This window comes from Indicator indicator, chromosome 3, assembly GCF_027791375.1.
Source record: "Indicator indicator isolate 239-I01 chromosome 3, UM_Iind_1.1, whole genome shotgun sequence".
Classification (NCBI taxonomy): Eukaryota; Metazoa; Chordata; class Aves; order Piciformes; family Indicatoridae; genus Indicator; species Indicator indicator.
Window position 1 is genome coordinate 17,830,518 of NC_072012.1, and position 72,089 is coordinate 17,902,606.

General features: G+C 42.3%; 1 protein-coding gene across 1 annotated transcript; it reads right to left on the minus strand.

Moving 5' to 3' along the window:
- Positions 1 to 24,710: 24,710 nt before the first annotated feature.
- On the minus strand, positions 24,711 to 31,428 carry FAM107B (family with sequence similarity 107 member B). Its single transcript, XM_054399829.1, has 3 exons — positions 31,286 to 31,428; positions 27,204 to 27,357; positions 24,711 to 24,827 (listed from the first exon to the last, which is right to left on the minus strand). The coding sequence occupies exons 1-3, from the start codon at positions 31,411 to 31,413 to the stop codon at positions 24,711 to 24,713; spliced, it is 399 nt and encodes a 132-aa protein (XP_054255804.1). The 5' UTR covers positions 31,414 to 31,428.
- Between the last annotated feature and the right edge of the window lie 40,661 nt (positions 31,429 to 72,089).

Genomic DNA, 72,089 nt, shown 5'->3' on the forward strand with positions numbered 1-72,089 from the left:
CCACTTATCGTAGAATCATATCATGTTTTGGGTTTGAAAGGACACTCAAAGGTCATCTAGTCCAACTGCCCAGCAGTAAGCAGGGACATCTTCAACCAGATCAGGTTGTTCAGAGCCCCATAAAACCTGACTTGGAATGTTTCCAGGAATGGGGTGTCTACCATCTCTCTGGGCAACCTGTGTCAGTGTTCTACCACCCTCATCGGAAAAAAAAAAACCTCTTTGTAATCTGCTCTAAATCTACCCCCTTTTTGTTTAAAACCATCTCCCCTTGCCCTGTCACAACAGGCACTGCTAAAAAGATTGTTTCCGTCTTTCTTATAGGCCCCTTTAAGTATTTAAAGGCATCATTAAGGTCTCCTTAGAGCCTTCTCTTCTACAGGATGAGCAGAATTACAGAAACACAGAATATTAGGGATTGGAAGAGGCCTCCTGAGATCATCAAGTACAGCCCGTCTGCCAATGGAGGATCACCTAGGGCAGGCTGTACACTTCAAACTTCCAGTCATGAAGTTTATTCCCAGCAATGTCGTCTTAGCTACAGCAAGTCCCTTACTCCTGCATCAGTGGCCAAAGAGAGGCTTAAAATATGTAGCATCTCTTTTGACAGAGCAATGTTTTCACAGAATGACTTCTTACCTCCCATAGACTTGACCTTGCTGTGAGGGCCATAAGCCTTGCTAGCAGCACATAAATCAGCCTGCCAGAGCTGAGGAAGCCCACGGGAATTTAGCTTGTGTGTAGGAACCATCCAGCCAATGGCCCCTAAAGACAAGCCAGGTAGAAGGTACAATTCTTGCCATTATTTTTATTTCTCAAGCCTTTTTAGGGTTTCTTTCCATGAATGTGTCTCCTAGTAGGACAATGGCAACTCAACAGCTCTAGAGCTGTTTGGAAAAATGAGGGCTATGGTTTAAATTCTGAGTAGGACAAAAGCTCACTGCTTTATCTCCCATTGCAGTTAATTTCAAAGCGGAATTCAGGTCCGAGGACTTCAGCTGCCAGGCTGGAGGTGGTGATTCTGTGTTGGCTGCAGCAGCCAGCACTCTGGTCACCAGCTCAGTCACTGGTCTGCACACACTCTTACAACTCGCTTGTACTTTTTAACCTGGTGTTCAGAAGTCTGATGAAAATGTCTGATAGTTTGTGATTTGGGATCAATGTGAGCAGCCAGAGAATGCCTGCTCAGGGACCTTTCCTTACTGCATCTGATAGCTGGGTGCTTGCAGTTCTGGATCCAGGTGGGTCCAAACCCTTCACAACTGTATAAATGAATGGATACTAATTTTTCATAGATCTGGGCTATATTACAATTATTGTAGCTATTGTAGCTAAAGCTCTCCTCACTTAACCACATACACTGGAGTCACAAATCAGAAGACTGTTTTATATGTTATATAAAAAAAAGAATTCAGCTTTACTTCTGCTGCTGGACTATGTCCATAAGGAGCACACAAGAGTGGGTGGTTGTGCATGTCTGTGTCTGCAACAAAGGAGACAGCACACATGCTCCTTACACTTCATCAATTTTTCATCTGAATAAATGCTGAAATGACTAAATACTACTGTATGTCATATAATGCTCATTTTTGCACAAGTAAATAGGTTTATCTGAGCAGCTGTCAGCATCAGATACCTGGGGGTAGGTATAGATCAGCCTGGCTGATTAAAAAAAGGTGTCCAAATTCAGGGAAGAAAAATTATTTCACAGGTTTCAACACCAATTAAATGTGTGTTTCATTTTCATATAATATATTGCAGGTGTCTGTAAAAAGAGTGAAGGGCATATTGCTGATGGTCTCCTTGTCTGCATAATGGTTTAATTGATGAATACTTAATAAAAAGAACAGGGGAGGGTGAGATAATTGCCCATTGTAGTGTGGGCCAGGAATGCAGGTTCATTTAGTTCACTTAGGAGAAAGGCTGAGGTGCCTACAAGAAATGTTTATCTCATTTACACCAAGATATGTACAGAGTAATGCTTCTGAATTAGGGCAGTCACTATAGAATATTCTTGGAATTCAACTGTGCATCCAAAGGTGATTTTTCACAGACTGGTCTCCAGAAGATCACAGCTAGTTTGTGTGCACATTTTGACTCTTTCTGAACACTAGGTTTCAAGTAGTATTTTCCTACTGAGGCCTTGGACAACTAAGTGTAGTTGAGAGGCATCCCTGCCCATGGCAGAGGAGTTGGGTTAGGTGATGTCCTTCCAACCTAAGCCACCTTATATGTGATTTCCCCCCCAGCCTGATCTAATCCTCACCAGAAGCAGTAAACATGGGTTACTCCCCAGGGCTTTGCTCTGAGCACACATGCAGAGACATGCTGATTTTTCAACTATTTATGGGTACCAATGACGAGGAAGCACCATTTGGAGAACATGAAAAAGGGACTCCCCAGAACTAAGTACTGGAGTAATTAATGTTTCTGAAGACTGAACTCCAAGGAGTCTGTGACTGAGAATAAAGACGTGCTGAGATGTCTGTTTAATCAGGGCAGAGAAATTAAGAGATCCACAGAGTCTGTACAGACCAAATTCCACTTGAATGGGGTGACTGAAATTACACCAGACTCTCTTGAACCATGAGGAATTACTCTAATATTTTAAGAAAAAGTGCCCTACTTGCAGCTGACTGATTCCTCTCCAAATCTCATGAGAACAGGTGAAAATGAGAGAAGAAAACTGAATACTATAGCTGAGACCTTCTGTTGATACACAACAGTATAGTTAAGCTAAAATCTTAAATGCAATGTCAAGGTAAAGCAGTTGTTCTTCCCAGCTGCTCTACCCAAACACCAGGAATGCAAAGAAAGAGCCACAAAGCCAGGTTTTAACCTGAACCTCTACATTTGTCAGAAGATAGTGGCTTGAATAATAAGCTGTAGCTGGTGTCATGCTGCCAACCCAAAGTGATAAACTATATTTTTTTTTTTAATTGGCAACAAAATGGACTATATCAGTTGAAAATCTAACCCTGAATTTTTGTTAAGAAGAAACGAGGGCATATTATTAGCTAGAATTTTGTGTCTTGGGCCCTTAGGTCATTTGCACTTTTAAAAATACATTTAATAATTTTATAATGCTTTACATTTGTTACCCCTCCCAAGCACTCTCATTTATCCTCTCTTCTTCCATCGTCTCAATTATCATAGAAAGTGGATAAATGCCAGCGAAGACAGACAGAGCTTACGACATCTCTAAATGCCCAAGAGGTGGGTAAGTCCCCGGGGAGCCAGGAGCTTCGAGTTCAATGCAAATTTCAAGCAAAGCAGAGAAAGGACCAGCACCTGGCTCTTTCACACTCGAGAGAATGATCTAATTGCTGGCTGTTAGGCCTCTGTATGACTCAAAAATCTGGCTGTGCCTAGTGCCTTTTCTGCTTACCAAATCTAAACACAGGAACTAATCACTGGAAATTGGAATTAGATGCTTAAATTGTGCTGTGGATGTGGCAATAAGCAATAAGTCAAGGGAGGAAATCTGATTCTGTTCCTTATCTTGTATATCTGTTGCATACCAGAAGCACGATGACCCAGTTAGTTTGGGCCCAACAGCCTCAGGATATTCTGTCCCAGTTTTCAGGCACATTGAATTCAGCTTTGGTGAGTAGAACCATTATCCAGAAGAGGCACTATTGCTTCTCCAGAAACTGCCAATGTCAGTTTCAGAGTTAGATTCATAGAATCATAGAACGGTTTGGGTTGGAAGGGACTTCTAAAGGTCACCCCACCAAACTGTGCTTTCCAATGTCATGATGTCTTTCTAACAAGCGCTCCCAAATGCTCAGGTCATATCACCTTCATTTCTTCCCATTCTCAAGTTGCTTCCTCTATCTCACTTACCCAAGTGCTGACCCTAAACAAATTCTGACTCCTAGAAACCAACTTCATTGAGACAGGAGGTATCAAAACCACAGAGCATGTAGCTTTTGTAAAAAACAATGGCTCTTCCATGTCCTTTACTCTTTAACAGCCCTTGCTGAAGAAGATTCACTGTGCAATAGCCACAAAAACAGTTGAGAAGTTGCTTTCTCACTATTCCTCTCTTTTTATTTTCTTTCCAGTTTGCCTAAAATCCTCTGATAAGCTTCACTATGTCTTCACAGCTCCAACATTTTGGGCCCACGGAGAAATAACTGATACCTTCCTTGCTGCAAACCCTGCCACTCACTGTGAAGCTCCCAAGTCTCTGCTGCCTGCTGTTGAGCCCTGTCTGTGGTGGATGGTGAACCTAGCTTGGAACAGGCAAGAAGGACGATGACTGAGGAAAGCTAAGTGCTGAGAATTGCCTGGGACAGAAGCGTGCACCACAAACTCATGGCCAGGCTTTGACCCCTCAGCTGTGGGGGCCGTTGCAATCCTTTGAGATGTGGTTTCTTTTTCCATACAGAATAAACATGGGGAGGTCATGCTGTGCTAGTGGCAAGAAGTTAAATGAAACACCAGCATGTCATAACTGAGAAATGTGCAGCAGTCAAGGAATGGCTTTGAAGTTTAGCTAGTCAGTATGTCCCTCGGGGTGTTGTTTTTTTTTTCTTACACTCATTTTTTTTGCTTTTTAAATACACATATTTTAAATAGTTGTGTGAATAAACAGGGACCTAGAAAAGATCTGGTGCTCTCAGCATAAGAACGACATGGACATTATGGAGCAGGTCAAGAGGAGGGCCATGAGAATGATCATGGGGCTGGAACACCTCTGCTACCAGGGCAGGCTGAGGGAGCTGGGGTTGTTCAGCCTGGAGAAGAGAAGGCTCCAGGGAGTCCTAATAGCAGCCTTCCAGTACCTGAAGGGGGACAACAAGAAGGTTGTCTGCAAAGATCTGGAGTGATAGGACAAGGGGCAATGTTTGGAAATTAGAGAAGAGTAGATTTAGGTTGGATGTTAGGAACAAGAGACTAGTGGAATACTGGAACAGGTTGCCCAGGGAGGTGGTTGAGGCCCCAGCCTTGAAGATACTCAAGGTCAGGCTCGACACAGCTCTGGGCAACCTGATCTAATGGAGGATATCCCTGTTGACTGCAGGGGGTTGGACTAGATCACCTTTGGTGGTTCCTTCCAACAAAAACCATTCTATGATCTGCCACAGCACAGAAATGAAAGACATTTCTATGCACCAGACAAAAAAATAAACCATGAGAGGACATGGTACAGCCCCTCTCTGTAGCAGTCATTCATAATACCAAGATGGACATTCACACCTTTCTGTGGGGCACTTCACTGCACCTTGATGTACTCTACTATTTGCAGCTCCTAACTGAAAATTTTCTTGTGCTCAAAAGTCCCGAGGAGGAAACATTAAGAAAGGAAAGTTCTCCAACTTGCAACCAATCCAAAAGTCTGGGAGAAGCCACACAAAACCCTTCCAAATCCTTCCAACAAGCTATAGAGTGACATGTAAAGTGCTCCTCCAGGATCTGAAGTTCCAGTAGTTGGGATAAAGAAAAAGAAGGAGGGAAAAAAGCAGTAGGTGGTAAGAGATTCTTGCTCTGTTCCAGGAGATTATATTTGTTTCCTACCCAAATTAAACATTAAGGCAAAATATATTCTCTTCAAATGTGAACAATATTTTGTCTTTCCAGATCAGATTTTTTCAGCATTTAAAGAAATTGAATCAAGGAAAAAAGAAAGTGTTAAATTGCTTAAAACAAGCTGAGCAATGTGTACCTGCAATAAACACATCACTTACTTGTCTTTTATATCATGTCCTTTCAGAGTGCAGACCAGAGAAGGAAAAAAAAAAAAAAAAAGTAAATCAGCACTGCTCCAGTACTGCTTGATGCATTCTGTGAGAATTTAAGATCACCTTGCCAGGCAGAAAAGGAAATTATTACAGGCAATATTACACTTCATGCTTCTGCAGCTGGATTAAGTGTTTTATTACTTACCACTGAGGACATTTCTGTTTGACACAAATATATTTGTTAGAGTATTTTATTAAATTACAACAAACATCTGAATTCAGAGTGGGGCTATTGAGAAGCTAAATGTAAGAAGAATTGACATTATGATGTCTCAGCAGCAGTAAAGCTATAATCAATTTTGACAGATCTTACTCATGTACTTTATGCTCAGTGAGAAGTTGTTCAGATACCACCACAGTGAAGCAGAAAGGAAAGAAATGTCAGGAGCTCCCTAGAAATGCAGCACTATGGAGAAAGGCATTCCAGAGATGCTTTTCACTATTTTTCACCAGCAGCACCACAAAAATGAGGACTGCAGGTAAATAACTGGTAAAATACCTTTTTACTTAGAAAGATTTGGCATATTTGTTAATAGTTTTGACTCCTGACCTTATATGACTTCATGGACATCCTATCTAACATTTCAAATAAGTTTCTAGCCTCTAGAGCTGTTGACAAATTGTAGGTAAAAAAATAAAATTATCCCATTGAGTGTTTTTCAAGCTATTTTTTAAGGCTTGTTTCATGAGTTTTGTAACTTTCATTTGATTTTTTTGAATGCTTAGGACCAATAACTTTAGGACCTTGATTTTGCTGTTTCTAGCAAGAAAACTTCTTTGAAGAAGAAGTTCTTCACCATGAGAGTGGTGAGAGCCTGGAATGGGTTGTCCAGGGAGGTGGTTGAGGCCCCGTCCCTGGAGGTGCTTAAGGCCAGGCTGGATGAGGCTCTGACCAGCCTCATCTAGTGTGAGGTGTCCCTGCCCATGGCAGGGGGGTTGGAACTAGATGATCCTTGTGGGCCCTTCCAACCCTGACTGATTCTGTGATTCTAACTAAGAAGAGCTAGCTGCTGGTGCCTGCTGTACCCAAAACCAGCCTGCAGCAGCCTAGAACACCAGTTGAAGGGTGACAGCAGGTTCTTTTCTTCTTCCTTGGACATGAGATGGAGAGATACAAAAAAATCATTGACATTTCCCTATCAGCGGTGAGGGATCTTCAGTGGGATACTCTGCTCAGATTTAAGTAATTTTTAATCCCAGGCTGGAAGGAAATTATATTCAGCCACAATCAGACTGATCTTCTGTAATGATATGGGGTACAATATGACCCCATTTATTGTCAGCTCTCATGTGAGAACTACCATGCAGGGGACATTTTTCACACCTGCAGCCTGTAGAAAGCATTTTCCAAGGGTTAAAGGCTCCTTTCTCATCACAGGACATTGCATTTCCCAGAGGAACATTCTCAGGCTCATCCCTTATTCCTTTCACTCTGCTTTACAATACTGGGAATCATGAGAGCACAGGTAGATCTCAAGACACTTTTAAAATACCGTAAGAATTATACAGCTGAGATTACTTCCTCCCTCCTGCATGCAAATCATTCCTAAAAGGGTTTTCCTGGAAAACTGTTCCTATACATTTTTTTCCCCCAAGGGTATATGCTCTTTAATTTGTCAGGGATCAAAATGCTTTTGATGATGAATGCAGAGCCATTTAAACCTAGAGTACTTTCAGGTGGCAGTAGCTATTTCTCCTCTTCCCTTCGTTTTTTCTCATTCTTCTCACCCATTCATAAGACCTTCACTGAGCCCAAAACTCAGAAAAGAAATCTTTAAAGGTTTATTTAGTGTCTCAGTGTGCTGCAACAAACCAATTTCTCTGCAAAATTCACTTAGGCACCAACTGATTACCTGCAAGTTCTTGTTGTGGACAAGTTTTTTCTTCATAGACAACTTAGAGTTTTATTTTCCGTATTCAAAGTTTGTATGTAGCCAAGTGTATTTCTTGCAGTGAACTTCATCCCAACTAGGCTCAGTGGTGCAGGATTATTAGGAAGAAATTATTTACTGTGAGGGTGGTGGAACACTGGATCAGGTTGCCCAAAATTGTAGATGCCCCCTCCCTAGAAATGTTCAGGGCCATACTGGATAGGGCTTTGAGCAACATGGTCTAGTGGAAGGTATCCCTGCCCATGCCAGCTGGGTTGGAACCAGGTGATCTTTAAGGTCCCTTCCAACACAAACCATTCCATGATTCTGTGATTATCCTCTGATGTCTGCTACATATCTGTTAAAGTGTTTTGACCATAAGCATGTCCTTTAAGTCTCCATTCTGAAAAAAGTAGCAGGTGCCAGATGTATTGAATCTGGTGCTAAACATTTGCTTCTGACGATAAATTTTCCTAAAGCATCCAAAACCTTTGTGTGGTCAACAGAAAGAGAATGGAAGATTTGGAAGATTTCTAGGGATCAAACCTAAGTGAAGACCCATACTTGATTGCGTGTCTTTGAATACAGAGTGATCTCTTCCAAGGTTAATTCTCTTTCTAGATGGTGACATTAGAAGCATGCTCCCATTCCAGTGATTTCAAGACAAAGTAAAGGCCCAGACCCAGATCACTAGCAAATAGCATTTTGCCCGTGCACATCAGGACTGAGATTTAAATAATGAAGCAAGAGCATGTCAAATTCTCTGATTGTTTCTGAATTCAGACAGACTGCCAGCTCTTTGGGTTGGGTTTTCTGCCCTGTGCCAAGCATGCAGGCTGTACTAGCAGGGAAGGAGTTGCTCCATTGACTAACTCCACAGGGAGTCCTTCCTCCAGACTTTGTTTTGTTGCTTCACAAGCATAAAACTGTTACAGTTCAGGCAGGAGTTTTAATTCCTGGAAGCCTCCCTTAAACTAAAGCTGACTGATAAAATTCTGCATTGTTTTTTCCTGGTTTTAGCCACCTCAAGTCAATGCCACTGGAAATGATAGCACTGTGTAGATGAGTTCAAGGGTCTAATGCAACAAAGGACCTCTGTGTTCAGCTCTTTCCCTTACAGGAGCAATGTCTTATTCTTTTTTAGTTTCCTCTCTGGAGAGAGCTTTATTTGAAATTCTGTTTGTACATTTTTTTTTCTCTAGTGCCTTTGGGCCTTGAGAAATCTGGAAGCTCAAGGATTTATACTTCAAGGAGGTTGTTTCAAAAAACTTCAGTGTGCTACAGCATTTTGTAAACCCCAGATGCAGGCTGGTGCCTTTGATTATTGATACTTGCCATTCTTTTTTTATTTCCACACTACTGGGTGAAAAATTCCCCATCCAGCAGTTGCCTTGTGAATCAGAAAATGCCAGTGTTCCTATCTTCTGCAGTGCACCTCCAGAAGGAAAAAGAAAGAGGGTCTGTGCTGGGAAATCACAGTGTTGTCAACCCCTCCTTTTTAGGTAGAGGATGCACCTATATCACAGTTTTATACAATCACTGTAGGTTAGTCTCAGCAGAGAATAAAGAGCTTGAATTTATGGCTTGCCTGACTGTGCTTGTTCCCTGCAGCTCATCTGAGTATTCATCATGTTCCACACTGTCAGCCCTCCACACAGCTGAGGGTGTCACCAGTCAGAGGAGAAACACTTGGTCGTGCTATAAATTTAACATACATTAAATATCTGTATTGTTATAATAATGACAGAAGCAATTTTTTTATATATTAAATCTCTGGAACTCCTTGCAAAGAGATTTTGACTGCCACATCCTGCTCAGGTTATAGTTCCAGTCCTTACATGATATTCCTGTCATAAGAGACCAAAGCTTCAACTGGCTGAAAAGCCAAAATCAGTGTAACACCTCTACTGCAGCTCTGCTGGTGCACAGCATGACAAACTGGCAGCATCTTCCTCCTCTTCACCCCATGCAAGCAGCACACATGGCAGCTCTTACTTGCTGAGCCCAAGCCCAGTGTTACCCACATGCCTCAAGCAGCACAGCTTATCAGCCAGGGGAAGGAGATTTCATCTTTGGTGGGCATGGAGAACCTATGAAGCTGCAAGGCCACAGATACTTTGGCCTGGCTGCAAACACAGAAGATGACATGTCACTAACTCCACAGATGTCCACCTGAGTGGTTATCCATGATCCCCTGTCACCTGCTTTAAGCACCTGTCTGATGCCAACAGGCCAGCATCCACTGCACTTTTGAGAGATGCTTTCTCCTTTGAAGATAGTCTCATCTCCTGGGGTTGCTGCTCCCCATACCATGCCCCAGAGAAAGCCCCATGGCATCCCAATGCCTCTTTCAGTGAGCCTAGCATGCAATTCCATGGCAGCAGTGTTGCTGCAGAAGGACAGCACTATAAGAATGGTAGGAGTCCTAAGCACTACTGGTGCTTCCCACAGGTACAGCCCAACAGCACCTCTGGAGGTACTTTAGTCCAACCCCCTCGACAAAGCAGGTTCGCCTAGGGCAGGCAACACAGGAATGCATCCTGCAGGACATGTGTAACCTGTTTGTTGCTACCCACTCCTTGAAGCACCCAGTCCACACACCATCAGAGGCTTTCTGGTGTTTGAACATGGGACAAGAGAACAGACATTAACTCTGGAGGTCCACGCCTGTGTAAAAAAATCCATCAGCCAAACTGGCATCTATCTTATTAGTGCTGCAGAAAAGATGTCACTTAACTGGCATTCTGAACTTGCCTTCTCACACTGCATTGTTGTTTTGATTGCACCTCATTAATTTTTGCCTTCTTAATTATTACAAATAGGAATGAGAAACCCAGATGAAAAGTATATTAACCTTCAGTTTTCATGCACATTCATTTTTTTTCATCCTGGATACATGATATACCCAAGATATTAACACCACAACACTTGATACGAGAAGATTAAGACTGAAACACAAAAGCATTTAGTCTATTGACTTCCTATTGAACTCAGTGGGCTGCTCAGAGTCTCAACAGAAGCAAAGAGCTGCAATGGTTGGCTGAATCAGAGCCTCAAGGAGGAGGCCAGGACCACACAGTGAGTTAGAAAGAGTGCCAAGAATAAAACCCAGGAGCTTCTTGGCTCTTTGTTCCCCATTCAGCACATGGGATCAGGCTTTCTCTCTCCACTAATTTCATGTAAGAGCAAAAAAAGATGATACTAGGAGGCTACATACATGATTTGAGGATGGCCTGTCCATCTTTGCAGTGACTGATGCTCCAGGTAACCAACAGAGAAATTATTTGAGGGGAAGGATATAAGCAAATGTGAACACACCTACTGGAGGAAAATAAAACAGAGAACACAAAGAACTAGGTTGAAACCTAAGATATAAATTAATAAAATCACAATATTATTTGGTACAGAAACGTGATTAAAACAATCATAGAATCATAGAATGGCTTAGGTTGGAAGGGACCTTAGAGATCATCTACTCCAACCTCCCCACCATGGGCAGGGATGCCTCACAACTAGACTTGGCTGCTCAAGGCCTCATCCAACCTGGCCTTGAACACCCCTAAGGAGGAGGCATCCACATCCTCCCTGGGCAACCTGTTCCAGAGTCTTACCACCCTCATACTGAAGAACTTATTCCTAAGATCCAGTCTAAACCTACTCTCCTTCAGCCTCAAACCATCCCCCTTTGTCCTATTGCTAAACATCTTTATGAAAAGTCCCTCTCTAGCCTACCTCTAGGATCCCTTCAGGTACTGGAAGGCAGCTGTAAGGTCCCCCCAGAGCCTTCTCTGGGCTGAACAACCCCAGCTTCCTCAGCCTGCCCTCACAGAAGTGTTCCAACCCTTGGATCATCTTTGTGGCCCTCCTCTGGACTCACTCCAACAGCTCTGTGTCTTTCTTACTATGGGGACACCAGATCTGGAGGCAGTATTTGAGGTGGGGCCTCACAAGAGCAAAGTAAAAGGGCAGAATCCCTTCTCTTACCCTGCTGGTCACACTCCTCTTGATGCAGCCTAGGATATGATTTGCCTTCTGGTCTGCATGAGGGCACTGCCGGCTCCTGTTGAGCTTCTCATCAATGAATACCCCCAAGTCTCTTTCTTCAGAGATACTCTCAAGCCCCTCTGCACCCAGCCTATATTTGAACCTGGGGATGACCTGACCCAGATGCATGGACTTTGGAGAAGCTGACATTGGTAGACTGCAGGACCATGTTTCCTCAACCCTCCTTAGGAAACAGAAATGGTGACATACATAAAAAGGAACACTAAATTTTTAACAGAAAAAAAGTGTTAAGGTGGCTGCTCATGATACAGACCCACTCATTAAAGCAATTTTTTTAGCACAAAGGAAGAGAACTAACTACGCTTAGGAGATGATCCAAAGAGCGACCTCTACTTTGTTTCTCTTAATGAATGTTCCCCTGGCACACACACAAAACCTCACTCTGCATGAGCTGTGCTTGTATTGCTGTGGACTCAAGCCACATTTAAACACAATGGGGAGTGCTGAAGTTACATGTGCACGGAACACCACCTGCAAGCATTTCCAGCCCCACTCCTAGCAACTTCTGAAAAACACTGATGTTCACAGTGCCTGCAATGCAAATCCTTCCGAACTTCAGTAACAGGTGAAACAGTTCCTAAACTAATTCAGTGCTTTTACTCTGCACTAACCCCTGCTTCAAAAGAGGTGAGACACAGGATCATGAATATCTTCCGGTCCTGCCCTTGCTGCTTTTGTGATAATTATGACATTTTCAAGACAATGAGTGATTTTTGGAAGTTCCTTGACTGAATACTGGCCTTTATGAAGACAGCTGCTTTGAAGGAGTTGCACATACAAAATGCCTTTACTGACTAGCATCACTTAACTATGCAGGCATTTTTCTTAGATGCTTTCCCTTTATTTGGAAGCTTAGGCATTCCAAATATCTTCAATTTTAAACTACAGAATCACAGAATATTAGGAGTTGGAAGGAACCTCCAAAGATCATAGAGTCCAATCCCCCTGCCAAAGCAGGTTTACTTAGGGCAGGCCACAAATAAATCCAGATGGATTTTGAAAGTTTCCAGAGAAGGAGACTCCACAACCTCTCTGGGCAGCCTGTTCCAGTGCTCCATCACCCTCACTGTAAAGAAGTGCCTCCTCATAATTAGGTGGAACCTCCTCTGTTCTAGCTTGTACCCACTGTTCCTTGTCCTATCACTGGGAACCATGGAAAAGAGCCTGGCACCTTCATCTTGACACCCACCCCTCAGATATTTACAGACATTGATTAAGATACTCTCTCAGCCTTCTCTTCTCAAAACTAAACAGCCTCAGGTCTTTCAGTCTTTCTTCATAGGAGAGGCGTTCAAGTCTTTTCATCATCCTCATAACTCTCTGTTGGACATTCTCTAGCAGCTCCCTGTTTCTCTTGAATTGAGGAGCCCAAAACTGAATACAATATTCCAGGTGTGCTTTCACCAGGGCAGAGTAGAAGGGGAGGAAAACCTCCCTAGACCTGCTGGGCACACTTTTCTTAATGCAACCCAGGCTACCATTGGCCCTCTTGGCTACAACGGCACATTGCTGTCCTGTGTCCACTAGGACTCCAAGGTCTTTTTCCAGGGAGCTGCTTTGCAACAGGACGACCTCTAGTCTGTGCCTGGTGTTATTCCTTCCCAGATGCAGGACTCTGCACTTGTCCTTATCGAATCTCATGAGGTTCACCTTCACCCAGATCTCCAGCCTGTCCATATTTCTGCACAGCCTTCCAGTGAAACACTTCTTAGGTCTGAAACTTGCCGTGAGAGGATCAAAAAGTCTCATGAGCTACTAGGGCTTAACCTCCTCCTCAATGTCCTAATAGTAGTAACCATACCTATGATGAGTTAACAACTGGAACAACTTCATGTAGCCTACTGTTATCAGAAGGGTTTGTGATTCGAGGAATTAAACTCACTCGGGGAGTTGCTGGCTCAAGGAAGGTTCTGTCTTAAAAACAAAAAACCAACCAAAAAAAAAACCCACTCCAAACTTGGAAGTATGCTAATATCCAAATTGTAAACCACCGAACCGTAGTGTCTTCAGAATCTATCCTTATGGGAACTGGTGCACAGGACCAAGTGGGTCCAAATACTTCATCTATATGACCTGATGACTCTCAGATGTTTTGTTGTGAGATGAGATGGGCAGTCCTTAAACTAGAGAAGAATAAAGAGCTGTGGCTATGAGAAAGCAGGGATGCTTTTCAGAAAGGTGACATTTTTCTCCAAAAGCCCTTGAAATGGCAGGTGGAAAGTTAGGATCCATTGAACATAGTTATTTAGATGGTTTCAAAGAAAGAACAATGCCACATCTCCCAAAAAAAAAAAAAACAGGTGAGGCAGGACCACTGGTGTCAAGGCAATCTTATTGGAATTTCTTCCATTTCATTGGATAAGTCACCCTGGGTCACAGAATTCTGTGTGGCAGACCATGTCACTCCTTGGCTGGCTGCTCTTGCCCCCATCGCTAGGAGGGCAGGGTCCCAATACTGGGGAGGGCAGGTCAGCGCAATTGGAGCTAGAGATTTGACTGGGAAGAAGTAGGTTGGTTGACTGACCAACGTAAGGACAACTACATCTGGGCTGGTTCTGCTGTGCAAGAGAGTATAGCCTAGACCTGCCACAGCTTCCAGCTGAGCCTGCTTAGGGGCATCGAGCACATCTCTGAGCCTGCAGCAAAATACAGAAGATCTCCACTTAAGGGATTAAACCTCTGCCTGGCAAGAGAATACATAGCACTCACCAGTCAAAGATACCCTCAGTAGTTCTTTGGAGGGTAGAAAACTCAGCACAAATGAGCACCATCCCCAGTGGTCACAGGAAGAATATATGCTTCCTACTGATATAAGAGTGGCAGTAGCCACCTAAAATTTGTCTCAAGCTTTTTCCCAATTATCAAAACCAGGCTGTGTGAAAAGCCCATCTACACTCTGAGACAAAAGTATCTTGCACCCAAAAGTCATTTTAGAAAAATAAAAGATCAGTAGCTTTAGAATAAGAGAGCTCTTGAAGCCAGCAATCCAAAATGAATGGAAAGAGCTGTTCTTTAACCCAAAACTGTGTATAAAGAAGTAAATTTATATTATAGCAGAGGCCGCAAACCCACCAAAAATATCTCTAGCTGACATGGCATTCCAGCTGCAGGCAAGACTGCAAAACCATCTCACTGCTATGAGGAACAGGAATTGCCCTGAGTATTCTGGCTTTGTTTTTAATTTGCTGGTTTTAAAGTGATTTCACTTCAGTTAGTGAGGATCAGACACAAATGTCAAGGGGCTGGAAAATTAAAAAAGCACACAAGAATACTTTTGGGGAACAAGGTCTTAGCAGATCTCTTTGGGTGCATCTAGGCACCTTGCTTTTCATACAGACATGGACAGCACTGGAGGAGGGCAACTCCTCAGGCTTGCCAGCCCACCAGAGGAAAATTAATGATATAATGTTTATTTTGTGGTACCCACAAATTTCCCCTGGCCTGGAGCCTGGCATGGAAAACTCTCCAGTTAAAATGTCAGCTGGTGCACTTTGATATCCAGAAGAGATGAGATTACAAAGCACATGGTGTCCTGCCAGTCTGGTATTAGCTCAGGAGGCTGTCCTAGATCTTCTGCAGCATGGTGGTCAGAAGTCCTTGTGATGAGCTCCAGGAACAGCAGCCTGGCCGAAGCTTGTCCTGCTGCAGCTCAGCACAGATGAAGATCTTGGTGCCAGTTTCCCTGCTGGAGACAAACTGGCCATTTCCCACCTGCATCTTTCAGCCTGCTGCTGTCAGCCCCTTGAAAAGCTCGGGAAAAGGACTTTTAAGTAGCGATCACAACCCAGGGTAAGAAGCCATCATAACTCCCTAGTTACTGCTGGGTTCAGCAAGGTCCAGAGGAGCTCAAGGCTGGCAGACCTGGCTTTTACGCTCTGCAGCAACAAGAAGCTCTGCCTGCAGCACCCTCTATCTACCTTGCAGTGACAGAGAGGCTTCACCCAGCACCAGCAGATGCTCCATGGGCTGGCTGTGAAGCTCAGACCACAAGGCAGAAGAAGCAGGGACTTTGCTTTAGAATTACTTTTTCCCTGCACTTTTTTTGCCTTTCAGCTTTCAGATCAGATGAGGATACAGCCCTAGACACATCTTTTTCACCATATTTCAAGCAATCCTCCTAATTTCATGTATTCAGAACTTAATCTGCATGGGGTTTATGGACTAAATCAGTGGTGTTTTGTCTTAGAGGGTGTGGGACAGTAAACATGGCCCATATTGCATGTGTGGACCCACCTAGGGGGCTGCAAAGTATGCATGAAGAGGGAAGGAGACACATAGGGGTTGCAGAGGGCCAGCAGCCCCCTGAAGGGAGAAATCTCCCCCTTGTTGGCAGATGGTGAAGGCTTGAGGAGGAAGCAAGTGTCTTCACACACAGGAAGGTGATTTGGATGCAGGCAGGGAAGTATGGCAGGGTCTGGCCAATTTGGCCAGGCTGCTGCTCATTGTTATAGCAACAGGAGGAGTCTGCTGTCAGCCTAGAGAATGGAGCTGAGAATGGGGAAGTGGTACATTTTTAGAAAGCAAAGGAGGGAGTTTGAATGGGTGAAGAGATGGAGAAACTGAAGGTTGGGAGACCAGTGTGGAAACTGTAGAAGGATGAATGGGAGATGTGGGAATGGAGGATTCTCCCCACCTGTGTTCAGGTGGTGTCACATTGACCCCTTCCTAGGGGCAGAGTGAGGGTCTGGCTAGGGTCTCTGTTTTGCTGGGAATGGCCATCAGGCCATGAAGAGCACAGCAATGCTCTCCACAGTGGCAGCAGAACAAACATTGTTTCTGGTGGGGCAGCCAGTGGGAAGGAGACAGAAGGGCAGCTGCACAGAGATGTTGTGCTTGTCGCTAGAACTGCAGTGGTAAGTAAATCCTTTGCAAGGACCCCAGACTGGTTGGAGCTGTGGCTTGGGATAAAGGACCAGCCACTAGAGAAGGCCACAACCCTGCCACAACCCTGGCAGCAAGTCTCAAGAGGTCAGCATTGATGTGATTTTGGAGGAAAACTTTGGAGAGGGAAGGTGGAGAAGCCTTTGCAGGGGCATCCTGCAGGGTAAAATCATCCAACCCACTTGGTAGAGTAGGGTTAATGGATGGATCTGATGATCTCAAGGGTCTTTTCCAACCCAAATGATTCCATGATAATGATTCTAACAGTACAGTAATAGCAGTTTGTTTCCCTGTACAAATCTGTTTGAGTTTATAATATAAACAAGACACTCAGGCTGCCAGTGCCCTTTTTGTTTCTCTATAGAGTTTCTCCGTTGCCTTCTTACAACACATTTCATAGCCTTATTCTTAATACAGCAGTGCTTTACCTTAAAGACTCTTCAGAAAACCCTGCTTTGTTTCTTTGTACAGAGACAAGGGATTCCAGAGGGTCCATCACTTGGGTCACAACAACCCCATGCAGTGCTCCAGGCTTGGGGGAGAGTGGTTGGAAAGCTGACCAGCAGGGAAAGACCTGGGCATGTTGATGGACAGATGGCTGAGTATGAGCCAGCAGTGTGCTCAGGTGGCCAAGAAGGCCAACAGCATCCTGGCCTATATCAAGAATAGTGGGAACAGCAGGACCAGGCGAGTGATCAGGGGGCACTGGTGAGGCCACACCTTGAGTGCTGTGTTCAGTTTTGGGGTCCTTACCACTAGAAGGACATTGAATTGCTGAAGCAGGTGCAGAGAAGGGCAATGAAGTTGATGAAGGGTCTGGAGAACAGGTGTTCTAAGGAGGCTGGTGGGAGACATCAGTCTCTACAACCACCTGAATGGAGGTTATATCAAGGTGGGTGTTGGCCGTCTTCCTCGTAACAAGTGATAGGACCAGAGGAAATGACGTCAAGTTGCACCAGAGTTTAGTCTGAATATTAGAAGAAACTTCTTCACTAAAAGGGTTCTCCAGAGGCTCCCCAGGGAAACGGTTGAACCTCCATCCCTGGAGGTATTTAAAAGACACAGAGAAGTGTGTTAAGGGCCGTGCTTTGGCATCAGATAACGGTTGGCCTCGATGGTCTTTGAGATTTTTTCCACCCGAAACGACTGAGTCTCCTATTGCCTAACACCGCGCTCCGCACGGCTTTGCCCAGAAGATGGCAGCAGCACGTGATAGTGCAGAGCCGGGCGCTGGGACCCGAGCCGCCCCCGGCACCCACACAGCCCCGCGGCACTCATCGCGTCCCCACAGTGAAGGGGGGGTAAATAACCCCCACCGTAAAGCATCCGAAGAGGCTTTTTATTCTGCCAGAGGAGGGTTAGGTTGGACTTAAGGAAAAATTTCTGCCAAGGGCTCCGGCTGGGTTTCCCTTCACTCTGCATGGCAGTGCTGTCATCAACCTCAGACACTCACTTTAGGATCCATCCACGGATTGCTAATTAAAAGTTTTTCTTTATAAACCATCCCTGGCAGGGAGGCCTGAACAGGCAGCAAGAGCATGGGGTGAAACAATAGGAATAAAAAACACAAAGAGGCTTCGAAGCAGGGGGGAAAAAGACATACATGCATCAGATGTGAACACAGGAATGCAGTGCTGCACACAGGCTGTCACTCATCCTCAGGCTTCCTATTTAACCTTGGGTACAAGGTGCAAATCTCCATTGGTTAGACACTCACCTTCCACTGTTTATTCTTCTTTCTTTCTCCTTCCCAGCCAACAATCCCTGCTCTTCAGCATGAGGATGGAGCAGATATGCCCACAAAAGGGCTTTCTAAGGCTGCTTAAGTAGTTTGCAGTTCTCCTTGGGTCTGGCCATCAGCACCTGATAGGCAGGGAACAGAATTCTTCACCTCAGCACAAGGAGACGTGTCTTTATGATGAGGGTGATGGAGCACTGGAACAGGCTTCCCAGAGAGATTGTGGAGTCTCCTTCTCTGGAGACTTTCAAAACCCATTCGGATGTGCTGAAGCGCAGCCTGCCCTAGGCAATCCTGCTTTGGCAAGGGGTTGGCCTTGATTTCTGGAGGCCCTTTCCAACCCCTAGCATTCTGTGACTATTGGTGCAAAACAGAAGCAAGTCCCTTGCAACAATGACCAAAAATGCACAATCTATGTTTTGAAGATAGTTTACTCCTTAGTATTGAATGAGTTAATTCCATTTGTATTAGAAAGGAGAGGAACCCTTCTCTCCCCACCCAGTGACTGCGAGTCCACAACTGAAGCGATGAAAGGCCTTCCAGGTTTGACGGCATATGTTTGAAGGGTCTCTCTCGTCCTACATCTACTGATGAAAACAAATTCTGGATCAGCTTTTCATTGGAGAATCTTTCAGGCTTCACTGACCAAAGGAGAGTTCAAGGGCAGATATCCTGTTGGACATAAACCCTTTTTCAGGGAGACCATTTTGGATGGGCCGGGCTGCCACTCCTTGATGCCAGGTGGGATTCAGTGCTCTGCAGGCTGCTCCCTCTGCCTTTCTATACAGAGCAATACATGCTTCAGATGAACCCTGCTGAGGGGCTTAGGCTTGCTGGGTGCTCTTTCATTTTCAAGCACAATGAAGTAGACTTGTTATTTCAACTGCATTATGAAAGATTTGTTTCTGAACAGCTGAAGGGGAGAAAGAAATACATTTCTTCTTCCCACCTAACCAGGCTGAAGTTTCCCAGTGCCAGCCTCAATCTGTGTGAAATTGCTCATGCCATCATCCACCAGAGAGATTAGACTTGGGTACATAATAGAAGTTAATTCCAAAAATTATTACCCAGATAATTAAGTACTACAGCTGTAGTGGGAGATTTTGGTTCTTGAACCTCCCTCTCAGGTGCTTTGTCCTCCTCCTTCCCTCATCACCACAGTCAAGATACTACCTTCCCCACCACTGGATGGTGTTTGGCCTCAGGCAGGTCCCTTTTCACCAGCCCCCTGCAAAGTCTGCATGTTTCCCTCCAGCATCTCAGTGGTTCAACTGAGGACTCCATGGCACCAAGCAACCAGATTTGGCAAGCACAGTGGAGAGACATCAGCTCTTCATCAGCTTATGAAACACAAAGAGACTAAGGGCCAAATTTACTAATGGTATTCAGGTGCCTCCTCTTTCCCGAGGAGCAAAAGCCCTGAAAAAGAACGGGTGGCATTTGAATTACCTAGCTTCAAAGTCCTTGGAAAGCAGATGTTGTTCCCTCTGAGTCAGGCATTGCGTGTTCCTTTGCAGTCAAAGAAAATAAGGGACCCCTGCTCCACAGGGCTGATTTCTCTGCACTGATACGGATAAAAAGCAGATGATAGCTCAAATGCATCTGTCTGAGGTTCAGCAAAATGTTAAAGAAGTAGAGAAGTAGTCTCCATTTAACCTTGAAGTAGCAATGCAAGCAGCATGATGGATCCAGTGCAGTCTTTACCTAGGTCTAAAGCAATGCCAAAAAATTATCTGTGAAAACATGAACTAGAGTCAGGATGTCTGTGCTCTGTTACCTTCACTAAATACTTCATCTGGCCATGGTTTCCACCACCTCCATTGAGGACAATCATCCTTAATACTGACAAGGACACCACGAACCTTTACTCCAACAGATGAAAGATTTCAAGTAGACGACAGTTTAATATGGTGGGGTGAGGGAAAATATATCTTGTGTTTTCACTCTTCCAGATCTCATTAAGTGTTTATGCTCTTCCTGTGTCTTAGGAACCCAACCTATCCTCCTGTTCTTCACCTTAAAGATGTCGGTTCTGACCCTATGGAAACTGCATCACTGAGGCTGTTCTGTCTTCAGCTCTCGCTCATTTCCTTAAGTGCAACTGGTCACAAGTGACATCAGCCATTTGAGGCTATGAATGCCACCCACAAACCCTGTAACAGCAGCTAAGAGACCTCAAGGTACTTCATCCCACATACGTGTGGCATGACACAACCCATCTGCATACAGCCACAGAAGCACAAGCAAAGCCCCAGCAGATCAGTGCTTGCAAAGCCACATGACAAAATGCATTAGCTCAACACAACCCAGGAGAGCATACACAAGGAAGATCTTTTCCACTGGACATGCTACAAAAGCAGATCACATGCCCTCACTGTTTTCTTTCTGGAGCTGGAGTGATATATCAAAGAATAATTCAAAACACACTTGGATATATTTGAGGTAGGAGAGCACAGGACAGTCTCTCCACTAGGCCAAAGAAACCCAACCCTTATTAACTCTGTTGTTTCTTACCTCCTTCACATGTGACAGCTCCTGGAGCAGGTCCAGCACCATTGTGAGCAATACTGCCAGGAACCACTCCACATGCTGAGCAGTTTCTGAAGGAAAAAGCATTTCCTGACATCTGTTTTGAATTCACTGCTCCTCTTCTCCTCCCCCACTTTGTTTCATCCCTGCTCCTGTCAGTTCTCCCTCCATCAACACCTGCCCTCAGCTAACCAGGGATAACGAGTAAGAGCTGAGGATGCTTGTGGAGAATTGATGACCCACACTTGTTCCAGCCTGTTCCTCTCCCTGCTAATTTTCATGGTCTGCTGCTGATGCAGGATTTTGCTTTTAGAAATGGCATGGATAATCTGACCCTAAACCAGAAAATAATTTTCACGTGTCCAGGTTTTTCCTTCTAGAACCACAAGCTTGAGCACTGGCTAAATTAAGAGGACCTTGGCAGGACTGAACTCAGGACCAGTCTCATTACCTTTTCCTCAACCACTTTTAGGATGGAGCTGTTGCTCCATCCAGTTCCAAGACTGAATTTTGCCTGGTGCACTGTGATGAAGTTTGCAGGATGGAGAATCGTTTCTGACAGGAATCAAACAATTGTGGAAGTTTCTCCTCATGCCTGCCTTAGCTGAACAGCTCCACAATCTTTGAAGAATTTTCTGTTTCAAAAATATTCAAAAGAAAAACAAAGAGACACAAGAAATTGTTGTTGTTGTTTTTTTCCCTGGCAACTAATTTGCCAGTAACTTTGTATATACAAACAAGGATGCAGTTTGAAGGAACCAAAAGTCATCATAATCTTGATACCTCCCCTCTGCATTGCAGAATTCTAAATAACTTGGATCATCTCAGCACAGTCCTAAGGATTTGCATTTTGAGAGGACATAACAGACATCACCACATACACCAAGCATGTAGTAGATTTTATTAAGCATAACTTTGGTTCTAAGTAATCCACCCTCATTCCTGTAATACCTTTAGTTAAAAACAATTATACAAGAGCAAATACAAAAAATATTAAATTATGAAAACAAATCCATTAAGGCTCCCTTTTTATATTTATATATATTTATATATGTACACTCAAACAAGTGCAGATATTAACAGAAGGATAAAGCCACCAAAAATGCAAAAAAATGTACTACTACACTATCAAAGCAAGAGTTTTTAAAAAGTACAAAGTGGTAAATTAGCCATTTTCAAATCACCAAAGTATTTGCTGGATTGCTTCAAACCCCACATAGCTAAGGGACAGATCAGGAGTTCCTTACACTCACTGGCAAGCAGCTTCCTACTTGAGTAGCCACATAACACTGTGGTATGACCACCCATTGAAGGGTTGCCCACTCTAGCCCAATTCTGACTTTAAGGGCAAGCTTTTGCCTGTTGAATTGACATGAAGGTGGCTGGGATACCTAGACTAAAGGGTCAGCAGAATTCAAAGATGTTCAAACACACAGAGAGAACAAATTCCAACTGAAAACAAAAACCTACTTCACGCCCTATGTACAAGGAAGTTTCTGGCCTTCCTGTGTTCAGAAAGTCTGTTCTGAATCACAAGCTAAAATGGAAAGAGAGCAGAATGACTTCAGCCTTGAAGGGTCCAATCCAACACAGTCACTGAAGCCAGAGAGTTTCATGTCCTCCACTGACTCCAGTGCCATTTGGATTACACCAACTTTGTTTTACTGTGCATACATGGTAGGATTGCCACGTTCACCACGGGGAAAAGGCTGAAAAGGCCTGCTCAAGTCAGAGGAGGGTTCCCTCACAAATTCTAGAGATTTCCATATTGAGCAGGAGTGGAAACCAAGAGGTATGAAGTTTGGTAGGTTGGGAACAGCTAAGATAAAACATAAGCATGACATGAAAGGCTCATGTCTAATTCTGTCTGAAAAACACAAAACAAACTCCATCAGTGCAAGTGTTTGAATAATGTGCTGCCAGAAAGGAAGAGCCTCTCCTTCCAGAAGGAAGAAAGGAGAGAGGGAAGAACCTGCAACACTCAGGGTGTTCCTTTGTTGGGAAAATACATGAAAGAACCTTACCTTTGGCCTTTTGTATATCCATAAGCTGAGCAGTCTGGTGGATCGTCTTCACATTTAATCTTCTAGACGCGAGTCACACTGCAAGTCTAAATCAATGGCAATACACTTATCACAATTCAATTTACTCTCAATCTGATTATGTGCTCATAAAAAATGTCTGGATCTTGACATATTGAAGTCTGTATCTAGGAAACATTTCTAATTGTGAGCATTTTGTCCCAAGTGCTATGCTGAAATTGTATTTAAAACATCCAACACAGGAAAGGCAAAAGGAACTAAAAACCAAACCAACAAACCCTCCCCCATCACCTTTTACAATACAAACACACCACTGCTGATATTAGTAAAAAGTGTTCTCAAACAGTTATGTCAAATGTAATTACAAAGTAGAAATTATTTTGCTTAGCATCCTAAGGCAAAGACTAGGATTAGATCCTCAGCTGATACAGGTGAACACGGCTTCAGTGAGAACTAGGGCTGTGCTGACCTAAGAAGATGAGGATTTCTCCCCAGCTTCTGAAGCTAAGATACCTGCACCCATTCACACCAGGTTAAGAATTCACTTCTATAATCCTACATGAGTAATCTGCTCCCCCTGTTCCCCTCTCCTCAATTCAGGCTTTCCTGGAAAACTAGTAGTCATAAGCATGGAGGATCAGATTCTGCCATCCCTGTGCACGCTGAGCAGTATTTTGTTTAATGGCAAGTCACAGAGGCAACTTGTGGAAAGGCAGAAGGCAACAGAATTGGATTCTAAGACTCAGTGGTAACACACTTCCCTTCTTTCTTGAGGCTAAAGGAAGGATGTGATAAAATGAACCTCATTTTATGCCTCACTTTAAGGAAAAAAATTCCATTTCAGTAGATTACAATGATCAGTTTGGTCTGGCTTAAATGCCGCTCTGCGCAGGAACTGCAACAACTTCCTGCAAATGAAGAGCAGGAACTGATGGCAGATCAGATTCCTGGCTTCAGCCCCAGCAAGCGAGCTTAAACACTACCAAGTAATGTGTTAGCACTGTACTCAGATCAGCATGTTCTTGCAGGAGAAAGGCCACAACAGCAAAGTAGGACTTCAATACAAAAAAATAGAATACAGGTCATTTTGCACTGAGAGGTAAATTCACAGGTAGCACTATACAGGCCTGTACACAATGGTGTAAGTTTAGAGACAGAGATCAATCAGCTTCTGGATTCTCCCTGCTGAGAGGATCATTAGACTTCTGCTCTTTCATAGTCCAAATTCTACATGCCAAACAGGTAGAAATGGGCTTTAAGGCTGCTTAGCTTTTCACTGCTGGTGAATTTTAAGCATTATCTTGCCCACACCTATTTGGGATGGGCAGCAGTGATCAACATACCTCACATCCTCCCAGGTTTGATTCAAATCCTAACTAAATACAAATCATTGTGGGATACACACGGGCTGTAGGTCTAGATGGAGGAAATCTACCTGCACAGCAAAGTTTCATAAGATATCACAGGAGGACTTTTGTTCTGTTTTAAAGCAAAATATAATCTGTGTATCTCCACTACACTAAGATCACAAGAGATAAAGCAGTGCAATACTGAAGGAGTTTCTCTAGTATCCCTGGTTAAAATCTCTGAGTAAGCACATCAGACTGGTCCATGACACTGAACTGACAGACTCCTGATCCATCCATCCTGGGACTGCATTTGGCAAGTCGATCTGTTTCTGGTACTGTCTTTTATTCCACATGTCCCAGGAATTAAAAATCTCTTCTTCAGTAAGTGTCAGTTGGTGCTGCTGTTTTCCCTCTTGAGGGGCAAATCGGAGACAATTTGCAAAAGCCTCACTCTGCAGGAAAGCTGGAAGTCTTAGCAGGTGCTGGCTCTAGGATTCTGGTGCTTCTGTTGTCTCCTGGACCGTCCTCCTCAAGTTGCCCTTGACTTTGACAAATTCAGGTGCATTTTCCTGCTCTTCCTGTATCTTCTGTTGCTCCAGTTCAAGCTTAAAACGGAGTCACATAGGGAAAAAACAAACAAAAAAATATTTAAAAAAAATATATAAACCTAATCATTGAAATACAAGATAAAAAATTAAAGGCCATGCAAAATTCTTTAAACAGCTTCCTTTCTCTCATGGAAAAGAGAAAGTTCCCTTTCTTTGGGAGTATCTGTTCTCATAAATGATAAATCTTTTCAAACCCTTGGCTCTAGCTTGTTCCAGATGTCCACCTTTGCCAGATGGATAAGAATTCTGCAAGCCCAATATAAGAACTTCAAACTAGAGAAGAGTAGATTTAGATTGGATGTTAGGAACATGAGAGTAGTGGAACACTGGAACAGGTTGCCACAGGGAGGTAGCTAAGGTCCCATCCCTGGAGATACTCAAGGTGAGGCTCGACAGGGCTCTGGGCACCATGATCTGGTGGAGAACGTCCCTGCTCACTGCACGGGAGTTGGATGAGATGACTTTTGGAGTCCCTTCCAACCCAAACCATTGCATGATTCTATAAGAACAAGACAAAGCATTTTGGAAGAAACTCTTGCATAACTTCATTAAAACACAACAATAATTCCTTTCTCTCACTTTTACAACAGTGCAAGGACAAATGTACCTTGTGGGAGAACACAAGCAAGCACCTACTACTGAGCAGAGTTGCAGAATTTATTTCTGAGTGTCTAACTTGGGCCTCTTTTGGTGTATCTGTTTTGTCAATCACAGACAGCAACTAAAAAAAAAATCATAAAAATTCACCTTGCCCCTCAGTTGTTCATTTTTGAGAAGTTTTTAACACAGTTAGAGCTCCACTCATGCAGACACTCCAAACTACTATGTGAGGTAAGACACTCTGCTCTATGGGGCAAGGCTATGCAGTGGCCAAACAGAACATGGTTTGCCCATCACAGAATAGGGATTGCTTAGCAATCACAGAATATATCAGTTGAAAGAGACCTCAAAGATCTTCCAGTCCAACCCTTGACCCAGCACTGAAGAGTCAACACTAAACCATGTCCCTAAGCACCAGGTCTACACGCTGCTTGAGCATCCCCAGGGACAGTGACTCCACCACTGCCCTGGGCAGACCATTCCAATAGTTGAGAACCCTTTCAGTGAAGAAATAGTTCCTAATATCCAGCCTGGACCTCCCCTGGTGCAGCTTGTAACCATTTCCTGTAGTCCTGTCATCAGTGAAGGCAGATCAAGTCAGCAGAAAGGAAGAAACAACCCTTTAGAAAACTAACAAAAGCTGCTCAAAGGACTGAAAGGAGCTTCTTCTTGTTTTGTTGGGTATTTTTAACAGACCAAGGTCTCCTTGGCTAATGGGGACCACTTACAGCTCACCTAAATAATCTCTCCTTTGTCTCTGTTTCACTGCCAAGAGACATACCTCGTTACAATAAATCATGGCAACAATATCATCACAACACTGTTGCAAATGCCAGGCTTTTCCTCTTGTAACAGAATTTTCTATTCTACATGTGTACTTGGACAGCTCAGTTTCAAATCAAATCTTTCCACAAGCTGAACCATTTGAAGCTGAGCCCTTAAGAGCAGAGAGGAAAAGTGACAGGATAATACTCTTAAATATACAACAGCTTTCTCCAGCTTTCTGAGTCCAGTTAAAAAAAAGTACAATAAAATACTCAAAACCAAAACAATGATTGGATTACACCTCACTTTCAATAGTCATTATTTTGGCTGAATTGATTTCCATTGGGAAAAAAAACCAGAAGATACTGTTTTAAAGCACTAATTCATTTTAAAATAAACATGCTGCATAGTGATTTCTTTGCCTTAAGAGGCACAGAGACATTTGACTGCCCCTGTGCCTGGCAGTAAGCTTCACCACAATGAACTCAATGAACTCCAGCTCCATATTATCTCCACACTCAGGTCTGAGAATCTTTTCCTTCATTTGAAACACCAATAGGCTCATATATTTGAAGGCTAGAAAAGATCTTTTTAAAATCAACTCGCTTCTTACATAACCCAGGAGAAAGAACTGATTTTTATTTTTAATTCGTTAAGCATCTAATTTTGATGCACTGCAGTCTAACATCTGTTCTTAGTGGATCACCTCTTACTAGTTAGCCTAAAAAAGTTGACTAATTCACCACTGTTTCAATGGTTAAATAAGGTCAGTTGTCCACACACTCCTGCCTGGGACAGGATTCATTTGACCAAGGCAGACACCATATGCAGTTCCTATACAGTAAATGACAACAAATAGGTCACTGTAGAGTATGAGCTGACTTCTGCTCAAAAAAATGCCTGTGTTTGATCAGAGGAAGTGTGCCAAAAAGCAGTTGCTCTTTCCTTCCTGTCTGCAAAGGGAGTAGCTCAGATGCAGATGTGTGAGGTAGTTATTCCCCATCTTACCTGCTCCAGTTTCTGCTGCCTTTTCAGTAGCTCTATTTCCAGGTCTGATTTCTTCTTTTGTGCTTCTTCTTCTTTTTGTTGTTTAATAACTTGATCTCGTTTCCTTTTCTCCATCACCTTCTGTAGCTCTGGTTTGTTCTGAGGTGCAAGACCCCTTCAAATTCAATGAGAAGAGTGGTGATGGTAGAACAGAGAAGAAAGAGACCAATTTTAATCAGCAGAAATTCACACAGAATTGTAGGCAGGTTTGTAGATACATTGGAATATAAATAAGTAAAAGGAAAACCCACACAGACATTTGCCCAGTTTCTAACCAGAAATCTAAGTAAGAATTTAAGTCGGATTATTACTGAGGATACTTCCCTTTAACATGCTCTTGTATTATCCAGAATGATTCAGTATTTCTCTTGGATAAATCACTGGGTTTACTTTCATCTTTATTTTTCCCTCCATTCTCTTAATTCCAGACTAAAAGATGAATAAAGCCATCACAAATCAAGACTCTAGAAGAGCAGGAAACAAACTGTGGACAAATAACTGGCTGATAACTCAGAGGGAGTATGTTCAGACATCCTGTATAGAGTATTACACACAAAGAAGTTTGCATGGACACAACTAAAAAATGGAGAGTCTCCCTCTGGATTCTGCCACATCACTCCTGGAAACGGTGGATTCTGTCTCTCCTTGAAAATGTGAGAGCTTTACTCATGCCTGTCCATGAAGCTATTTCCAGTGAGAGCTCTCAAGCTGCTCTCAAAATCACAAAGAAGCTACAACAAGAAAAATCCAGAATAAAAAAAGTTGCAATCACCTTGGAGACCAGACAAAGGCTGGGATATTCTCCCTGTTGCATGAGTCTAGCTAATACAACTAAATGTTTCAAGTCTGCTCAGAACAAATTGCTTTCCACGTCAACTACTCTAAAATGCAAAGGTTTGCTCTTTGGGAAGATGCATGACTTTATTTATACAGACACACAGAGAGATGCACTCCTTATTTTCGTGATTTCAGATGTTTCTTTTACCTCTCTTATGCTAGGATGTTTTCAAAATTGTGTATGGTAAGATTGAAAGCCATCTCTGTTATTCAGATATTAGCATCACTTCAGTCAGAGCAGAAGGATCTGAAATTTGCCTGTCATTCTCAGTTCAACTTTTAAAAAGTCAATTATCTGAATAAGTTTTCAGAAAGTGTATTTTTTTACCCTTTACTACTTGCTATATAGCTGTACTCGCCTAATTCTTGCATTATATGCATATCTGACAGCATGTCCAATAATACACTAAATTGCCATTTTATGGTGACATCCATGAATGACTGCATTTATTATGCAACACTCTATCCCTGTACATACTCTGACAGCAAAATCAAATATTTAGCAACACCGAATGCTGTTCCCTGTTTCTTATAATAGATCTCATGGCCCAAGTGCAACAGAAGCTAGAAGATTGTGGCTGTATTTTATGTTTCATGTTATTTTAATTACATTTTAACACGTAAGTCAGGCAGAGAAATGCTAGCGTGATTTTTTTATTACTACTACTGGATCAGTTTGAGCTGAATCAAGAGAAACTTCCATGTGGACAATCAGCAATCAAGACAGCCAGGGGCAAGCTGCTAAGTAGTTATCATTTGTTCCTGCTTTCAGTAAGGTTGCACCCTAACAAAGCAGAGGCATAGGACTGGTTTAGATGTGCTGTAGCCACAATACAGGGGATCTGCAGAAGATTCCAGTAAATACAACATCTCAGTCTAATCAGATGGATGTGATAGGCAGATCAGTAACAGAACTGTAACATCAATCCTGTTTCCATTCTCCTATGTAAAAAGGGAAAGCAACAAACAGGCAGCTACTGGCTTAACTCAGAGTCTTATATCACCTCCTAGTGATTGCTCTGGTTAAATAAAAGAGTGCTACAACACAAGGTAGAGCTGAAGTGACAAGATCAGAGCTCTGCAGAGCAAAAAAATGTTTAAGGTAAGTGACCAGTGCCCTGAGGTACCACTACTGGGATTTTTGTTTGCCCAAAACAACTACCATTTCTGCAAGTAAATAGCTACATTGGCTCAAGACCCAACAAACACTGCTCACAGCAGGCATGGAGAATGATGGGACCAACACTGGCTGATATCTTCTAAAAATTCAGAAATGGCTGTTTAGGGCTGTCTGGTCAAAAAAGTTAAACTGCTGATTTTCACAAACCAATAAGGTGCATGTTAAGCCAGATTTCTCTAAGAGCACTAGAAGTTCACCACACATATGACAGTTTGTAATAACCAAGCAGAACACAAGCCCAATATCTACATTACCAAAAAGCCTCATATCAGAGCTCTGATGTGGCACGAAGCACAGAAGACCAATCCCCTGCTCAAAAATACCTGATTTTCTGCTGGTGAAGATCCCCAAAATATTTCATTTCAGCACCAATAAATAGGAATCTAAAATTAAGAGCTGCAGCTAATCAAAATCACAGTAAGAGCAGAGTAGGTATTGAGGGCTACACAACTCCACTGTTTAACAGGATATTCTTCTAGGAGAAAAGAACTCCATACTATTTAGAAGTGCTTTATGCTTTCATAAAGTTACAAGAAAAAAAAAATAGTCTTGATTTACTGCAGCCTCCACACCCTTTAGAATAAGATCACAAGCCAGGAATCTTCAGCTTGCTTTCTTGGTGCTGGGAGCTGACTGTGATATTTAATCCCATTAACAAAAAATGGGACAAACACCTATTTAGGCCAGTTTCTTCCAATTCAGTCAGCATTCTGTAAAACACTCCTAATTCTTCATCACTAAATGAATTTGTATTGTGCATGCAATTCATTTAGAATTAAGTACCTAAGCGTAGCATTTGTGAGGATTTTGCTATTGTATGTTGAAATGACTGCTTCTCCCCTCAAAATACTATGCTACAGAGAGGAGAAAAACACCAAAGAGAAATAATGTGACACTTCCTGTTAAATAGACAAACCCAGCTGTGCTGGAGTAGCCAAAGCAGCAGCTTCCTCCCCTCCTTTATCGAGACCCTGGATCTCAAAAAAGCCTGAATGTTTTGTGGATCTCCACACTCTTACCCTTTGCAAAGTCCATTTTGAACTTCTTTGATGCACCAAATCCCTAACCGATTTCTGTTTGTTTAAATGAGGAGCATCAAAAGGCTCAGTGGTTTTTCCTCTACTGCGTGGTCTGGTCACTATTTTCTTATTGTTTTCTAAATGAGTTCTCATTAAAGACATTTAATACCAGAATTTCAGCTATTTCTAGCCCAAAAGCCTGTGTCTAAGGTTGATGAAATCAAGTTTGAGTTATTTACATCTTTAAAAGCAATATATAGAGCAACAGCTGTGCATCCTATCCCAGAATGAAAGAAACAGCATTTGCTTAACATACAAAGAAACGCTTGTGAAGCAGCAGAGCAGGCACCACACTATCACACTGCATTGCAAAAAAGATCAAGTAAGTGGAGAACAGTTTCATATGAAATAAAATATATGATCCCTTTGACTTAAAAGTGGCCTCATAACCTCAGTGTGCTGGGAATGGTGAAAACCCACAAACTGTATCATTCCCCTGGTAATAGCAAAATTTTGTCAAATATTTGATACAGTTAAGGAGTTCAAGAAAAATTATATGCCCGGGTAGCAAATATGAAATGTGATGAGGGAGAACTGAACTGCTTCCTCTTGAGACTGACTCTTTGTATGTATTCACCAAAACAAAAGGAGACGTCTTTTACTGCAGCTTTTGCAGAGCAACTGCAATTCAAACAGAAATAAATGCCACAGTTAAGAATCATAGGATAACAGAATATATCTGGTTGAAAGATCATCCAGTCCAACCTGGACCCAGCACTGAAGGGTCAACACTAAACCATGTCCCTAAGCACCAGGTCCGCACATCGCTTGAACACCTCCAGGGATGGTGATTCCACCACTGCCCTGGTGAAGTCTTTTCATCTTTAAGACCTGAATCAACTAAAAGCCTCTCCTGAGTTGTGAGTAAAATGTCATTTTGATGAAACTAAAGATCAAGCTGTGTGTTTGGGGTAGGAGGCTGACACAAGTGAGTTTTAGCCTCTTACCTTTTCTGATTCATAAGCAGCTCTCTATGCAGATCTTGATGATTCCGGGATGACTTCACAGGATTAATTAATTTCTGAGGTCTAATTAATTCAGGATTGTCATCATCTATGTAGTCTGGTTCAGCCATAATCTTTCTTGGAATGGGATATGGATCTTTGGGTTCAGTGTCCTTGTTCACAGTATCTGTAAAACAGGAGGAAAATGCAGTAAATCTACACTGAAAGGCCTTTTAAAAACTTATTAGAACATAAAGGCAGCATTGGTAAGAGCTATGCTTTTGTCAGATTAATTTTGTCTGTAGTACACAAAGGCTCTCAGAGCAAACAGCAGCACCACCTTTTGAAATAGACATTAATTTCAAGATGACATCATCTCCAACAGCCTTCACTCATTGACTTGGAGACACAGATTACCCCCTTTTTTAAGAGCTACACAGATAATTTAAGAACATGAAGAGCCTTACTGATTTTAATAAGCCTACTCAGATGAAGCATTTTTAGGTGAGCAATACTGAGACCCTGAAGACATTTAAAATATAATTAAATACTCTGAATGAGTACCAAAACCATGCAGAGTCTCATTTTCTGCCATCAGTATCATGCCAGCTATAGGGTAGATAAACCCTGAACTATAACTGTACCAAACAAAAGCTTCCACGTGGAAACTGCCATATCTGCAATTGTTGGAGTCAGAGACAGATTTCTGAGTGGAAAAGTTAGGGAAGAAGAAGTTGGGTGAGCTTGTTTCTTAAAGGATGTATTTCACCCAGTGAAAATCCACAGAAATCCACAGATCTGAAGGCAGTGAAGTCTTGGTGATTTATATCATCTGGAAATGTGGCATTTTCCTATCCCGCTATAGAAAACCTATCTGTACACCAAATCACAACTCTTCTAAACAACAGCTGACAAGCAAACTATGGTGTTCAATGATTGATATGTGATCGTTCCCATCCCCTTCCATTAAAAAGCCTCAGCCACAAAAAGTTTCCCATCTAAAACAAAGCACATTCAGAGCAATTCTGCCTTCACTCACTGTCATGGAAACAGATCCCGCATGCAGAATCTGCAATTATCAGTTTGATGGAACATTGGCCCCTCAAACAGGCCCCAAAAAATAATCCCATACCATGTGAGTTTATAGAGATGAATCAATGGGACATGAAAGAAAAGGCAAGAGACCTCCCCACGAGCCTGACTGACAGAAGAGCTGAATGCACAGTACAGGGCTACGAGACAAATCAGAGACTCACTGGGATTTACTGCACATTTTCCAGTAGAAGTTGAATATGTGCTTTAATTCAGAGCCCTTTCCCCCCTCCCTCTCTCACTTCATGGGCTGTAAAACCTAAGTTTAACCTCAGTTTAATCCCTATACTATTTTCTGTCATTAGGAATCTCATATTATTGCTCAGGTCTGATTCGAAATCCACTTGATGCAGTGGAAAGATTTCCACTCATACTTCAGTTCATTAATACTGACCAGGGCCACCACCACCCTATTTGGGCTGCATGGATGCTTAGAGATGAAGAAGCAAAAGAAAAGGATCAAGTTTTCAGCAGATGCAGGCAAGACATTCTGGAAGTGAATGTGTCCAGTGGACCCAACATAACCCTTTCAGCTCCTTTGTCTGACTGGATGTTGTGAATTATGTGCTTTATTGGTGCTACATCTCACTCACAAAGTTTCTACAGAGCACATTTGACGAGAAACAGCTTACAACATAAGCCACACTCAGGGTGGCCCCTGCTTTGTTTTTCAAGGCAAGTTTATATGTAATGCTTTTGAACTCAGTGGGGGTGTTACTTCTCACACATATCTCTGAAACTACTATAAAACTTGCCCACAGTTCAAACCTGAGTAAGTATATTGATGGACATGACATAAACCTCTTACTGACACTGATCATGCAATAAAAATAATTCTTCTATCAGTCGTCCTTGCTTCAATCAGGCAATCAGCTATCACCACACGTGCCAAATACACAGGATCATTGGAGAACTGAGGTCAGAAGAAACTTGGAAGATTACTAATTCAACCTCTCCCTGAGGGCAGGAACAGCTATCAGATGAGACCAAGCTGCTCAGGACTTTACCTGGTAAGATCCTGAAGTCCTGCAAGGCTGCATAGCCTCTGTTGTCAACCCTGGTCACCTGTCTTCATGGTGAACCTTTTCCTTATCTCTTGTTTCAACTCATGCCCATTGCGTCTCGCTCTCCAGCCATGGCAACACTGAAGGTCCTTCCAGGATTGGGGTACTGCTGTTAGGTCTCCATGACCCTGCCTCTGCTCCTGGCTGAGCCAGCCCAGGACCCCTGCCTCGAACACAACACTTGCACCTTGGTGACCTTTTCCTGAACTCATACCTCACATCCCTCGCTGTTTAATGGCATGCCATATAAAAAAAAAAACGCCAAACACCAGTATAAGCCCCAAACCACAGCATACCTCTCAACATGTACCACTACACCACTAATACAAAGTGTGTGGAAGTCTATTTACTATAGACAATGAATAAAGTAGCTACAGTACCTTTCTTTTTTAAAATAAGGACTTAACAATTCACAGAATCACAGAATGCTAGGGGTTGGAAGGGACCCCAAACTATCATCCAGTCCAACCCCCCCTGCCAGAGCAGGATCACCTACAGCAGGTCACATATGAACGCATCTCCAGAGGGGGAGACTCCACAACCTCTCTGTGCAGCCTGTTCCAGTGTTTTGCCACCCTCATAGTGAAGAAGTTTTTCCTTATGTTCACCTGGAACCTCCTATTCTCCAGATTGCACTCATTGTCCCTTGTCCTATCACTGGACATCACTGAGCAGAGCCTGGCTCCATCTTCCCAACACTCACCCTTCACATATTTCTAAACATGAATGAAGTCACCCCTCCGTCTCCCTCACCCTTCCCACAGAAGGGAGGTGTTCCACTCCTATCATCTTTGTGCCTCTGTGCTGGACTCTTTCAAGCAGTTCCCTGAGGTCCTTCTTGAACTGAGGGGCCCAGAAATGGACACAATATTCCAGATTCATACTTCCCCAGTGTTAACATCAGACTTATCACACCTAAACCAACTCAAATGTTACAAACCCAAACAATTCTATGATTCTATATCCAAGTTCCACCCACAACAACCTGCTCTGCAAATACTTATTTTTCTGTACTCCATCAGTTCTGGGGCATCAATGGGGCTGCAAGTTTTCTAGAAGGCATTTATCATTGACAGCTCTCATCTGAAAATAATCTGCTGCTTCTCCAAGGCAAGTCTTCTGTTTGCTCAGGCCAAGATGAAAACCACAGAATTCCCCTAAAACAGTCTGTCATAAACAGTGTATTAGTTTTTAACACGAGCCCCAGAAAAACAATTTGATTCAATTCTTTCTCACAAAGTCTGATATAATATTTTGCAGCACATATGTTTGCTTATGTCAAGCCCATAAAATGAAGTCTATTTGTTCATCTTTCTTCTGACCCATCTCTGTTTACAAAAAAACATATTCAGCTCAGAGGTCAGGAATCGTGGTTTTCTAATGTAACATGAACTCAATGGGCAGCAAACTTGAATGAGTAAAACTCCCTTGGGAACAAAAGACACTTTCTCTGCGTGATTAAGTTGCAAATTACTTCAGCTAGGATTTCCAAACAGAGGCAGTGAAATAGGGCATCTAGCTCCCACTCAGTGAATCCTCTCACCCACTCCGTAACCCTCAGTTTGGCTGAAGGCCACTAACCCAGTCCTGCAGAGTCACTGCATAATGTTCTATGCAAACAATACAATTAAGATAGCAAGCATTTATAAAAAAACAGGCGCTTTCAAAGAGAGTGAGGCACCAAGGGTTTCCCACAACACCGACAGTCAGGAACAGTATAGCCCCAGAGATTCATTCTGAGATTCAGGCTCACACCAATAAACCAGTCAAGCTTGATGACAGAATGCCCTGGAAGTCCTTACACAAAGTACAATCAATGTTCAAGCAGTAACAATTACAAAAGTATTAATTCCACGAGTCTCTAGTGCTCATCACCACGAAAGTCACAGCTCACAAAGCTGCTTTCAGATCATCACTCTGTGCAGCAGTAGGATATTAATAATCCAAGCAATCACTTAGCAGGAATATGTTGTCTTAAGAGCATCCGAGAGGCTCCTTTTAACCATCTGCTGTCACAGGATCAATTAAGCAGGCACAATCCATTTCTGTGGTTTCCTTTTACCTTGTTCCAAAACAAAGGAAAGAGATTTGGATTCAGATGATGTTTTAGCTGAGCTTGGCTTCAGTTCAATACACCCACTAATCTGGCAGGTGCTTCCCCAGGAGATTTGCTGAATTGGCTGTTGCTGCACAAGAAGAACAAAAGCATTTATCTACTCTTGTCCTGCCTAAGTAGCTCTCACAAACTTTGTCCCTGACTTCTTAGGTACACATGGATTTTCCTGGAAAAAGAACCTCTCAAATAGACCTGCAAAGCAATTTCAGTATCCTACTAGACAAAGAAAATGCCTCTGTATAAAAATAACTTCAAGTATCCTCCCAGAGAGAAGTTTCATGTTTTCAGACACAAAGATGCTCTTCAAGCAATCCAGAAGTACCATACTTGTACCTCAGTCTTGGAGAGCCAAGACTTGCAATTCTCTCATTTATTTTCTTTGGAACATAAGTAAATTCAGGGAGAACAGAAGAGACTCTTCAAGTTGATCATACTGAACAGATACATCAAAGCAAGGTGTGTCAGAAGCATGCAAGTTCCTCTGGGGGAACATGTCCCAGTACACATGTTTTCAGAGTGTTTCGCCCTGGAGCTTTGTAGATGTTGCTCCTCAGCCACCAGTCCTGCTCCACTCTCAGTCTAGCTCAGAAAGAGATCCTTGGTTTAATTTTAGCACTCTCCTGGTCATGGTGTGAGAGCAGCTGAGATGGTACTGTTTATTGTGATGATGTGAGGCAGCACGGGAGGCGAGTGTAATGTTCCTTCTGTGCCCAGGGAAGTATCTGTGTAGGGACTAGGGTTCATTAGCATGGCTTAGACCCCACTACAACTTGTTTTTAGAGCCACTGAAGTCTGAAACTCATTTCCCAAAACCAAGGAGGCTCTGTGGGGAGGTCTGGCATCAGCATCTGCGCTACAATACCACTGCCATCTCCTTCTCATCCTGGGAAAGGGCTCTCTGGGGTAGTGTGGGAGGTAGAAACCAAGAGGGCAGGAAGACTCTTTTAAGTGTTAGTGTTTTGAGCTCGTGGTACATTCCAGAGGGACTTCTAAGGAGTTTCCAGAGGGCTTTGAAAGTTGGACTGGATGATCTTTGAGGTCTCTTCCAACCAGATATATTCTGTGATTCTGTTATTTATTTTTTCATTGTCTGTAAAGAGTTTTTTTTCCAGCAAAAATGTCTTAATGGTAGTAAAGCTGGAAACATGCATACAAAGGATTAGAGAGAGCCACTAGTGCTTTTAACAGATTTAAAGTAGATCTTAACAATGCCTGGTTAAGGACCCAGCAGCTGGCAGGGTTTCTGCTACAGCAGGACTCCTATGGCTTCTGCAAAAAACCCTTCTGTTTACATGGCCTCCAGGGAATTCCTCAGACCAGAAATCAAGAATCAAGAATCAAGAATCAAGAATCAAGAATCAAGAATCAAGAATCAAGAATCAAGAAGGTTGGAAGAGACCTCAAGGATCATCGAGTCCAACCTGTCACCCTACACCTCATGCCTATCTAAACCATGGCACCAAGTGCCACGTCCAATCCCCTCTTGAACACCTCCAGGGATGGTGACTCCACCACCTCCCTGGGCAGCACATTCCAATGGCCAACCACTCTCTCTGTGAAGAACTTTCTCCTCACCTCCAGCCTAAACCTCCTCTGGCGCAGCTTGAGACTGTGTCCTCTTGTTCTGCTGCTGGTTGCCTGGGAGAAGAGACCAAACCCCTCCTGGCTACAACCTCCCTTCAGGTAGTTGTAGACAGCAATGAGGTCTCCCCTGAGCCTTCTCTTCTCCAGGCTAAACAGTCCCAGCTCCTTCAGCCTCTCCTCATAGGGCTTGTGCTCAAGGCCTCTCCCCAGCCTCGTTGCCCTTCTCTGGACATGCTCCAGCAATTCAACATCTTTCCTAAACTGAGGGGCCCAGAACTGGACACAGTACTCAAGGTGTGGCCTAACCAGTGCTGTGTACAGGGGTACAATGACCTCCCTGCTCCTGCTGGCCAAACTATGCCTGATGCAGGCCAGGATGCCATTGGCTCTCTTGGCCACCTGGGCACACTGCTGGCTCATGTTCAGGCGCCTGTCAACCAGCACCCCCAGGTCCCTTTCCACCTGGCTGCTCTCCAGCCACTCTGACCCCAGCCTGTAGCTCTGCATGGGGTTGTTGTGGCCGAAGTGCAGCACCCGGCACTTGGACTTGTTGAATGCCATCATGTTGGACTCTGCCCATCTGTCCAGCCTGTCAAGGACATGTGGAATGTGATATAAAAATTCCTGTGAGACACCATATATTTGTAGTATTGTACATATATATGGCATTTTCACCCTTCAAATGATTCCCACAACTATTTTCGGCTTTGAAAGCAAAGGTAGAGAAGAGGCCCCTTAAAAAGCATATAAACAAATGCCTAAAAATACTGATGAACATCAAAACAATAAACTAGCCCAGGAGCCATTAAGGCTAAACTTAGGTGATTTCCTCTTTGCTGTAATAAGTTTCTGCATTAGTATCTTCCACAGAAGCATTAGCTCAAACATTGAATACCACCTGAAGAAGATTTTATTCTCATGAAAAGCTTCAACATCTGCTCTGAGCTGTGCTATATGCCATCAAATGCTATTAACACTTAACATTTTTAGCTCTTTATAAACTACTGCGTAGACTTGTGGTTTGTTACAAGTAACCCAAAGGCATTCTTTGAGAAGAAAGATGGTTTTACTCTTCCCCTTCTCATTTCCAGAGGAACTGGAGTATAAAAATCTTTATCACATCTTTGCTCATATGTTATAAAACCAGCACTGTCCCACATTGGCCTGCTTGGGTGGAAAGCAGAGCTACTTAAATGCAGAGTGGGCTTTCCAGGCATCATCTCAGCACTGAGTGTGAAAGCTCACCACTGCTATCTTTTTTATCTATATGCTCTTGGTGCAGTAAAAGGCACTTAACTAGAGAGATTAACTTGATTAATCCTTGATTACAGATACCATTAATACCTTCCCACAGTTCAACCTGTAATTCAAAGTAAGAGTTCTTCAATGAGAAAACAAAATACTCTCTTGAGACAAGATGTTCAAGCCAGACATCTTCCAGTGGGTCTGTCTCTTACTCGTGCCATTTTTTATGGCTGAAAGGGATGACAGGGTTTGGATCATGGCAAAGCAGGGCCAGACTGCCTGCAGAGGGAAGGAAAATTCCTCCCAGCTCCTCATGGTTTGATCATGAAGGCTGCCTCTTCCCAGCTACAAGAATTTTGCTTTTAAATCAGCAGAGTGTCTTTACCTGCCTCAAAATCAAACATGTTTAGGGCAGCATGTACCTGCTATGCCATAGGGATCACTCATCAACTATCAACCTATTATCAGACTACTTACTACATTATTAGTCTTCAAACAAAATGAAAAACATCAGCCTTTTAAACCCTTTGGCAGGCACTTGTCTTTTGTTTATGTATCCAATGGCCTTACTAATCTTAGGTAGGTTATTTCATGCCTATGTGTCCCAGCTCACAGAGACAAGAGAAAAGCATCTTAGAAACCACCACAAGCTTCAGCAAAGCCAATCTCACTGCCTCTTGTCATGAACTTCAAAATCTTGAAATTCCAACAGACAAAACGAAGTAGCTAGTGACAGAAGACCAAAAAACCCCTGCCCATACTATTCCAGAACTCAGAGCACCTTCCTTACACTGGGTATATTAATTAACAGCTTTATTACCAATAACAATGGTAGACAACACAGATTTCTCTTGGAAACAAAGGTGTTCCTCTCTTGTTCTGAGCAGCCCAAAGCAATCTCAGTGATGTCAAAGATATTGAGAGAAGCAGGACTTGCTGGCTACTGAAACTGTTCCTGTTGCCACTTCAGAGGATAAAACGAACTAATCCACTCAAAATCTCAAGGAAATCCAGTTAATGCTCATTTTCATTCCTTAAGTGCTGCTGAGAGTACAATGTCAACAAAGTACATCCACTAGTCAAGAAAACAGAAGAACAAGGGTCATTTTAAAGATGTTTGCATTGGCACTGACACCTAAAGGGAGACAGGGTGCAAGATTTGGGGCAGTGCTCCACACTGTTAGAAGTCCCTCAAATGCAAAGAGATTCTATGGCTCTCATTCAATTTAAACACCACCAGGCAGTCTCTGTTCCTGTGCTTTGAAGTTCAGTCAAGTCTTGGGTGTTAAGAGAAGAGCCTAGATGCTCCCAGAGGCTGAGTGGTAAAGCACAACACTGGTGAGAACAGAAGAGCTGGCTCCTCTTGGTCTCTACTTGGAAAAGAGATGCAAAAAGGCACAAACAGCTTTAAGAATAGCCTGACCTTCTACTAAAATCACCAGGCCAAATTTGCTGGAATTTGTATTAATTCAAAAGAATTTTCCCTCAGGCTGCAAGATCTGTGGTGAAGCTCCCTGCCACTAGCTCTGAAACCAGTTGAAAAGACCAACTCTGAACAGCTCATTTCTTTCTTCTCTTGCTCAAAGTGATGAAGAGGTATCAATGCAGTTGTGTACTTAGAGATAGAAGATGAGAGGATGAATGTGCCTCTCCTTTCCTACTGTAATAGGAGATCTCCATGAAAGGGGGGCTGTAAGAGCACTGGTACAGAAGAAGATGGAGACCTTTGCTCACCACCACAGTCAGAGACTAGATCCCCTTTTTGCCAGATGCTGGCAAAACTTGGATGTAGACTTTTTCTGCAACAAGCTACTGGGCATCGAAATTTTAATACAGGCAGTGGACAAGACAGGAAGACAGAATGAAGATTAGCACACCGTGTACAGTGCCCATTTTCCCTAAATCCTGGTCAACAATCAACCCACTGCAACACCATGGTTCCAACCTGAGACTCATGGAAGATAAAATAGACTATGCATCTACATCACTGATTTCCACAAAAGGTCCTGCATGTTTGTTAAGGACTTTAAATTCTCCATGCTCCTTTTGTTCAGGTCCTTGAATTGTGATTGCTGAATTCTCTAGGCAGGGCTGAGGACATGGAAAGCCATTCTGATAGCAAGGAGAAAACTCCATGTTTTGCACACCTCTCATATCAAAAAGGCCACAAGAATGATCGGGGGGCTGGAACGCCTTTGCTACAAGGACAGGCTGAGGCAGCTAGAATTGATCAGCCTGAAGAGACGAGAAGGCTCCAGGGAGACCTCGGAGTCTCCTTCCAGTACCTGAAGGGGGGCTGCAAGAACGTTGCAGAGGGACTGTTTACAAAGGCCTGGAGTGATAGGATGAGGGGAAATGGTTTGAAAGGAGAGAAGAGTAGATTTACACTGTATGTTAGGAACAAGTTCTTTAGCATGAGGGTGGTGGAACACTGGAACAGGCGGCTCATGGAGGTAGCTGAGGTCCCATCCCTGGAGATATTCAAGGTCAGATGTGAGATATTCAAGGTCAGGCTCAACAAGTCTCTTAGCAACCTGATCTAGTGGAGGATGTCCTTGCTGACCACGGAAGGGGTTGGAGTAGATGACCTTTGGAGGTCCTTTGCAACCCAAACCATTTTATCATTCTATGACTAGCAAATAACTATCTGGCTTTAAACAATACACTACAGAGGTAATTACTACACTGCAGTAAATACAACTCTCAGGAGAAGATCACTGAAGTTATGTCTCCTAGGAAAAGCTCCACAGCACAGTTTGCAACTAGATTAATCCTAAAAGGTAACTAGTAATTAATTTATACATGGGTCAACAGTGATCCATATGTGATTCTGAAACAATGCATTTTAAGATTAGAAAAGCAAATAAAATCAGTTTATAATCCCTGTAGCTACAGTGCACCAGCAATGTGCTAGACCAGACAGTCTGGAAAACTGAATTAAAAATCAGAACAGGCTTGGCTGAATCAAATTTAACTACATTAAATTATGGAATTTCATACGAAAACTGAGCCTCGATTCAAAATCAGAAGTCCAAAAAGAGTCAGAGGACAGTTTCTTCAGGGCTTTGCCATTGTAAATGTTAAGAACTATCAAACAGTGTCACCCAGTGGTAAAGGACTTCCTGCAGGCAGGAACATAGTAGAAAAAGTGAGCAGGAACAAGGGGAAGGACTGACCCAAACCCATGTTTATCACACAATGTTAAGGGTTGGAAGGGACCTCAAAAGATCATCCAGTCCAACCCCTCCACCAGATCAGAACCACCAAGAGTAGGTCAGACAGGAACACAATGTCTCTAGTGAATGAGACTCCACAATCTGACTGGGCAGCCTGTTCCAGGGCTCTGTCACCCTCACAGTGAAAAAAATTTCCCTTGTGTTCTCCTGGAACCTCCTATGCTCCAGCTTGCACCCACTGCCCCTTGTGCTATGATGGGACATCACTGAGAAGAGCCTGGCTCTATCCTCCTGACATTCACCCTGCACATATTTATAAACATGAATGAAGTCAACTCTCAGTCTCCTCTTCTCCAAGCTAAAGAGCTTCAGCCTTTCCTCAGAAGGGAGAAGTTCCCTTAAAACCCCACTAAACTTAAAGAGCAAAGAGACTAAATCCCACATGAGTTTTGCAGAAAGTCTTGCTTCTAAGTCATTCTATTTCTGCAAAAAGTATTAGAGGACAGTTACTTTTCAATTATAAAATGTTTAACACTAAAGAGGTGTATTTCTGAGGGACAAGAGGAAACACAGGGCAGCCAGTAGCCTCTTATTAATTGGGAGAGTGGAAACATTTCAAATATCTAACTGGAGATGCTCAAAAGCAAATTGGTAAATGTTCTTAAAATCTAGCTCACAGGATTTCAGTAAGATTCTTCCAGGGAAGAAAGAAACAGGTTGATAGTGACTGTTTCTACACTTGGTCTGTATTTTCTTCACAAGATCTTGTGAGCAAGGTAAGCAACATGTCCCAGTGAGGCCAAGCAAAGTCCAGGAACAAAAGAGTGTAGGTCAGACTCCTGAAACAGAAATCTTCTTTGGATGTTATCACGAAGGACCCTAGTAATTACTCAATTGGGCAGAAGTCTATGCCAGATTTAAGCCAAAAATGGTAAACTGACCCTAGATGAAATTTTGGAGCAAGAGAAAAGGTAGGTACTTGGCACCCATGTAAATATAATTGGCACAGGTTTCTTACTTATGAAGAAAACAAGAAGTTAAAAAGCAAATGGAGCAGTAACAGCTACAAACTGGAGAGCTGAATATTGAGACTGTTTTAGGAGCTCTCTGCTCATTTGATTTTTAAAAGGTTAAGAACAGCCTAATTATCCTCTAAGCAACAAGTGTAACAATGATTTGAGAAATTTTGCTGACTGGAGATTGGGGCTAGAAAATAAATTCCCAAAATAAGGTGCACACTTTTAAAGCGACTGAAATAAAACTCCAGATGTGGTAAGAGATTTATGTTCAACTGCATGGAGAGACCAAATTACAGGATCCTAATTATCCCTTCTAGTTCTACAAATTTATAAGCCTATGAATGCAATTAACAGGTATTTGCAAGTGGGGGGAGAAGATTGAAATCTCTGCAATAATCAGGTAGTTATGCAATCAGTAGCTACAACTGCAGAAACGAGACCAAGCAAGCCAAGTATTTCACATGCTGCTTAAGTTCCACCAGTGCTGCAAATCTCCAAGTCTTGCCAATGGGAATATTAGCAGGGCTGGTGAACCTCTAGATTTTGGGTTGTGCCATGTGCTGTTCCTTACAGCATCCTGCGTGGAGTTAGAACACAGCACAATCTGCTGAGCTGTCACACCTTCCCTTTGGGCGTTTCTGGATGACAACTTAAAAGGAATTCTACCACCCATAAAAAAAAAGCCCATTTTCAACCAATTTAGAAACCCTGACATAATGAAAACCACAGAGGCCACTGCAACTTGCCAGCTTCCTAAATATATTCATAGGTTGTTATGTAAAAGTTAAGTATTTCTTCAGATTGGACAGATATGTATCAATTCCTTGCCAACTCAATTCAAGTTACCTTCATTTTCTAGGAAGAAATCCCTTTCCTAGGAACTAAAGAAAGACCTTCCCTCCCTCCACACACTCCCCCCCCCAAAAAAAAAACAACCCCAAAACTCTGCACTAGTAAAGATTGCTGCTTGCTTTTCTTCTTCTCTCTTTGGTGGCAAACAGCTCAGAGCAACCTCTGTTTTGACTTCTTAACACAAGAAGTATCTGTTCTTGGAAGCAGAGAAAAGGAAATGAAAAGAAATCACATTCTTAAATCTATTGCTACTCTAAGCTAACACACTCCCAGCTTACAGGAAAGAAATAAAACCTTCACCTTAAGGAGTTAGTCTTGGCTCAGGCAACTAACTACATCCACATTCCTACTTGCACTGTATCCATATTCCCGCTTGCACTGTGTCCACAAAAAACACCCTTCCCTGCCCAGACCTGTTTTATCCACTCTCAGCTAGCACAGATGTATTTTAGGTATGTGGCTCCTCACTTTAACTCAGTCAAAAAGAGCACCACTACAAAGGCAGGGAAGAAAGACCTGAAGGAAAAGGCAAAAATAAGAAGATGAGTAAGGCTGATGATCTGATCTTCCAAAGGTGAGGTGAAACAAGAAATCAAAGAGAAGGCTGTTCCACAATAAACTCATGACCTTAACCAAAAGCATGGGTCCCTAATGACTTAAAAAGGAATGAGGAGGGGTAAGAATGTATGCCAGCCAGAAACGTATGCTACAGGAGGCAGAGCATACGCCATATATAGTTCAGGACAGCCAAGCCTGGTATGGATGAAGCTATTAAACTGCAACAGTGATCAACAGGAGCTCTGCAAAAGAACAAGGTCTCCACAGGCCATTGAGCAGATCATCTTCTCACTGCTTGACAGAAAAAATGAGAGTTCTGAAAACTAAGAATTTATAGAAAACAAAAACTGCAGAAAATGTTGACACTGGGTCACATCTGTCAAAGCTGGTGACTATGTACATGCTCTTTATGAGTATCTACAATAAGCCACTTCTACAGCAACTTTATAAATGAGGAAGCTCTGACACCAGGGCAGGGCTGAGTATCAGTCAGCACACTGCACATAAAAGGGTACCAGATTGTGCCTTGCTTCTCAGCCGGAAGGGCGTTGTTTTTAAAGAAACATGCCTCCATCTGAACAGTGTATTGATTGATGTGTGGCCTTTTAGCCTCCCTGGAATAAGAACCCAGAATGTCAACACCTAAACCAAGCTCACACAAGCTTAGCATGTACACAGGGTACTTTTTAGCTTATACTCCGGCAGAAGTCATGTATGGTGACATAAGAATGTTCCTAGGATGTTTTCTATGTTATCTTCCTTTTCCGTTTTTCTTAGAAAGGCTTAGAAATTCTTGGAAGAGGTTAAGGAAGGGAGAAACTGACCACCACTCCCTAATCCCTCCAGAGAACTTCTCAACAATTGCAAGTAGCTAACAAAAGTAAGAAACCAGAAAGATGACCCCAGGCTCTCAACAAAGAGATTGTTGAGCTTGTGAGCTGGTGGCCAGAAAGGAATTTCCTACAATTGTTACCTATCTGCTTGACAGACCACCTGGAGGAAAGTCTCAGCTTGTCCTTCCTCAGCAGCACTCATGAAGGGGGTCAGCCATGCCACCAGAGTTGCTAGGACTGCTCTTCTCCCTCACATCCTTTTTCAGGGCTTTTGAAAGAGCTTTAGCTTTATGCACCACAGAAGTGGAACTGAACTGGACTTAAACTTGAGCTGGAAGAACTGTTAAGTACGCAAGCTGAACACGCAAAAAAACTTCTCAGTAGTTCTAAAAAGCAATGCAGGGATCTCCAGCAAACTGTTAAAACAAACCACCTGCATCCCAAAACATAGAATGGCTTAGGTTAGAAGGGACCTTAGAGATCATCCACTCCAATCTCCTCACCATGGACAGGGATGCTCAAGGCCTCATCCAACCTGGCCTTGAACACCCTCAGGAAGGAGGCATCCACAACCTCCCTGGGCAACTTATTCCAGAGTCCAACCACCCTCATACTGAGGTCTCATAAAGGAAAATAAAAAATGCACTTTCTTGTCTCTTCATGCGCAAAAATAAAGAAAAACCTTTCAAACAGTCACAAACCAAAGGGCAGCAAAACAAGACACAGAGGACCAAGAAAGGGGCTTAAAGTCTTTGTCATAAGATGTTTGCAGCAGAGGAACAAAAGCAGTGTTAGGTCACAGCTTGGCTATTGCTAGTCAAGGTTCACGAAAGGAGCATACAGATCTGCCAGAGAAGTGAATGTCACTTGTCATTTGCGTATAGACAACCAGAATACCACATCTCTGAAAGAGGGTGCTATCAGCCTGAAGAGAAAACGGGTTTTAAAAAAGCCTCCACACAAGCCTTGGAGCCCTCTTATTAACACCATTTCACAGGTGACTCAGCCTACTTTAAAACAGGCAGACTGAAAAGCTGTCTCCTAGTTTTGGTCTTAGCAGCAACAGTTTTATTAATACACTGAATACCTATTGATAGGAAATCAGAAGCGCCACCAACTGCCAGCTGCACCTTTTCACACCTGAAGCCAGATCTGGATTTTGTCCCTCTGCTGAACAGGCAACTCAAGGCTATCTTAGCATCTGCTTGGCCTGTAACCAAAGAGAGAAACTTTCAAGCCAATGAACTTTATACACTGGCAATAAACTGCATGTTAAGGACTCTCACAACGTTACTATGTTGTGTCCCTAGCAGGATCTCATCTTACTGTCTCAGATGTTTGTAGAAGTAAGAAATGGCAAGAGATGCTTCTGTGGTTCTCTTCCTGCTTGCCTTCAATAGTTAAATGGGCTATTTAAAAAGAACAAATACAGAAAAATCATAACTAAAATTCCAACTAGTCTAGCTGACACCCATATTTTCTAAAACGCACACCTCTGGTTTGCAGTCAGCCGACACTCAAACAAATGGCCATGGGTGAATGCTTGGCACTCTAGAATACAACACTGCCATGTCACATAGAATCAGAAAATGGTTTGGGCTGAAAGGGACCTGAAAAGGTCATCTAGTCAACTCTCCTGCAGTCAGCAGAGATATCCTCCATTAGATCAGGTTCCTCAGAGCCTTGTCAAGCCTGACCCTGAAGATCCCCAAGGATGGGGCCTCAACTACCTCCCTGAGAAACCTGTTCCAGTGTCCCTCATGCTAAAGAACTTGTTCCTAACATCCAATCTAAATCTCCTCTCTGCTAATTTCAAACCATTGCCCCTCATCCCTACCACTGCAGGCCTTTGTAAACAGTCCCTCTGCAGTCTTCTCGTAGGCTCCCTTCAGATACTGGAAGGCCGCGATTAGGTTTCACAGGAGCCTTCTCTTCAGGCTGAACAACCCCAGCTCCCTGTCTGTCCTTGTAGCAGAGGTGCTCCAGCCCCCTGATCATTTCCATGGCCATGTACTTCTTGTGTCGAGGGCACCAGAGCTGGATGCAGTACTCCAGGTAAGATCTTACCAGAACAAAGTGGCAGAATCACCTCTCTTGATCTGCTGGCCATACTTCTTTTGATGCAGCCTAGGATGCAACTGGCCTTCTGGGCTGCACGTGCACACTGTTGGCTCATGTGGCATCCCAGTGACCACTGCCCTTTTATGTTTCCTATTGCTAAAATACTGGTTTTCTCCATGACTGTGTAACCTACAAAGATGCTATGGACTTAACCAGAAGGAGAGGAATTGTCTTTGTAATCAAGGGTGAAAGGAGAACTGGTAGTTGTGTAGGCATCCCACACATTCTTGATTCCTCTGGTTGTGCCTTAAAAATACAGTAGAGGTGACCTGCAAATGTGAGCAGTGTTTTTAAAAAATAAAAGGAGGTGGAAACTTCCTTCCTTTACTGTAAGTTCTTGACCTGATACCAGTCCTATAAACCTGAGTAAAACAAACCAGCCTTCCACAACACCTTCAGACTTTTTAACCCAAGTTGCTCAAGTTCCTACAAACATCACAGCTTGTCCATTGTCTTACAACACAATCATTTCCTCAACCTGCTTGCTTAACAAGTAGTGGAGAATTCCAGATTGCCCAAGTAGAAAATTAACATCTGCTTCTGTTTCTTTTTTAATTAGACAATCATGCTTTGCCACGATTCAGTGAGGAACTATGTTTTAAAACTGAAAAAAAGCTACTGAGCAAGAGGAATTCATCAAAATATAATGTGGGACCTGTTAATTAGAATGGGCTTGGTCACAGCAGAGGCTCGCTCACTCAGCAGGAAAGCTGCCCTGCAATTACAGCAAGGAATTGAGTCGCAACAGAGGAGAGAGGCTCTATTCTCAGCTCTACCAAAAATTGGATTTGTGATGCTGAGCAAGTTGCTGAGGCCTAAATTAATCTGGAACAGGCTGTGGTTGTCATCACAAGCCAACATGTTGGATACCAAATGCTGAGAGAGCAAGACAGGCTTTTCTGGATGAGCAGATCAGCAAGAAGCATGGTAAATGATGACAACACTGGGCTTTGTTCTATTATAGGCAGCGTTTCATCAACAGTTTTGGAGCTATTTCACGTTAAGCATTCTTTTTTTAGGATTGAACAAAAGCTTGTTATAGAATCAAGAGGCAAAATTCAAACAGGTAATTTGCTGACTGAAGTTTAGAAAGTGAAATTGCCGATGTTTAAAATAAGATGCAAAGTTACGGATTAACAGATACACAGAACAAAATGCAGAATATATGTTAGGGGCTGTGAACTTCTTGGTACTGCAAAAGAAATGCCAGGGATTTATGAGGTTTATGCCTGAAGACCCAATACCGTTTCTACCTCAAGCCTATTTTTATGAATTTCTGCCTTCCCAAGTTACCACCCAAAAACACCTAGTGTTTTTTTTTTTTTGCTATTTGTCTATGGATTTATCATCTCAACAACAAAAAAAGACACATGAAACACATGCTTTTATAAGCTGCACTAGTAAATAAATTCTCAGAAACTATTCCAGGATGAAGATCCACATTGAAAAGCCGGAATGAGAGCTGGGAGCCTGAGGGCTTTCCTATCCCACTGGTGAATACAGCATGTTCTTCTAGCATGTTCTTCTTCAGCATGTTAGTGATAAGACAGAGACACGTTTATCAAAATCTGTCTTCTTTAAAACAGCCATATGCTCCTCAAGAGACTCAGTACACAGCAGGATGTAAATACTGCATCTTCTTGTAACCACTATATCAATACGAGCTTCCCATGTACACTTGTGTTTACAGTTACTGCAAATGTTTGCTACAGTTAGGTCCTGCTTCATAGAGACAATGTTAACAGTCATCCTTTAGTACGAATGTTAATGAGGCTGCCAAAGCGTTTTTCCATATCACTGAGATATAGGATTCCTATCCATGGCACTGAACCAAGCAACCTGCCTGCACACAGGATGTCGCACCTGCTTTACCACTGATCTCGAAAAAGCAGCAGAGAAACACAAAAAAGGCAGCATTCCTACTGCCAGACAGTAACAGGATACATTTCCAGTTTAGAAATACATTTGGTTATGAAAGCAAACAGGCTTTCAAAAGTAATGCAGGAGGCCTTCCCCTGCACAGATTTGTCACTGATACTTTTCTCTCACCTACAGCTCTCAGCAGTGCTGGCAAATGTCACCAAACTTTGACTGGAAAGTGTTTACACATGGTGAAGGTGGTTTGAACACAGTGTTCACTCAACCAGATGTGCATCTAAAGGATCTTTCCAGCAGATGACAGCTTGCTCCAGCCAGTCCCAAATCTGCTGTATTTGAGATACTGTGTAGCAATGATCCCATGCTGTACCCACATGAGCAAACAGGCCCTGCAAAGAAGCAGAATCCGAAGAAGAGACATGCAGAATCCCAAGAAGAGACATGCAGAATCAGCTGGAATCATGCAACCTTCTGCCAGTGTAATGCCCTAGTGAACATCAGCACACTTGTCTATCTGTACCAGTATCACACAAAGTTATTCTCAACTGGGATCAGCTCTGCTAGCACAAACACCATCAGCTACTATGTACCACTCCAGCCCTACAGATGAAGCAGCACAACTTGTAGGAAAAGGTTAGAATCTCATAAACATTTAAGATCTGACTAAAAAGGGTAGGTAGACAAGAAAAATATCTCTGTTAAGGCTAGCTCCTTCATCTTCCATGATATATGCAACAATGACAAAGAGTTACAAAAGCCTGGAATGACAAGACCCCAATTTGCATTATTCAAAGAGAGTTTAATTATAGCTCACATTATACATTTATTTCACAAATATCAATTAGAACAACATAATTGTCCACACACACTTGAACTCCTCGAGTCACTATGCTCCACAAGCTTGCAGACTACACAAAGGGCTGAATCATTGTCCCCATTTTATATCTGGTATCTTCCTAGAAGCCATTGGCCCTTGAGGGTTAGAAAATAGGAGAACTTTTAGAAATTTTACCCTTGCCCTCAGTCAGTGTTGCATCCCTCCAGAGAGACATGACCTTCAGCTTGTCTTCTGCACAACGGTAACATCCTGCTCACATTTTTGGAGTAACTCTTTAGTTTAGGTTTTCCAACCAAAAACCATGCCAGTTGTCACCTTTGTCCCCATATCTCTCCTTGGTAGTACTACTAACCAGTTTGCTGCCAAGTTGGGCTGTATGAGATGCAACATTAAGTCTCTTTAAGCAAGGTGACAGTCACCTCCATGAGAGTCTATCAATATGGTATCACCTTGTACCTAGCTACTACTACTACTACTACTAGCTAACGATTACATAGTGTCAAACCCACTCTCTCCAGAGCCATTTCTATTCACAAACACACCTAATTAGACATCTACCTCAGGGCTTGGTGGAACAAACAAAAAGTCTTTGCAGTTGTACAGGGGTGCAGATTTTGATTCAGGAAGTATATGCCTGCAAATGAATTTTGATCTGCATCCTGCTGTGCTCCATGTTTTCCTATGGCTTCTATTCAAGATTAACATTACTGCCATTGAAAACTCAGCGCTTCCAGGAAAACAATGTTGAGTTAAAGTCACATAGTGATTAAAAACAAAAAATCACAAGACCATTAGAAGTTTGAAGTCAATGGATGAACTTTGCAAGTCAGCAGCAGTGGGTTTACTAGAGTGCATGTCAGCCAATGTACTACTTGTGAGTGTCCTATCCTCCATCACAAGTGCCATCCTATCCTCCATCATAAGTGCCAGCAGGGAGATTAACAAATTAGTCAGTCATTTCCAGTAAAGTCAAAAGCGGAAAGTCTCTAGAGGCTACAGTATGGGCTCTATCAGGATAAAAAAAGAGATTTATACACAGTTTCAGAGTTCTTTAATCTCCTCTGGAGAGCATTTCCATTGCTAGAGGATGCTAACATCCATTTTAGAGCAAACCTCTGAATGTGTCTTTTAAATATCCCATCTCAAAATAATTCCTGTGGGACAGCTGAATTATTCCAACCTGTGCCTTTAAAGCCAGGAGGAGACAGTGTGTTAACTGAGTAAGGCAGACAGACAGAAAGACAAGGCAAAAAGAATTTAATCCGAATTCTCACATCTCATTCCTCCCATCTTTACATCAGATAAATCAATATTGTTCAGATGCAAGCACTTCCTATTAATCTCACCCAAGACTTCAGCTACAAACTGAAGATATCAATCACTTGCCTCCATCTCACTCAGGACCTTTTATACATCCCACTCTAACCCTTGCTTGTACCATTATGATTATTACCTAATTATAAACAATAGCTTCATTAAAACATACATATTTATAGAAGGAATCGTGCCACCTACCTTTAGGCCTTTAACTGCTGTAGCTAAAATGGGAAAGCAAGCTCCTTATAGCATTAGCATGGCTATCCTGAGGGCAAATCAAAGCAGCTATGTTGAGCACTAATGTCAAATATCACCGCTCTCAAGCAGCTTCCAGAGTCACTTGATTTCTTCTGCTGTGGTTATGAGAAGTCCAGGGAGCCTAGACTCCCAAACTGCTTTTAATAGCAGTGTGAAAAAAAAAAACCTCTTCCAAAATCAATATAGTTAGAAATTCCATCTCAAATATCACAAATTGCAGGGATGCTGAACAAATCAAACCTTCCACTGCTTTCTCCAGTATCTCCAGGATGCCAGTTGCTTCCAAACTTTGCATGCTGCATAATATAAAACCATGGCAAATACTCAGTTTCATCATTTCCTGTATTATTCACTGCTTTGTTTGCAATACCTTGTGGATTAGTTATCTAGATATCAAAATGACTGCAAGTGCCATTAATGTTCTTGGTCAAAAATTGTCATCTAAGGAACCAGAGCAACATGGTCCTGCAATCTACAGTGTGAGGGAAGCTAAGAAAAAGAGGAATTTGCCCTGCTTGCTACACACAGGTGAAAAAACCTCACCCTTCCTCCCTGTGCTGGAAGGTGACTGAAACACTATACAGCTGTGGAAAGTCCCACAATTGGGAAAAATAAGAGATGAAAGAGCTTTCATATCTGGAAGCCAAACTATTGAAAAGAATGGAGAAAAGGATCACTAAGTCTAACAGATCTGAATCATCTTCATGTGAAATCCAACAAGGAGCCAGAACTTTGTACCAATCACTACATGAACTTACTATGCAGTAAGTGCTATACCATGAAAATTATTTCAGTCCTGTATATAGAAGTGCAACACCATTGACGGTTCATCTCATTGTGGAGCCCAGTGGATCCTCAGTACTGAATGCTCAGAGAATGCACATACCCCATCTTCTCCTCAAGCACCCAAACTTGGCTAGAAATACTCATCTCCTGGCACAGAAGTGGGTAGATAAACACCAAGAGCAGAGCGTGGCTGGAACAAAAACACAGTCACTAAGTGGGATGATAGACTTTACCTAACAGTGACATCTAAAAGATAGGTACCCAGACTAAGCTGGTCCAAGTCAATTTAGAGAAATGACTTGCTGAAGGGGGTCCAGAAGAGAACCATGATAATGATCAGAGGGATGGAAAACCTCTCTTGTGAGGAAAGGTTGAGAGAGCTGGGATTGTTCAGCCTGGAGAAGGCTCCAAAGAGATTTTTTTATATATATATATATATATATATATATACACACATATACATATAGTTAATATACAAAGGGGACTTAAAGATGGAGAAAGAGTTTTTACCAGGGCCTGTAGTGACAGGACAAGGGACAACAGTTTTAAGCTTAAAGACAGAAGGTTTAGACTGGACATCAGGAAGACATTTTTTATGATGAGGATGTTCAAACACTGAAATAGGTTGCCCAGAGAAGCTCTGGATACCCCATCATTGGAAGTGTTCAAAGCCAGGTTGGATAGGGCTTTGAGCAACATGATCTAGTGAACGCTGTCCCTGCCCTGCAGGGAGCTTGGACTAGGTAAAATGTAAAGGTCCCTTCCAACACAAACTCTTCTGTGATTCTATGACTGACCATTTTTATACAAGGATGCAATAAATATGTTTTTGAGGGCGCTTGTAGTGATTGGCAAAAGCAGTCCAACATTGAAAGAGGTACCACATCCAAAGTGATAGAGAGCCTCCTTGGATGCAGGATACTCATGAGTGAAGCAAACCCTCAGGCAGCATTACTGTTCACCCTAACCACATGTGTGGCCTTGTGTACCATCACCAGGCTCAGCCTGCACACCTGGGAACAGCTCATTTGTGTGCATCCTGGATAAGCAAAAGGTTTCTCTTTGAAGGATGTATGAACTGCACCACTGGAAAAAGCAGTGGAAATATTTCTGTTATTTCCAGGCCACCAAACACTCTGGATTCCAATTTGAGAAATGCCTTTAATGGAAGCATACCAAATGCCACCAAACACAAACATGCCTAAACTGTGTATCCCAGAGATCTGTTTTTAAATTAACTTTGAGCATGTTCTAGCCTAAAAAGGGAGAAGGAAACAGAAGAAAAAATGATGAAAAGAGGAAGGAGGTCTCTTTTGTGGCACTTTTTTCTGTGAACACAGGAAGAAATAAGTGTTGGTACAAGCAGAAAGGAAGACAGATTTGCATCTCCCAGTTTCACAAAGTGCTATCAGCAAACGTATTAGATTATTGATGCAGAGAGAAAGGAAGTTGCAAAGCTGCTTAACATTTCAAGAAGCTGTGAGGCTTTGCACTCAGTGCTGTAGCTGGGGAAAATAAAAATATTCTTTGAGTAGGATTTAGTAACTCAATAATAAAAGTCAAATAGATTAAATGCTGCATCTGTTATAATTAAATTACAAAGTACTGATAGAATCATGCATGTTTTCCCCTTGTGTACCATACCCTGAGCAAAGATGTGCTGTAGCTGTACACATTTCCTGTGCTGCAAATTAAAAGACAAGCCAAAATCACCCTTCCTGCAATGCTATCAAAAATCAAGGAAAACTCTCCAGGGATAAATCTGACCTGGAGATATTTTTCAACAAAAATAAGTTTCAAAACAAATGTTACCAAAATAGGTCTGTCTTTTCACTCATGTTCCTGGAGCACCTCTTAAAAAACGTATTGGAACAGAGTTCACAGTATTAAACAGGTAGACAATTAGAAGAGAGTGTTTTAGAATACACTGTTTCCAGATGATCAATCTGACATTCTTACAGTCAGTATTTGTGAGGGGCAGTTTTGTTAGTGCTGTTTCCCCTCTTTTTGGGGTTTGTTTGTTTGTTTTGTGGGGGTGGGGAGAGACCATGGGATTTTTTTTATTTGCGTTATGTCTGGGTTTTTTTTTAAATACCTCAGTATCTGCATTATTTAAAAAAGGCTACTTTATGTGCAGCTCAAACTGGGTACCACAAATTGAGTAGCTCAGAAATTACAGGTGTACTAAGAGAATCAGACCCATGCATTCACGAGGTGTCAAATTTTTAGACTGAGATTACACAATCAGATGAAGTTTACCATAAATATCATCAGGTTAGACTCTCAGCTGGCGTGAGCTGGAGCCAGGCTGCTAAAATCAATTAATCTTCCTTAGCTTATCTGACTCACTCAGGGAATGTGGACAATATTAGTATTAGAGTTCTCCACAGAATCATCTCTGCAGAAGTGCTGGCAAGGGCAGTGGCCTCAGTTAACCTTCATACACAGTAGCATGACACCAGAGACTGCATGAATGCACCCGTAACACTTCTCCCACAAAAGAGTGCATCAACTGAAATGATCAAAGCGGTGTGGTGGGTTGAAACATAAAACACGCACATGTTGCTGAAAGCAATTTATCTACAGTAATTTGCACAGGGAGCAACAATTCTAATCACATTTTTGCAGAATCAGACCTTCAGGAAGCCTTTCATCTCCTCTCTGTGCTGTAGCACACCTACACATCCCTGTTGTCTTCTCCTTCCTCAAACATTTTGGAATAAAAATCTTTCATTATTGATCTTAGTCCAAAACAAGACGAGATTTAAACCCAGTTCTTCATCTTATTTTAAGCTCCAGATGTTGGCCTTTAATGCTAATAAATATGTAATTATGGAATTATACAATGGCTTAGGTTGCAAGGGACCTTGAAGATAATCTACTCCAATCTCCCTGCCATAGGCAGGGATGCCTTTCAACTAGACTTGGCTGCTCAAGGCATCATCCAGCCTAGCCTTAACCCTCAGAGAGGAGGCATCCACAGCCTTCCTAGGCAGCCTATTGCAGTCTCTCACTGAAGAACTTCTTCCTAAGATCCAGTGTAAAGCTACTCTCCCTCATCCTAAAACCATTCTCCCTTGTCCTACTGCTGGACATCCTCATGTGAAGTCCATGCTCACTGCAGAGGTGTTCCAGTACTTTGATCATCTTTGTGGCCCTCCTCCGTACTCACTCCAACAGCTCTGTATCCTTTTTATGATGGGGACACCAGAACTGGATGCAGTCTTCAAGGCGGGGTCTCACAAGAGCAGAGTAAAGGGGAAGAATCACCTCTCTTGACTTGCCAGCCACACTCTTGAGCCAGCCCAGGGCACGATTTGCCTTCTGGGCTGCATGAGGGCACTGCCAGCTCATGCTGAGCTTCTCATCAATCAGTGCACCCAAGTCTCTTTCTTCAGAGCTACATCCAACTGTCTGCTAGTTCCTATACGACTACAGGAGATGAGTTTTTGCTAACATGAGCACAGCAGAAGATATAAACAGGTACCATTAATCATTATTTTAGACAACGAGTCAAACACAGCAGAAATAAAAAAAATCTGTTCCACAGATCCTCATTGCAGGAGATATTTTTAACTCATCTGAAAGAGACCACAGAGGTCATGAGAAAATCTGCAGTGCTGTCATCGAAGCCATCCCTTCCATGAGGGGCACTGGGAGGCAGAGGGTACATGTACCCTCCTGCTGCCATGCAGAAGAGGCCACTGTGTTCCCAGACAGCATTATTCTCTCCAGCGTTGCTCTGACCAAGCCTGTTTTCCATCCTCCAGCTTTTACAATCTTGTGTGCAGTCCCCTTGCAATGATCCAGGAGCAGCACGTTCTTCTCCTCCCCTCTGTTTTCCCACCACCAAGTCACAGGCTCAGAGGAGAATCCCATGGAGAAGAGAGCTCCCAGCTCTCCTGTCTCCAAAACCTCCTGAGGCAAAAATCCTGAGATGGGAGTCTGTGGAGGGAGGAAAGGGAGAGGATGGCACTAAGGCACTAAATGTGCCATTTTGCAAAAAAGAGTACTTGGATGGTTCTCACCATCACTGCGTCCAGCTCTGGAGCCCTCAGGACGAGAAGGACATGGATCTGATGGAGCTGGTCCAGAGGAGGGCCAGGAGAATAATCAGGGGGCTGGAACACTTCTGCTACAAGGACAGGCTGAGGGAGCTGGACTTGTTCAGCCTGGAGAAGAGAAGGCTCCAGGAAGACCTAATAGTGTCCTTCTAGTACCAGAAGGGAGCCTACAAGAAGGCTGCAGAGGGACTGTTTACAAAGGCCTGGAGTGATAGGATGAGGGCCAATGGTTTGAAATTAGAGGAGATTTAGACTGGATGTTAGGAACAAGTTCTTTAGGATGAGGGTGGTGGAACACTGGAGCAGGTTGCCCAGGGATGTAGTTGAGGCCCCATCCCCAGAGAACTTCAGGGCCAGGCTTGACACGGCTCTGGGCAACCTGACCTAGTGGAGGATATCCCTGCTCACCGCAGGGCGGATGGACCAGATGACCTTTTCAGGTCCCTTCCAACCCAACCATTCTATGAGTCTACGATCACAGAACGATTCAGGACTGAGTGCTAGTGATGATGCTTCAGTGGTAAGATAAAGGGAGAAGGGTCTGAACATGAGATCCTAGTCTTAGAAAAAGGTTTTAGTTATTAAAGCAAGACATCTACTCTTGTACTAAGGCACTATAACTTATTTAAGGAAAATAACACACTAATAGAAATTTTTCCTTCCACATCTTCCAGGTATGGCATGGCATCACTAGCATTGGTTTGGAAATGTTTTTATTGCTTCTGCTACAGTCCTGAAAAGAGATTGCAAAGAGGTATAACCCAGTCTCCTCACTTGAGGTTCCAAACCAGAAGACAGATATTTCTTTGAATTTCTTTGAATGCAATTACTCAGATAAATCATACTCAATCTCCTGGGACAGTTTATTCCAATAACTGAGAGGGATGTTTTTTTTTTTCTCTGATGTTCTGTTTTTCAGGGCAAGGTTACTTTTTGTGTCTATGATCCTTTTTCAAAAGACAAGGCAATATTTTAATAAAAAAATGCAACAACTCTATTGCTTATTCTTGTGGTCTGACATTTTCATTTCATGTCATAATGAGTCTCATCAATCTATCCTGCATTACACATATATCACATTCCTAACCAGTAGCAATTACCAATAGATATCTGATTTCTTTCTTCCAGAATTGTATAAAAATTAATGTCACTTGTCACAAAAAGAGTTCAGACTACAAAGAGCAGCATACAAAACACTAAGTATTTTAATTTGACACCATTCTTCACAGTTCTCAAATCAAAAGCAACAATGTTAAATTCTATTATTAGTCGTTCTGCCTGGATCATCACTCTGAATAAAGGCATTAATGAGAAGGAGGCCTGCAAAGCACTGTCTTAGAAGCCATCAAACATAAAATTAAAAATGAACAATTTGGTCATCAGGATGAAAAAAACCCCTCAATAAATCACACAATCACCAAGAAAAGGGTAAAGCAGTGAAAAAGGAGCATCTGTAGAGACTGTTCTACTCTGTAGAAGCAACAGGAGGGACACCTCTTGGGTGACAAATGTACAAGTCTTCCCATGACTCATGTTAGAGACGTTGTACCCCCGTGGTCAGGGAGCTGCACTGGCAGCTTTCCATCCCAGGGCTCAAATTCTCACAGCTGCCCATGCATGGGACTTTCCTGATCTCTTCCAACACACTTGCCCTTATTTTCTGAGAAGCAACAAGTACAGTTGTCCCAGTTAAGCAGGAGGTGTCCTGCACCACCTCGAGCCCTCCTGAAGTCCCAACTGGTCTCACATTGGCAGCTGCAATAAAAGCAACTGCTCCACTTCAGCAAGGATTGGCCAGCTGCTGCAACAGTCAGCTCCACCCCAGCTGAGCGAAGTGGAAATGCAAATAGCAACATTTCTTCATACTGCTTACAGAAGTCTTGTCTTTAATTTCAGTTAGAAACTTATCCCTGCCGATGGGGTTTGCACACTTGGTATGTCCGGCAAAAAAAAAATCCAACAAGAGGGAAAAGAGGCTGTGGAAGCTGGAATACCACTGAGTTGTTCTCCAACTATGGCTTTCATATCTGTATCACTAGAAGTGAGCATATCCCATCTGCAGTATGTTGGCTTACAATCTCCCAAGTCAGAGGGCTGGCCCAGTTTCAATTCCCAGCTCTGCCCATCACTCAAGTTGCATGCCAACTGCAAATTAGCTGGGCACAGACACAGAGTACCAAAAACTCAAGTGACTCTGCCTCAGCTCTCAACCACCTACTCAGATGTCACATCCATTTCAGAAAAACATCCACCTGTTCAGCATCTGTGTTAATGGGGAGAAAAAAGTCAAGTCTTGCAGATGTGCAAAGCTTAGACAACAATAAAACAGGTCACTGCTCAGATAAACTCTCAGGGCATATTCTCAGTGAAAGATGGCATGAATTTTGTTTCCTCACAGGGCACCAAGATAGGCAGATAGTAATGCCTACTGCAAAATGGCCTCACAAAAAGCAAGTGACACAATGAGGCATTCAGGATATTTGTACATAGAGCTGTTTAAGATGAATCCCATATATACAGGAGTGGAAGTGCAAGAATTGCAGATTACCTCAAGTCTTGGACAAAATGCCTGTGGCCAGACATCCCAGGGATTTCTAGGGCTGACTTAGGAAAGCCTAACAGCTCACCAACTGCTACTGAAACCTATGTTCAACAAGAGGCTAGAAAACCACCAGCTAATCTCGTATTAGGTCCCAACTCACCATTGAACAAAGTAACACAATAGGGAGGATCCAAGGAGTCTCCCTTATTCAAGCAATCCCTTGAGGCTCAGTCCCTACAAGAGGGACAACAATTAAAACATGAAATTCTTTTCATTCCCACCTAAATCCTTTATAAAATCTGTGTATCAGCAAGTGCAGATTACTGTTTTTATTTTCATATAGTAAACTAAATATAATCTAAATATTAACCAAATAAAATATAAATCAAATATAATCATAAACTAAATATGAGTGAAATAATGAAACAATTGCAGATTGCATACTGATGGTTATTCCTTCTTGTGTGTGTCTCACAAATGCTGAGTAAATCAAAACCCAGAGAGAAATGCACACTGTGGGCCAGATCTGTCAGCAGGTATAAGTCAGCATGGTCTGACTGACTCTTCATACATAATTTCACTGCCAAATATTTGATGAAAAGAATTGAGTAGATGTCAACATATGCTTCATGTAAAACAGACGAGAATTAAATTAAGACTCAAGAACTGTATCATACGGTTTAAAAGGAGCTAGTCTGGTAAAGTTAATGTTGGGGGGGAATTTTCAACCCACCACAACTACAAGCACATGTGCAGGCCTGAAAAGAGGGGTATAACACATGAAGAGCAGCTGCAGTCTGCTCCTTAGAAGGAAGATTAAACAGCAAGGGATACTATCGTCCATTGCATCCAGAGAACTGATTTTATACAGCTAGAAGGCTTGTTGCTCCAAAGCAGCTGCTTGAATATTTAGCTTGAAAGCCAAAATATTCCTTGTGTTTTCTTTGGTTTGTCTTTTAGCTGTACTACTCAACCACTTGTGCTTCAAAAGGGACTGCAGTGCCTGTAGGCTGAGTGAGTGCCTGGTAAAAGCTGCACATGGTTTATCTGGCACATCGACAGTGAGACCACAGCACTGCACCAATGTCAGAGGTGCCTGGTAGCTGTCACACAGTTTTTGAGGACATGGCTCAGTGTGTTTGCATCAGCAGGGTGGTTGTACAGGAGCCATTTTCAGTGCTGGCTATTTTGTTGTAGAGACAAAGAAGGAAGCAGTTGGTAAGACACAGAACCTAGTACAGTCAGGAGAGCAGCAAATGACTCATATACTGCAGAGATGCACGCAAGACTAGTCCATGCTAGTATGAGCTCAGTATTACAGATAATAACTCCAACAGCCTGCATTACATAGATACCAGGTTTGCAGCCTACACATCTGCCAGTTTTCTTGCTAGATACTGAAAACCAGCATACATCTAATCACTCATCAGCAATAATTCCCTTTCCTGCTTCAATCTTCTTATGCAGTTCCATTTGGTTAAAAAAAATTTAATATCTGATTTTTTGCTGGAACAGTGGAACTAAATAACTGATACACTAAAATTAAAAAAAAAAAAAAGAGAGAATGTAAAAAAAAAATCGAAGTTCAACTGGAGAGACTTTCCAAAGCAATGATTCAGCTTAGGGTGTGGTTTTAAACACACACACAGATTTTCCACCTATTGAACTAATGCTACCTTGAACAAAAGATGTGCTCAGCTTTCCTTTGCAAAGCCCATCACACAAGTATTTAGTAAACAGACTGATACAATTGGCAATTCTCATGTAAAACAAAAGCTTGCCAGTGGAACTCAGAATCTTCCTGGCACCTAGGGCTGAAGCCACACATTTTTAAGGAAAGCTACCAGACCTTTCCTGGTGCGAATATTTCCATTTTTTTGAGAGGAAACGGAAAAGTTTATGTTTAAAAGTTACTCTATCAGAGGTATACACTGTTCTCTCAAACACTTTGAAATTAGGAATAATCCATTTGTAATACTGCTCAGAAAATCTCCAGCCCCACAAGCGAAGCAAGAACTCGATCAGAAAACCCGTGGACCCATCCATGTGTGAATAGCCTGTTAAAAGCAGAATCACATTTCCACGTGAAAAATTTTAACACTATTATTGCTAAATATGACATCTCAGATGCTTTTCCCCTATTAAATTCACAATAATACACCTACAGTCATCTCTGCTTGTTCCATTAGATAACAACAGGTAGCAGAGTAAGTCATGTTTAGAATAATCTTGATCACTTGAACTTGAGTATTGGAGTTACCTGTAAGTATTCATTGCCTTCTGGTGTCTAAATAGTTAACGTCCAGTTAAGTAATAACTAAAAGAGCAAGAGAGTTTATAGAAGCTACTCTTAAAAATGCTAAAAGCAATAAAGACCTAGGTGTAGGAGGCCTACAAGAAGGATAGAGAGGGACTGTTTACAAAGGCCTGTAGTGATAGGATGAAGGGCAATGGTTTGAAATTAGAGTAGATTTAGATTGGATATTAGGAACAAGTTCTCTAGCATGAGGGTGGTGGAACACTGGAATAGGATGTTCCGGTTCAAAAGTGTCATTAAGAATTATAATTATGAGCTAATTTACACTGGGGGAGGGGATTTAAAAAAAAAAAACAAAACAAAAAAAGGCATCTGTTTGATAGGGTACCTAGATGGCAGGGGAGAGAAGTATCTACCCCACTGATACACTGTATATTCAGAGTCATGGCCACTGTAGTAAATAAAGTGAAGGAAAGCATTGCTGCTTCTTCCTTCTATCATTCTCTGCTATGGCACCCTCTGCCATCCAAAATTCCCACTCCTTCTCCCACCTTTACAAAATGTCATACAGTGACTTTCTAGGAATTTGGGCCAAGTTCAAGAATCCCCATCTGAGCCAGTTGGAGGGGAATGAGATCAGACTGTAAATGAGTGGCAGACTCCTAGCAAAGAGACAAGAGAGCTTACGAAAGTCAGTCCCAGCTTTCTTCATTCTAATTGCAAACTTTAGGCTCACCTTTGTCTCACTGTAATAAAGCATTCATATATTCAGTTTGTCATTCATTTAAGTGCATGTATAGGCAAGCACTCTCAAGACACTTCATTAATCTACATTTACCTTAAAGATCTTTAGAATTGTAGACGTGCATGCACAAGATGAGTTTTTTGAGACTTCAAAGCAATTAGGTCTTCAGAAAAGTGGATTTGGTAGCAGGGTTATTTAAATAAATTCAAATCAAACGTGTTTAAATCAGCAGCAGACTTCTCATTAGGCAAGAGTGTTTTTTCCACTTTTAAGAGGTTTTTTTGAATTGCTTTGCTCTGTACTTAGGAGCATGTAATTATGCAGGTAGTCAGCTTGCAGGATGGTGCCCCTTGACAAACATCACAAGGACACAGCTGCTGGAGCAAGTCCAGAGGAGCGCCACAGAAGATTAGCCAAGGGATAGAACGTCTCTGCTATGAGGATAGGCTGAGGAAGCTGGGGTTGTTCAACCTAGAGAAGAGAAGACTTCGAGGTAACCTTATAGCTGCCTTCCAATACCTGAAGGGATCCTACAGGAACTTTTCATAAGGGTGTCTAGCAGTAGGACAAGAGGGAATGGCTTTAAGCTGAGGGAGGGTAGGTTTACACTGGATCTTAGGAAGAAGCTCTTCAGTACAAGGATGGTGAGACTCTGGAAAGCAGAGGTGTCTCTGCCCATGGTGGGGAGGTTAGAGTAGATGATCTCTAATGTCGCTTCCAACCTAAGCCATGCTATGACTCCATGATTCTATGAAACATGCACACATAGATTTCTGGAACGGTTTAGGTTGGAGGAGACCTTAAAGACCATATAGTTCCAACCCCCTGCCATGGGGAGGGACACCTTCCATTAGACCAGGTTGCTCAAGGCCTCATCCAACCTGGCCTAAACAGGTCCAGGGAGGGGGCATCCACAACCTCCCTGGGTTACCTGTTCCAGTGTCTCACCGCCCATAATGTAAAGAATTTCTTCCTAATATCGAGCCTAAATGCACACAGCCTATAGGTTCAAAACAGAATTTACAATCCTTTGTATGACAATAGTTAGCTATGCTAGTTGGTGGTGTTGTGGAAATACATACACAAAGACATGGTTCGTATCAAAATATCAGTCTTTCAAATATCTTGCAGGCACAAACAGTAGAAACAGAGCCAGAAACTGAGGAGCACAGCAGCACATCCCCTTGAATCAAGTGCTGGAGCAAACCTAGGTCAGTGACTCCCTGACTGCTTGGAAGGAAGCAGCCAGACTAGACAAAGGCCACTTATATCATGAAGAGTGCTTAAGTTTGGAGTCACCTTCTGGAGGTGTTTCTCCCCACTAACTATCATGGTAGTCCAGGGCTAAAGCCAGGCACAGAACCTGTAGCTGTCTACTGAACACTTCAAACTTCCTTCTGTGGTAAAACAGTGAACATTAAAAAACAAACAAACAAACAAATAACAACAAACCCCCCCCCCACCAAACCAAAACCAAAAAACACCCAAACCCCACACAACCAGAAACCAAGCTACTGCTCAAAGCTATATGAGAACTTTGGTAGAACTGGAAACCAAAGGCACATCATGCCAGTCCCAGTTGAGTCTTGGAAGATGAGCCCTTCTGCATTTGACCATCTACCACACTTCCATATGTGCAGGATTGTCAAATCATGCCTCCTTAAACTTGAACCAAAGATCTGAATTTTCCATCACTGTAAAAAATGACCCTAACTCTGGCAGAGAATATTAGATATCCTTATAATCCCAAGTGTCTCTCTTGCTTCTATCTATTTATTTTCCTTTTAAATCCATTTGTGGACTTAAAAGGAGAATAAAAAGTCCATTTCTAGGCCAAGTCCATTTCTTGGGCACAAACGTGGCCAAGAAAAACAAGTGTGATTACATTCTGCATGCAGTTCAAAGGCCTGAAGCCTGCTGTTTTAAAACACACAGATCTATATGTACACATATAGCCTTTGTTAATAATCAGAACAGATCTTCATAAATCACTTCTATTTGATTGCATTTTACAGTGATTCTTGTAAAAAGCAGTCCCCAAATGTGCAAACTATTAAGAAAATATGTGAAAAAACAGTCTGATTGGCAAACTAAAGATGTAGCCTGAATGAGACATGAGCCTGTTTAGCACTAATGCCAGATTCCCTCTTCACTCTCAGAATCTGACATACCATTTATTATCTCTAAATCAATTATTAATTTAATTTACATTAAAAATAGGACATTAGAAATTAATACAGATGATTTAGAACTGAAGTCATGCAAAGACAGCACTTTTTTAATAGACTTTCAGTTTGGAAGTGAGTATTACTGCCTGCTGCTGAATTGTTACAACAGTCCACAAGGACAGCACTAGATGTCTGTTGATATAAACATTAAGACTTCACTTACTAATTATTACAGTTGATTAACTTAAGCTTCCTTTTCCACTAACTGAATAGCACAAACTGCTACCAACTATTATGAGTTTAGATCCAAGTATATGAGCAAGGAACAAGTAGCTCATGCACCATCTAGAATTACAGCTTCACAGATGAAGGAAACTTTTTCAAATGGGGAAAGAAAATGAAAAACTTAATACTTCACCCCAGTCAGAAAGTCAATTCACCTCAGATTAATTTAGAATTCATGAACATTGAGTCAAGAAACTAAAAACTAAAGTCTGATCCTTAAAAAGTAAGGTCAGATGGCTCATTAATCTCCTCTTAATGTTTTTGGGAAGCACATGGTCCAAGGTCACAGAAATGCCAATTACAAGTCACAAATATGCCACAAGCAGAGATCCAAGATCCAAGCTGAAGAAAATAACCCAACGAAAGAGAAGACACCATTCTAGCACCAAGCTGAATCAAGTCAACCAGAGGTCTTTAACAGCAATCACACTGATTAGTAATGACAACGTAGAGAAACAGCTCTGCAGCCAGAGCCTGAGGCTGGCACAGCTCCCAGTGCACTGGGGCCATTAACTCCAGCAGAAGTCACTCATACCCCATACTCACTGCAGGAGCCTTGCTAACCATTTGTGTTTTACTACTCCAGGTCAACACCAATAACATCACAGTCCTTACCTACTGAAGGACTGAAAAGTGCTACCCTACTCTTCCTTTAACCTTGCCCATGTTCTTGCATCATTAAGGACATGCCCCATATTCCCCAAGACCTTAAACTCCATCTAAGCCTATTTTAATCAAGAACATTGAGACTTTCTTACCTTCCAATATTTTTAGTGAATGTAACATTGGAAGAGTCAGAAAATTTTTCTTTTCTTTACCTTGACAAAACCTTTTTCCTCTCAGTACTTTGTAACGGGGCTGCTTCACAGCAACATTACTGGAAATGGTGATGTAACCTTAAATAGAGCACCAAGCTGCATAAAAACCTGTCATGTTTCTGGAAAGAAAATGCATTTAAAAATCTAAAAGTCCCCATCTTCATCATAAAGTGCATAGACTACTGCTGTATGCTCTCAAAAAGCTTTACTAGATGGGTCTGGGCACAGTGGCAATGAGGTGCAGTCTCCCCTGAGTTTGTTCAGTAGGTTCATTACTACCAGCAGAAGTGACCATCTTCATGCTAACAAGAAAGAGAAAGGTAAAAATCAGCACTAAATTAGAAACTTAGTTTTATGATCAGAAAAAGAATAAGGGAATAAAACTGATGTGAACAGAAGCCAGAGCTGGAGTGTTGTTCTCACTATCTGGCCATTACACACTTAGTTACTCTTTGCCCAGCATTAACACCTACTCATTTCTCCAAACCAGTGACTCTCATTATTATCCTCATTCCTTTGTTGTTAGCAAACTAATTGTCCTCTGGGGAAAGTTTATCAGTTTCAATGAACACTGGCCATTGTACTTCACACAAACTTTGGAGATTTTCAAACTGAGACAGTAAGTCACCACTAGTCTCTGCACAGAAGGGACAAGTCCAGGTGTAACAAAGATATAATGATGCTATTCTATTAAATCAATAAAAGAACACTGAAGAGAAGTGAGTAAGGTTTGACCTTAGTGAACACCTGGAAGTTAATAAGCCAGACAAAAACTGCTATTACAAAGGAATTTAACAGAGTAAGTTTTTCAAATAACACTGCTTACAACTGAAGTGCTCTGGATTATTTAAGATTTATACAAGCAAGAGGCAGAAGACCTCAGCTAATCAGGAAGATGATTAACATAACAGAGGCTGTCAATTTATTCTGTGTTCACAAAGTATGGAATGTGCCATAAAATGAAATAATAAAAAGAGATAAAAGGAAAGATGTCGACATGGCAAAAAAAAACAAGCAGAGGCAGGGGGGGAAGAATGTTTTAAAGACAAACTACCTGAATGTGCAGTTCAGAAATGGTAACTCCCAAATTCCCCTCTCACATTACTGTGTATGCTGCAGATGAAACAGAACAATGGAGAATAAGAGGGCCATCTTCCCTTTTTTGAAAGGCAAACTCCACCATCATGGAACAGTAATAAAGAGAATAAAAGCCACAGGCAAGACTAAGAGAGCAGAGAATGAAATGTATTCGTATTGATTCAAGCAGGGTTTTTTTTATTCATGGATATTCTTTCCAAAGGGCATCATAGAAGCATTTTATGCTTTAACAGATGCCATCACTGTGCAAATGTTATCTAAAATAAAGACTGATTTATTCTTAAGTACCAAAAAAAAAAAAAAAAAAAAAAAAAACCAAAACACTTGCACCAAGACATTAAGTGGCTTCTTTTTCCCATCTAAAGCCTGCACAAAACGACGTAAGTGAGGAACAGCAGAAAAGGGCAACAAAGCTGGTGAAGGGTCTGGAGAACAAGCCTTATGCAGAGCAGATGAGGGCACAGGGATTGTTTCATACGGAGAAGACTGAGGGGAGAGCTTATTAATCTCTATAACTATGTGAAAGGAGGTTGTGGTGAGGTGGGTGTTGGTCTCTTCTCCCTAGTATCAACTGATAAAATGAGAGGAAATGGCCTGAAGTTGCACCAGGGGAAGTTTAGATTGGATATTAGAAAATTTTCTTTACAGAAAGAGTAGTCAGGAACCAGAACTGGCTGCCCAGGGAGGTGATGGAGTCACTGTCCCTGGAGGCGTTAAGAAAACATGTAGAGATGGCACTTCAGGACATGGTTTAATGGCCATGATGGTTTTAGATTTGACGGTTGGATTTGATGATCTTAGAGGTCTTTTCCAATCTTAATGACTATGATTCTACAATTCTATAAGATACACACATGTCCTTTACAAAAATGTCATTACATAACACAGCTATATGCAGAATTCAAGGACCAAAACGAAGTGTGGACCATATGAAAGCCCTTTGATGTCAAAACAAGTTAATAGAGGGTACTACCAATACTGAAATATTGTTTTAAATTGCAAAGCTATTATTAAAGTTATGCTTTAATAACCTTTGTCAGTGATCCTTGACTTCTCAGAGGAAAAGGCATGTGTTTTATTAACTACCCTTCAAAGGGCTTCAAGGGAAAAAACTCAGGTGGACACAGAAATCCCAGTGTTTAAGCCTTATAGAAAGAGAGACCAATTGATTCCTACTTCTCTCCCTTCTTCCTGCTTCTAGTTTATATGCTTGTAACACTTATGTTTTGAATATTTATCCCAAATTCAGTCTGGTCTACAGATAAAGGTTCATAGAATGGTTTGGGCTTGAAGGGACCTTAAAGATCATTTAGTTCCACACCCCTGCCATGAGCAGAGACATCTTCCATTAGATTAGATCAGTCAAGGCCTCAGGCAACCTGACCTTGAAAACCCCCACGGAGGGGGCATCCTCAACCACGACCTCCCTGGGCAACTTGTTACAGTGTCTTATTACCCTCATTGTAAAGAATTTCTTCCTAATACCAGCCTAAATATTCCCTTCTCAAGCTTCAATCCATTCCCCCTTGTCTTATCACTATAAGCCCTTGCCAGAAGTCCCTTCCCAGCTTTCTTGGAAGCCCCCTTCAGGTACTGAGAAGCTGCTCCAAGGTCTCCCTGGAGCCTTCTTTTCTCCAGGCTGAACAGCCCCAACTCTCAGAGCCTGTCCCCATAGGGGAGGTTCTCCAGTCCTCTGATCATCTTCATGGCTCCAGCAGTTCAATGTCCTGGATGCAGCACTCCAGGTGGGGGTCTCACAAGACAGGAGTAGGGGAGGAAAATCACCTCCCTCATCCTGTTGGCCACACTTCTTTTGTTGCAGCCCAGGATCCATTAACTATAAAACCCTAATTCAGCCAGTCTAAATCTCATTGTTTAAAATGTAAATTTTAATCCGTAATTAGTACGCCAACCAAGTCCTCTTGATTTGTTTTGCATAAATCATTCTCCCCTTCTCCAGTCTCCATGACAAAGAATGTGGTTTGTTGATGCTTTATTTCATCATCTCATTAGCAGTCTCTTTTACCTTCCCCCAGTAGCTAGGTATTGTATTTCGACAGAAATGTCTTCAGATGCTGCTTAGCAAAAATCATAGCAATCACATCTGGTTGGAACTGAAAATGCTATTTTAATTTACTGTGATTTTGTTGATATCAAATATTCGGATTAATAATAAAGGTGATGGTGAGGAAATTGTTCCAGCTTTGGAAGGATGCAATGTACTTGAGACTTGTTTCCTTTATTTACCGAGCAAACATGCAAAGAAGCACGTGTTTCCCTCCAGCAAGCCAAAAAAAGTCACAAGACAGTCATAGTGACTGATACAGGTGACTGTGGAGGAATAGGTCCTTTTCCTGGCCCTGTGTCTTGTGTGTACCCATGGTCATTCTGCAGGATGCTGGCCAAGCACAAACACAAGGAAGGCTGCGAGTAGCTCTGAAGAAAAAAACTTGGGGGTGTTGATGATTGAGCAGCTCAGCATGAGCTGGCAGTGTGCTCATGCAGCCCAGAAGGTAAATCATATCCTGGCTGCATCAAGAGTGTGGCCAGCAGGTCAAGAGAGGTGACTCTACCCCTTTACTCTTGTGAGACCCCATCTCAAATACTGCATCTAATTCTGATACTGCATCCAGCTCTGGTGTTCCCATCATAAGGAGGACACAGAGCTGGTAGCGTGAGCCCTGAGGAGGGCCACAAAGATGGCCCAAGTGCTGGAACACCTCTGCTGTGAGGATAGGCTGAGAGAGCTGGGGCTGTTCAGCCAAGAGAAGACCCCAGAGGAACCTGCCTTCTGATACCTGAAGGGATCCTACAGAAAGGCTGGAGAGGGACTTTTCATAAGGGTGTCTAGAGATAGGACGAGGTGGAATGGTTTTAAGCTGAGGGAGAGTAGGTTTAACACTGGATCTTAGGAAGTTCTTCAGTACAAGGGTGGTGAGACTCTAGAACAAGTTGCCCAGGGAGATTGTGGATGCCTCCTCCCTGGGGTGTTTAAGGCCAGGTTGGATGAGGCCTTGAGCAACTGAGTCTGTTTGTGAGGTGTTCCTGCCCATGGTAGGGAGGTTGGAGCCCTTCCAGCCTCTACCATTCTATGATTCTATAATCCCTTCTGCTTCCCTTAGAGGCTCCAGCCTTTATACAAACTTTTTCAATGGCTGCCCTTGGGCAGATGAGTAGCAGATGGTTAATAGTTTTCTGTGCCAAAGGGAACCAGGAAGCAGACTGTTAAAGAAGCCTTTCAAATGGCACTCCACAAGGCCACAAGGTACTGGAAAGAGGCACTGGGATGGGATCAGCAATCTTCTTTCCAAAAACAGAGCCTCACTGGTGCAGCTGATCTACGTTCTCCAACTCTATGTTGAAGGACTAGCCAAAACATGCATAAATAATGGATCCTTATCAGCTGAATCCACAGGCATCCCATACTGGCAAGAAGTCATCTCCTCTCCTGTACTACTCCATCACCAGCCACAGATGCTAAATATGATCCCAAATCACATCTGTTTTAACTTGCTTAAGGCCCTTTTCAGAATAGACTGCATCTTGCCAGAACCTCATGTTAGACTGCCATTTATTGGTTCTGGTGATGGGGAGAAATCCAAGGTTTTAAATGACCAACACAACCCTCACCTTTGAAAACTAATTCAAACCAGTTTTAAGACTTCCTTCTTATGACTAATTCCCTTTATCGAGGCATCTATTAGATTTAAGAAAAAAATAAAATCATAGTAAGCCTCAATTTTCAAACTTGTTTTTAACCAAGGTAGTGCTTGTTTGAAAACCCACAGGGGTTCTTCATGATTTGCATTTCTTACAGAGCTAGAGGCAACTTCTGCATATTCAAAGCTTGCAGTCTATGGATTTCAGTGTTTTACATCAAGAGCAAAGTACATACAGGTTTGAAATAATCCTATGCCTCTATTTTCCACTTCAGCTAAAAAGGCCAAGACACATCAGAAGAGAAAACCCTGGTGTTGATCTGTATCCTAGAAATGAACAGATGCTAAAAATGAAAACCATTATTTAAGTAAGCATCTTGTTTCTTAAATATTTGTATCGTTTGCTGTTTCAGTTATTCTCTGCAGAAGGGTTGCTGTAACATGAGCCTTTTGTTTGCTGAAGAGACAGATAAATGACACCACTACTTGGTTGCATAGAACAAACACTCAGATTCTTTATTATGCATGGAAAATGACTCAGTTCCAATGTTCTAAAGTGAACACGTTTTCAGCTGTTATTCCTATCAAGGTTGCACTAAGACACAAGTGAGGGCAGAGTAAGTTCACAAAGCCATCAAAGCAAAACTGATTTTATTTACTTAGATAAAATCACTTGAAGCAAGCTGGGCACAAAGTGGCACAAACATTTTGTTTATAGACCAAATTTAGAAATTTATAATTAATCCAAGTTAGCAATTTGATTATTTTTGGTCCCAATTACAAGATTTTAAAACTAGTAGAGTTACCCTTTTCTATCTCAATCACATTCCTGATCCTTCCTCTCTTTCTTAACTTTGGAATAACTACTTATTGAAGTGAAATACCCAATTACTAAATTGATCCATTTTTTCAGTCAAAATTAAAAAAATAAAAATCAAGAAAACACCTCTGAATTTAACAGGGAAAACTGTCAAATTTTGCTTGTTTCTTATATAAATAAAAAATTAATTAAAAATGATTCCAACTTCTTTCCAGTACATTTCAACACAAATATTTGAGGCAGCAGGGGAAGCCTTAAGGTGCTTAGATCAGGGAGATTAAGTTAGACTGAGTATTTTATTATAGCTAAACTACTCATTTATTTTAAACTTACTTGTAAATAAGGTTTTCTACATTACTTTATGTATTTCTATTCCAGTTTAAATTAATATTTTGATCTACACAATCCTAAAGACCTACCCCCACATATACCTTCAACAAAATACTCAAAGATCTCTAAATGGACCAACCAAAATCACAAAGCATTTCATTCAGAGCCAGGTATTTGCTGTCTTGAATTTAGAGTTAGTGTTTACATCTTATATCCACAACAGAGAAGATAAAGTACACTACTCTGACCTCTACTTGGACAAGCCTCACTCCTGTACCACAACACCAGTAGAATGGATGCTAGTACCAACAAGACAAAGGCACGAATGTGGTGGATGCTTCCATACGTCATCGAGCTACTGGTTAATAGCAGAGCAGTGAAGACCACAGCAGTGCACCCACAGCAGGCTCAGATTCATGTCAGACTTACATCCAGCAGAAAGTCCTCAGGTTCTGCTCACCTATCCTTCCCTGGAGAAGCAGAAAATGATTCTTTGAGAGGCACTCTGTCCCAAGAGCTGAAGTCTTCCTTTTCTTCCTGCTACAGCCCAGCTACCTGCATTTGACTGCTGCAGGCCCTTCTTTCCTGCCTACCTTCTAGGTTCACCTTCACTGGCAACAACAGAAACCACCTGGCTCTCTAGATCAGATAGCAGAAGCTGTCCTCATCACCCTGCAGCAGCTGTCACCCTCTTTCCTCCTCCCCTCTCTTTTCCCACCTCCCTGTATCAGCCCTGCTCTGGGGGGCTGGCACAGGAATCAGTAATTGTGCAGGGGATGACAGGGACACACAGCAGCAGTGTGGAAGGTTCTGGCATCTAAAGCAGTCCTGCACAGACAGGTGGAACCACCTTGTAATCTCAGCCCATGTTGGGTAAAAAATACAAAGCAAACATTTGATTGCGTGCCTCTGTGTACACACCAGAACAGGGGGCAAAAGATGATCAAAAAGATACAGCTGTGCTAAGTGACTGTAGGATCTCTGAGTGCAAGTGCCAGGGGGACAAGCCAGAGGCTTGTGAAGCACAGCAGATGGACAGCCAAGATGGGGTAACAGCACTGTAACAGAGAAACCTGAACTGGTTTAATTGGTTCCTTCTTATAAAATAGTTATAAAAAGAAATGTGAGATTACAGGACCAGCTGAAACTATCGTGTTAATAAAACACAGGAAACTATTGATCTCAGTAAGAGCCATTTACTGAATGCATACAGAGAACTGATTCTACAGGACTAAAATATCTTATTATTTCTTATTATTTTTTTCTGTAAACATGCAGTTTCTT

What these genes read in the sequence shown, in the direction of transcription:
- FAM107B (XM_054399829.1), bottom strand. Translation starts at nt 31,413, where the DNA reads ATGGCTGAACCAGACTACATAGATGATGACAATCCTGAATTAATTAGA. An exon ending in CTGCTTATGAATCAGAAAAG is followed by an intron (nt 27,358 to 31,285) that starts GTAAGAGGCTAA and finishes TTGAATTTGAAG; the next exon opens with GGGTCTTGCACCTCAGAACA. An exon ending in GGCAGCAGAAACTGGAGCAG is followed by an intron (nt 24,828 to 27,203) that starts GTAAGATGGGGA and finishes CTCCGTTTTAAG; the next exon opens with CTTGAACTGGAGCAACAGAA.